General features: G+C 33.8%; 1 protein-coding gene across 2 annotated transcripts; it reads left to right on the forward strand.

Moving 5' to 3' along the window:
* Window positions 1-17,634: 17,634 nt before the first annotated feature.
* On the forward strand, window positions 17,635-54,245 carry LOC124356616 (protein croquemort-like). Of its 2 annotated transcripts, none has more exons than XM_046807721.1 (9): window positions 17,635-17,686; window positions 23,329-23,448; window positions 37,426-37,583; window positions 38,486-38,627; window positions 40,907-41,119; window positions 44,954-45,171; window positions 46,364-46,655; window positions 47,215-47,288; window positions 50,254-54,245. In XM_046807721.1, the coding sequence occupies exons 2-9, from the start codon at window positions 23,335-23,337 to the stop codon at window positions 50,534-50,536; spliced, it is 1,494 nt and encodes a 497-aa protein (XP_046663677.1). In that variant the 5' UTR covers window positions 17,635-17,686; window positions 23,329-23,334; the 3' UTR covers window positions 50,537-54,245. The 2 variants fall into 2 exon arrangements, with proteins under 2 accessions (XP_046663677.1, XP_046663676.1); XM_046807720.1 differs by lacking the exon at window positions 17,635-17,686 and adding an exon at window positions 19,180-19,241.
* The last annotated feature ends 472 nt before the right edge of the window (window positions 54,246-54,717 follow it).

The following is a 54,717-nucleotide window of genomic DNA, read 5'->3' on the forward strand; positions in this document are numbered from 1 at the left end:
TTATATTTAAATTATTAAAGGATATATTTGGGTGTTTCCAGACATAAATATACACCCTGTATATATATAATATATATATATATATTATATATATATATATATATATATATATATATATAAAAGAAAGTCGTGTTAGTTACACTATTTATAAGTCAAGAACGGCTGATCCGATTTGGCTGAAAAATTGGTAGGGAGGTAGCTAAGAACTGGGAGAAAACACATAGGATACTTTTTATCCCGTTCCCGATTCAGGATTCCGCCCCACTGGCCTCTAAAAATTACAGAAATACCCTTAAGAAATGCATTGCAGCAAACATATGTTATTAGGTGAAAGAGCCTGTTCAAATTTAATCAGCTGTTCTTTGTAAACTTATATAATGCAACAAAAGAAAATATATGTTTATATAATTTAATTACCATTTTAAATTTCTTTACATTTATAGTTTGAAAGCATAGAGTAAGCTTAAGAGAAACAGCCAAATTTTGTTTCAACTGTTTCTGCAAATCAACTGTTAAGCATAGGCTTTACTATCCAGATTATACAATTCAAATTTTACGTAGAAATTCACCTTTAACTGCAATATTTATCTATATAAACCATGCTCATAATGTTATAAAAAAAGGATATCATTTGGCTTTTAAAACTTCTAAAAACCTCGGCCCCATAATCAAAAACAAAAGTAATTCAACGAACCAATATCAAAACTAAAAATTGAACAATATAGTGGAGTTTAAAAAATTTTCAATGATTATTAAAACTACTACATTGGACAAACCGGACGATCCTTAAAAATTAAATTTAACGAACATATTAAAGCATTCAAGACAACATCGAATTCAAAATATGACGACCATTTCAATAACACCGGCCTTACATACACAAACATCGAAAAAATATTGAAGTTTAACACACATGCAAAAAAGTCACATATTGTTAAGATTTTGAAATTTAAAAAAGTGTCAAAATTAATCCTAATGTACTATTACATAACATATTTTGTAACAAAAAAATAATTATTTGATAGACTTTTAAACGATATAAATTGACCACATATAAAATTAAAAACAAAGATTTAGCCACCAAGGTAGTTAAAAACATATGATAATTTGGTTTCCAATGATGTATTTACTTCATTTACCTTTAACCTACAAGTACCTGATGATAGATTATTTGAATCATAACCTAACCTAACCTAACCTAAACTTAACCTAACCTAACCTAACCAAATGTACATTGTACAAATAAAATCTACAAAAGTGTTAAAAGGTTATTATTGATTACTTATTTATAACAGTTAAATATAAGTCTCATAATTCAAGACAAGAACTGAGACAGAATTTTGCCAGATAACAGACACCTGAACATTAATGCTTGATACTTAGATTACTTAATATGACAGAGGACGCCCCCACTGAATATTAACAAGGTTCAGCCGCTGCACCTCGCCAACAAAAGGAGGCCACCTCCTCCTCTCTTCTACGCTTTGAGCTAATTTAACACTCCGTTCAACACCTCCGACAACCCTAATTTTCGAATATTTAACAGCTCTTCGTAAAATGTAGCAACGAAAGTCTGTCTTACTTAAACTGAAATCAAGGAGCGTGTCTTTAACGCTCTCCTTTGACTACAAAGAGGAGTTTATTAAGTAAATTATTAATTAGACAGAGAGCGGCGCGGCGTTGAGCTGGAACTTGCATCTCCGGTGGGCGATGTTAGCGCGCGAAAACTCCTGATTTCCACTCGACTTGTGCCGTGATATTACGTAGCGCCTTGACGGAACTGGAGGAATAACCGGCTTTGTCTTCAGAGACAGTCTGCTGATTCTTAGGTTCAACGCTTCCCTTTTAAGATAATTGCCGATTTTTAAAGGTAGAACCAGAAATTAGATCCACCCTGAGACAATGTACGATGATGATGATTCTTATCATCATCCACCCTGATGATGATAAGAAGTTATACTCCACCATCTCTACCGATAGACTAAAGAATGTTTTACCTCTGTGAGGATAGTACAATACATTCATAAGAACATGGCAAGAGGACACAGGAAGTTCTGAGCGATATGGTCTAAGATTCGAGTTCTAGATGGAGGTTGTTGTAGTTCTCTTACAACAAAAAAGCTGAGGAAACCCCGCATCAGACCTATTCCTAAAAGGACCTTTGCGTTACTTCCGGAGTGACAGGATAGATACAATTTGCAGTATGTCCATCCTGGGATCTCATGGTATCATCAAAATCCCATTGGGAGGGAAAGCGGGAACATTCTCAGTCATGTGACCTTGGAAGAAGTGAAGGTCAGCTCTGTACCAGCCTCTTCCAGTATAATCAAACAGGAGATTGTACTTCCTCAACTTTAGGATTGGAAAATATTTTAAACGCTAAGGAAGCCTCGCGCACTCCAACAGACCTTCTTAGTAAATCCTATGTATCAACCCGATTTTATCCCATATCTCGACATTTGCCGTAAGCGATGTGCCGCTCCTGGACATCCATAAGGTTGCCCAGAGGTAAGTGAAACATCAGTTTTTGCTGTACCCAGTGACGTCCAAAGAGTAAGTATAACCAAGCAGAATTGATACAACCAGGATGACGTTTCTTAATGCATGACAAATAAAATTTGTATAGGATTATTAATTTTATACCAAGTTCATTTTGAATTTCTACTTTAAGTATAATTAAAGTACGCATACGTGATTTGAGTTGGATAAATAAATACCTAGTGTTGCCTTCTGATCGCTTTAAAAAAATTATTTTGTTGCGTCTTTGTATCACTGTAGTGTTCTAATCTGCATATTTTGTATTAAAACATGATTAATGTAGTTTCTGAATAATATTTACATTCCTTTAAATTTAATGGAAATCTCCTTAAAGAAATCCCCTTTATAATAGAATTTCCGGGATATTTTCTGCATTTATTTTATCATATTCTCCAGAATCCAAAACTACAATAATCCGATATATATATATCGGACTGCTACATGGAAAATTTACCTGACTGAGCTGAAAGGGATATTTTTGTTATAATTGGTAAAAATATAATATAAAGGTAGGTCTATTAGTATTAAGGAGAAATATAAAGTGATACAAAGATATATGTCTATACTGTCGAAATTATAAAAAGAGTGCGATTTAAACATTTCCGTCGATTTTTTTTATCTCTTTAGACGAAATGATTCCAGATTCCAGGAGTCAAGTCTGTAACTGCGTCAGATTTCAGAGGCTACGCTAAGAGGAAGGTGAACTAGAGCTAATACAAAGTCGAAGGTAACTAATAAGCCCTGACACAAAGTTGAAAGTGATCAATAAGCCGTCATACAAAGTAGAATTTAAACAATACGCCTTAATACAAAGTCGAATTTAAACAATGAGTCGAAGATAACCAAAAAGCCCTTATACAAAATCGATGGTAACCAATAAACCATGATACAAAGTCGAATTTACCGAATAAGCTATATTGCAAAGTCGAAAGTAACCAATAAACCCTGATACAAAGTCGAAATATACATAAGTGACCGATAAGATCTGATACAAAGACTAAGGTAGCCAAAAAGCCCTTATGCAAAGTTGAAAATAACCAATATATCCTGATACTAAGTCGAATTTAAACAATAAGCCCTAATACAAAATATAAAGTGACCAATAAGCCCTGATACAAAGTCGAAATATTCATGATGTCATACACAAAATACACGCAAAGAATTGGACTTAAATGGGGAAAACCGATCTTCTTTCATGATTGTGGTTGAATCAAGTAGGTTATCGAACAAAGCTTATAGTTTCCATCTCAACGTAAAAGCCATGGAATGGAGTCATGAGGAAGAACACCGGATTGTATTTACAACCGAGAACCATTCGATTTAAACGATCATAAGGAAATATAGTTGTCATATTGACGGCATCTTAATTAAAATATAAGATGGTGTTGGTCTCACGATTGGGAAAATGAAGAAAACAGAAATTAAAAAATAAAATTAACGGCATATGGATAGCCTGCTATCAGCAGCACAACGCTGAATGGGTGAGTTCACTTAGATAACGTCTGTGATATGGTCCGCCCCCGACCCGGGAAGAAGGCCGTGGGCTGTGCGGCGCGGAGCGAAGCATGGCGACAAGGCAGGCGCCGCGCTGCGGCACGCGTGTTCGCCGTGCCGCGGAGGGTGGCCGATAACTCGTCTCCAATTAACCCCACAATCAGATCATTTTGTAAACATCGCAAAATCCGGAAAAGGAACTTAAAACAACTAAACGAATGTTCCAATTACTACTATCCAAACACTGATTTGAATACAATACTAAATTATCAGAATGTCACTTGTGCCCGGTTTATATTTTTGGGAACTTCTGACTAGCCCTGCGCTGTCAAAATGTGGTAAGATATTGGGCTTATATGCGTTAAATATCACTCGTAGCCTGCTGCTCACTCTCAAACTCAAACTTTTTAGCGTCGGTGTACTTTAAAAGTCATTTTGTAAGGAGTAAAAGTATTAGCCCTTGTCATCATATCACACATTTGCTAGGTGTGAATCAAGTAGCCTACTATATGGCCTGGCTGGAGTCCTAAAACGTAATTTGAGTTCCAAGCCTATTGGTCTTACCGAAGTTTAATACACGTTAGGCTGTATGAATAAAATTGTAGGCCTAGCATACAACTCTAGTGTACTATATCGTGCAAATAGAATGGTGTTTCGGGCATGATTCATTATCCATTCACCGTTGCCATGTTAACTCAAATGATCTCGCTTAGAACTCAAAACTGAGCTATCAAGAGTGAGCTAATTGTTCCCGTTACAAGCAGAGAGTTCTGTGCAATATTTTTCTTTGTGATCTTTGCCAACATTTTTAATGGCGATTTCTTTTGAATTAATTTCGTTCAGAATAAACTTAAATGCGTTCGTTAGTTGGCGAAATCAATTACATTTTTTATGTTTGACCAAGTTGTTATCTAATTTTCAACTATAAAGAAGATATAAAATTTGGAGCATATTTATAGGAGAAATACCCTTCGAATGTGATTCAAATGAAATTTGAACCGATGAAAGGGTGATGCTATTGTGATCTTCATGCTTATTTGAATTGGTCGTTTTTTGTTATTATCAACACAGATGACATGGTGAGTATCTAGGTTGTAAGGAATTAGCGGTTAAAAGGGGTCCGGATCACACTCAAATTTTTAAATAGTATCAATTACTGTCTTAGTAAACAATTATTATTATTTAAATAATTCATTATTACAAAAATTTAAAACCCTTTCATGTAGTATAAAAAGTTGTTTTATCTTGTAAGTACTGTAATTGTCTCATCACGTGCACCTGATGAGACAGTGAGAATACCTCTTCATCTAGAGTACACTATACTTTGTGGTCTGGGTGTCTCAGATGTCGAAGCGATGTAAAGAGTTCATTTTGAGCTTCTTTATAGCCGAACTTTTAGAACTCTTCAGACAAAAATGACTCCGGTTTCCAGGAGTAAAATATGTGACAGCGTCAAACCTTAGACACTGCAGCAATCTTAGCAAGGTGAACTGGAGCTTGACTCAACATTCACACTGATCCATTCCTTCCCACCATAGCTAGGTTAAGTATGAAGGTTTAGCTTAGATTAGACAGCTCTCTACATGACGAGATTAACTCTAGGACGAAACTATTTAATCGGCTCTTAACAAGCTCACGCCAACTACAACCACTCTTCATGCAGAATATCCTCGTAGGCACAACAGCTATAGTGGATCATACAAGGCATGATGCTGGACGGTCACCAGACTAAGGCAAGCTCTTGACGTCACGGCAAGAACTTAAGACCTCCCGTGCACCAGTTTCAGGAGACCGTATCCGCACCAAGATTGTGTAAAACGGCCTAGTGGCATTATATACTCAAGTGATATTATTAAAGTAATTATTCGTTCCGAATATTAGTCGTGGATTCAGATTCTTTACGTTCAGACCACCATTTCCCACCCATCCAGCCCAGCTTTCACTCAAATGCATCCAATATTGGAAACGGTAGTAACATCCAATATACGAAACGTACATTGCATCATTATTGACAAATTACGTTTACCCAAGTAGTGTTTGTACAAAATAGTAAACCTATTTACAGCATAATATGAAATAAAATTCTAATGAACGATTAATATTTAAACTATCTATTAACCGTTACTCGGTTAAAAAAAAAAAAAAAAAAAAAAAAAAAAAAAAAAAAAAAAAAAAAAAAAAAAAAAAAAAAAAGACGGGCACTCTGTGATATGATTGGAAAGAGCAGAGGACTTTTCAGACGATTTGCGGCTATTGACAAAACTGAGGGGATCCAAACTAGTTGGAAAAACAAGGTGATACCTCTTAGCGCAGATAAGCGTCTAAGCCCTCAAACCCAACATGCCGACGACATATTAGGAGGTTTTTGTCACCGTCGGTAATCTAGGCTTAAAATAACTCTCCGATATTCAAATGCGGTTTTAACAGTTGGGTGGGTAGACGAGATCTGGCCGCTCCGCGCCCGCCGTGGCAGTGTCGCGTCCTGGCATGACGAGCTGAGCAGATCTCGCTGCGGTACAGCAACTTCCTTCAGGTAGTGATGAAGAGAAGTAGTCTTATTTTACCAGACGAAGTTAGAGCTAAGAAGACCTCTGTAATACTTAAACTGGGGACCAACGGCTTAAAGGTGACTTCCGAACCACCACCAACGGCAGGCGGGCTGCTTGTAAGGACAGGATCGCTCAGCGGTCACCCATCCGAGCAGCAGCCACGCTCGACGTTGCTTGATCCGCTTATCTTGCTATAACCGTTGTGATAATGGAGTGATAACAGACTGTGCTGACACAACAGTAATGTTTTACCTATATATCAAGGAAGAATAACGGTGTAACAGTAAGAAATATTAAGTAGCCTTGCAGAGACAGCAACATTAATTCAAATACAAAATACTGTACAAAATAATTTACTACACATCAAACTTACTGTACTTTTAATTAATTTCAAAATTGGTTTGCTTAAATATGTGATACCCACTGAAACAGGTCTTTGAAATCTAGCAGTACTTTTGTAATCGTAAATATTTTGTTAAAAGAAACTCACCATTTTGGTGAACTCTTTTGACGTTTTACCCAGGCTCCAGTCCAGCTGCAATACCACGGATTGGAGTTAAGCGTAAGCCTTTACGGAAAAAAGTAGCTTTATAATATATGTCTTTATTAGCTGTTTTACCAAACACATTTCTGAAATACAAATACAAATGGTTGATTTTAAATATGAAATGTTTTACAGTGTACATGAGTTACAGCTTTAGGGAATTACACTTTTTTATTCACTTATGAGATGGAACGTTTTAGTATTTTCTTAATGAAATTACTTTCTATAGATTAGAATTTTTTATAAGTCCTTCCAATTATTTACCTTTCGTGTACATTCTGAAAAACTTTAATATCCTTATGCTTGACCGATTTTATTTGGGCCTGATTATAAAATGCGTACAAAAATCGGTTGAAAGATCATTAATTAAAATTTGTTCTATTCCTGTCTTCAGAATCGGTATCTTAAAAGGCTATGGCCAATAGTTTCTTTAAAAATTAAAAACAGTTATTTCCACTGTCAACCAATTGTACCACTACAAAGTGAGTATCAGAAGGTATATCACCAGGGAGATAATTTACCAATAGTGCCATAAGGTTGCAAACATTTTTTTTAAATGTGAGAATATAATCAATAGTAAATAGCAATTGCAATGGTTGATTTCACTAAGTGAATAAAATGAGAAGACATTTAATTGTCTGTCGACTGTCAACGTAAAACACCTGGTGGTGTTTTGCAACAGTGGAAATATGTTTCGTATATTTTTAAATGGCTGTTTACTACAGCTGAGTATATCACAGCCTTGCACCAATAGTAACGTTAACACATTAGATCGTTCTTTGTTCTACAATAAACGGACCTAGGCAATCTTTACTCTTGCAAGAGAACAATCAATTCTCGAACTTATTCTACTTTTTCTATCCGATGGAGACGGAAACAGGATTGTCTATCGATTTCATTTCATTATTTTATTCACCGAAAGTATATAATATTCAGAAAGTCACAAAAGTCTACTATTTCCAGGTCTAAACACAGCACCAGCATAAACTTGTCGTAAATCTAAATAATATCCCTCCGCCTTGGTCGCAAGAGTGGCTGTCGTCTCGAAATATCAAACTTGAGATTCAATCGTTAGTTTAGACATTTAACATCTCAACACCGACAGGACGATGACTCTCTGGGTTGGCATGATAATATACGTTCTCTTAACAGTTTAAAAACTCCATCTTCTTGAAACTTTCATTACAAAAATAAATAAGAACACACATTTTTAAGGCGTATTTAATCTAGTGTCAATAAATCCGTAGTTAATGCATATTCCCTGAAGTTATCGAGAACGAGTGGTAATAAATGTTATTTGAAATTGCTTCACAGCTTTATAAAACGTGTTAATTTTAATTTATGGTGTTGAAATAAAAGTTTTACACCGATATGAAAGGGTATCATCTTGAAACCTTCCATTGGTTAAGTTAAGCAGTTTATTAACTGGATACGGTCTGGATACGTGTGGCTGGTTCTATTCAAAATTACAGCGATTGACATGTTCCAAGGCTTGCGTTACATTGCATAAGCCCACAGATGAGTACATACATATGTATATAATATATATATATATATATATACATTTTCGGATTATGATGGTTTTGTGAAAGCCTTGATCAGAGAAAATCCAACACAATCTCAAAAGAATTCCATCATGTGGGCGATTTTAATACGCAGATTTCTATGAAATATACCTCAAATATGTCCATTAAATCAAAAAGCAAGCTAGGATAGAATATAATGCAATAAAATCATTGAACTCATCAATACTGTAGTAATTCATCAATCGCAGTAGTTTGTTCTTTTGTTTCATCGATAGCGACAAAACATATTCGTGATTTATCTTTTTGAAAGAGGTCAATAAGTACGAGAAAATCGATAACTGTGTTGTTTTACACAAAGAAAGAATTCTCTAAGACCGGACAACTAAACGCCATAGAGCCCCAAAGTCTACATGGCAGGGAGGAAGATAATAGTAGTTACATTTGGGATATACAAATCGGTGTTTTCATTTTAGACTGAAGCAAGATCCTTTTCTCTGCCACGAAGGGGCGAGGAGTGAAAGATGCCGCGGTGTTTCTACAGCTTGGCGTTCTAAAGCGGGACTCATAGAGGCGGAATGATCGCATTATAGAACGATCAGCGGCATCCTGAGGCGGCGTGGCGGTAGGACAAACACTAGACAGCCTGCGTGAAGTTTCAACGCTGGGGGCAGGAGGGCAGAGCCCTAGGGCGAGTTCTTGTTCAGCCACTGAGTAGTATCGGCGATTGAGGTTCAGAGTTAAATTGTGTATCTCTTATAAGCGATGAGCTGCATATTACAATTAATTTTTCTACCAGAATTACAAAGTCCATGGTTCTCTCTGTTTCGGGCACACTTTTTAAGGAATTCCCTTAAGAAAGATTTGGCACTGCAGTTACTCCATGATGGGCTTAATGTTCAAGCACTGGGTGGTAAAACGAGATATTCTTCTTTATTTGTCGAGAAGATCAAAACTTAATTTGTACACTATGGACTCCATCATTTCGGACTTTTGAACTTGCATTTCTGAATTTCTCAGAAACAAAAGCAGCTGCTACATATATAAAAAAATTATTCGAAGAGCCAAGTCCTATTACAAACTATATGAGTGTCAATTGGCTAGTTAGTCTAGATGCGTGTAAATCTGCTCCGGTAGGGTCACCGCTTGTGAGATAAGTATTTCAAAACAGGAATAGTGAGAATTATAACCTGCAGGATATAATTAAGCAATTTTGAATTAAATCTTTTATAATTATAGGCATAGGTTAGATCTTCTATCCGTGCATGATTAATCTCTGTCATCGTGTCTTGTCAGGAGCATTTCTTAACCTTGAGGTCCTTTACTGACATAACTATCGTAATGGTAAGAATTTCTTTCAGTACATGGAAACACGAATTCGTACCATACGTCGTACCAGACGGCGAACACGTTTTCGTACAGGGCGAGACGTAATACAGCAGCTTGTCGATTGTTGCCTACCTGGATAAGCTGCGAGTATAATTTAAAACTTTACCAATCTACTTCTTTAGGCACAATGGGTTTCGGATGATTTTTTTTATTTTTAAAGAACATTTTGGTTACATTCCTTTAAGATAGCATTTCTGAAAGCAAGATAAATACGAACAAATATTTAATTCTAAGAAGAGTGGAAGGCATTTGAAGAAGATTTACAGCTGTCTTATAATCAGAAAAACTATTTGAAGATAGGTTATACAATTTGGTATATATTATTTACATGAAAGATGGCTGGAGGGACAGACATATTTTTATTTGAAAATATTTTCTTGCGTCAAAATACTACAAACACGTGATTTTCTTCAATTATATTTCATATAAAACTATAATTTCCTTGAGTCATTCATTTATTGAATGAATGTAACTCCCTCTATCTACATTTAATTTAAACAATATAGAAATTGCATATACCGGTTTGATCTCTTTTTTATAGCCTACCTATCTGCGTTGTGTGCAACAAGCTGTCTTTCCTTAAACGTCTTATTTCATCAATAAATGCTGCGTCAGTCAGAAGGATTTTGAAACACTCGATAATATCTACGCTGCACTGATATCACAGTGTAAAACTTTGTTAGCCACAATATGTATTGACATTTTCTTTCCATAGTTGCCATTATGGCTGTTTTCGTAAGTTAGCCACATGTGCGAATAGTGGGTAACTCAGCTAAATGTATATCTGTTTCATAGACCTGCGATCAATAATGTAGTAGCTATAATGAATTAAAAGTGTAGCATGACTTTGTGGACACGGTGGTAATTTCCGTCATTTATCACATTTTGCGCAGTACTCTCTTAAGTATAATTATTTTGATTTTATTGTGTGTGTAGAATATTTTAGTTGAAGACTTTTCACGTTTAGGGTGATCAAAGCAACAAAAACAACTTATACACAATAAAAACAGAAGATGTAAAGATACGCCGAAGCGTGGTCTTCAGCTGGACAGCAGACATGCGATGTTTGACCCCGGGGGTCAAGGTCACCCTTGTCTATACTTGGATCACTGGAGACGCGAAAAAGGTTAACTTTAAAATTTAATGAGCTCAGATAAACCTTGCCAATCAGAGCTTACGAAACCGGTTTCATCCGGTTTGTTTCTTCTGTCGTAGTAGGTGGCTGCAGTTTACAGTTGTAACTATGGACTTGAAATCTAAGATGCGATAATAAAATGCAATCCAGACATACAGTGTACACTACGTCTGAACATTACTAAAATATTTACTTCTTGCCGATAAGATTATTAAGTAAAAAGAAGTGTTTTTAACTTTTCACCATACGTCAAAGAATATTTCATGAGTTTTTCCATGCGTGCGTAGAAACATAAATTGTATTTTAAACTCACTTAATCACTTAACTCATAATCATTTAATGCACGTGGATAATTTGTTTCTACTCAAGCAAAATTCAGAATTTCGTTTTGTTAAAAATTTTAACGCAACGTCTTTGAATAAACATAACAACTATTTTCAAACTTCCGGTTAAGATGACGTCAAAAATGATGTACGTGAGGCACGACTAAATCAACTTCCAACCAATTCACCTGATCGATAAAGGCTGAATGCCGATAAATTATACTAATATTATCTTTCTTTTTAATCAAATAGTTATAATGAAGTATTTTCACGTTTTTCCTCATAGTATAGTTTAACGTAACAAGACAAACTCGGGAGAAGTTGGGTGGAAGGACAGCCTGAAGGAACGCCGACGGTGGTCCCGGCCGCACAGGCCAGGATTACCAGTTCATCTATAATCCTTAATCCTGCCGACCTGTCGTCGCGATACTCAACCGCGAGTGACGTGCAGATGTTCCCTCTGGTCTGTCGCAATCTGAGCCATGCCTTCCACCCGACTCGCCTTGTGTGTGAATCTACAGTGATCATCAGACTCCATGGAAGTCGAAGTAGTTCATTGTACAACTGTGTATGATCCCTCTGGTCTGTCGCAATCTGAGCCATGCCTTCCACCCGACTCACCTTGTGTGTGAATCTACTGTGATCTTCAGACTCCATGCAAGTCGAATTAGTTCATTGTACAACTGAGTATGTTCCCTATGGTCTGTCGCAATCTGAGCCATGCATTCCACCCGACTCACCTTGTGTGTGAATCTACTGTGATCTTCAGACTCCATGCAAGTCGAAGTAGTTCATTGTACAACTGTGTATGATCCCTCTGGTCTGTCGCAATCTGAGCCATGCCTTCCACCCGACTCACCTTGTGTGTGAATCTACTGTGATCTTCAGACTCCATGCAAGTCGAATTAGTTCATTGTACAACTGAGTATGTTCCCTATGGTCTGTCGCAATCTGAGCCATGCCTTCCACCCGACTCACCTTGTGTGTGAATCTACTGTGATCTTCAGACTCCATGCAAGTCGAAGTAGTTCATTGTACAACTGTGTATGTTCCTTCTGGTCTGTCGCAATCTGAGCCATGCCTTCCACCCGACTCACCTTGTGTGTGAATCTACTGTGATCTTCAGACTCCATGCAAGTCGAATTAGTTCATTGTACAACTGAGTATGTTCCCTATGGTCTGTCGCAATCTGAGCCATGCCTTCCACCCGACTCACCTTGTGTGTGAATCTACTGTGATCTTCAGACTCCATGCAAGTCGAAGTAGTTCATTGTACAACTGTGTATGTTCCTCCCTCTGGTCTGTCGCAATCTGAGCCATGCCTTCCACCCGACTCGCCTTGTATGTGAATCTACTGTGATCATCAGACTCCATGGAAGTCGAAGTAGTTCATTGTACAACTGGGTATGTTCCCTCTGGTCTGTCGCAATCTGAGCCATACCTTCCACCCGACTCACCTTGTGTGTGAATCTACAGTGATCATCAGCCTCCATGCAAGTCGAAGTAGTTCATTGTACAACTGTGTATGATCCCTCTGGTCTGTCGCAATCTGAGCCATGCCTTCCACCCGACTCACCTTGTGTGTGAATCTACTGTGATCTTCAGACTCCATGCAAGTCGAATTAGTTCATTGTACAACTGAGTATGTTCCCTCTGGTCTGTCGCAATCTGAGCCATGCCTTCCACCCGACTCACCTTGTGTGTGAATCTACTGTGATCTTCAGACTCCATGCAAGTCGAAGTAGTTCATTGTACAACTGTGTATGTTCCTTCTGGTCTGTCGCAATCTGAGCCATGCCTTCCACCCGACTCACCTTGTGTGTGAATCTACTGTGATCTTCAGCCTCCATGCAAGTCGAATTAGTTCATTGTACAACTGTGTATGTTCCCTATGGTCTGTCGCAATCTGAGCCATGCCTTCCACCCGACTCACCTTGTGTGTGAATCTACTGTGATCTTCAGACTCCATGCAAGTCGAAGTAGTTCATTGTACAACTGTGTATGATCCCTCTGGTCTGTCGCAATCTGAGCCATGCCTTCCACCCGACTCACCTTGTGTGTGAATCTACTGTGATCTTCAGACTCCATGCAAGTCGAAGTAGTTCATTGTACAACTGTGTATGTTCCTTCTGGTCTGTCGCAATCTGAGCCATGCCTTCCACCCGACTCGCCTTGTATGTGAATCTACTGTGATCATCAGACTCCATGGAAGTCGAAGTAGTTCATTGTACAACTGGGTATGTTCCCTCTGGTCTGTCGCAATCTGAGCCATACCTTCCACCCGACTCACCTTGTGTGTGAATCTACTGTGATCATCAGCCTCCATGGAAGTCGAATTAGTTCATTGTACAACTGTGTATGTTCCCTCTGGTCTGTCGCAATCTGAGCCATGCCTTCCACCCGAATCGCTTTGTGTGTGAGAATCGACTGTTTACACGAGTATAGAGGAAACATTCATTAGGTACTCAGTTCGGTTATTTACTTATATAATATTTAGGTCTTACTGATATGATTGGTTCCTTTAATGATGGCATCAAAACTATACTTACTAAATTTTATCATTCGTTTATGAATTGTGGAGGTTTAAAGTAGTATTTGTAGGGTTACTGTAATTATGACAATTAGAGCCTAAGGAAAACAAATTAAATTTGTTTTAAATTGTAATGCACGATATTACACATTTATCTTAATAGCGTTACAGTTTTTAGTTTGTGCTAAATCGTCCGTCTACAAGATCTCTTAAAATCGACGAGTGGCGGGGCCCTGGCCGGGCTTCTGAGAGCTCGGTAAAATTGTCCGATAATACCGTTCTGATTACGGACCTGCCAATCAACAGTATTATTGAAAGGGCAGATTTTGGGTTAATGGCCTACACAAGGCACATGTTATATAGCTAAAATTTTGGTGGGAAGTTCGTTTCATACTTGTTACTGTCGATCAGCCACAAGGTTCCAAGCTATGTTATTTTATTCTTAACTTACACGTACATCGAAAAGTAAATCGAATAAGTAAAATAAAAAGAATTTTACTCGTACAGGCGCAGCCACATTCAATGTCTGGCGCCTTACTATGATAAGGAAACTTCCATTCCGTCTGTCAGTCCTCTGCTTATAGCGGTCGTAAGGAATTATTGTTCATTGCTGTGAGTGAAGTGAAAGCAATATTTCATATGTTGCCATTTAGTTATAAGCAGATATTGGTGTAATAATTTGCAGGTACTAATCAACCGTCAAAACCTAAATAAGAGTACGTGGCACCACGTGTCGCAGGACAGGCTTCGCTGATGTTGCATGCAAACTGTAAGTAATTTAATTCTTGAGATTTAATTCAAGGAGACAAACAGAAAGATAATTATACAGAAAAAATTGACACAAAAATTACGCTCAGCCACATTACATTGGTGAATACGCACCAATATAGAAAACATTCTTGTCTATGTATAAATGAAGTTTCACGCAAAATGTTAAGTTTACGGATGAAATCTTTCTCTGAAATCTCTTCCACATGATAAATTCACATTGTTGTTTCTTAAGTCAGGTTTCATACCAGCGTTCAAATAATAAAAGTTTCTGGTAACAGGGAAAGTAATACAACGCAAGAGCGCGCTATTATTATTGTTTCCTTTCAATCTATGAATGAAAATGGCAATGTTTAAATCAAATATGATTATACAAACATATGTTCGAATACAGATTTATTTATTCTGCTATTTTATCTTGTCATAAGACCAATGTAAAAATGTTCCTGTGTGTGCAGCCAAATCCCACGGTTTGACATGCAGCATCTTCGACCTCAGTGTTGCTCATATAGGAATGAAGCTTTTTGCAAAATTTCAAGTCTGTGGGCCATTTCGGTTACGATTAATTGTGCGGAAAGACAGACAGATAGACAGCCTATTAAGTAACAGGCTTCGCTAAAGCTCAGCCAATAAATTAGTGTGCCATCCGAATGAAAAATGGTTATATAACTCATAGTTTAACCCAATACATTATGGTTTAAGACTCACATTTGATAAACCTTTTTCATAATTAATCATTAGTACTCTCTTGTGTAAAATTGAGAGTACATATCAATTTGAATTAGGTACTAGATTTACTTGGGCACAACATAGTAAGTAGTTTATCTACGTTGGAAGGTTCACACTAGAGAAACACGTTTAAAGTCCATATGTGGATGATGTTTATCATATTTTATTCTTATACTCCTTTACTTTAAAGACAGAATGGTAGTTAACGAGATTTCATCTGACACTTGCAGAAATACAGTAAATGTCCGACAGTGAAGTTTGTTAATAATACGAACTTCATGAATGCAAAGGTTTGTACATACCATACTCGTATAGTTCCTAAAGTCTAAGCAAATGTGAATAATAAGGTTCTGCACAATAATTAAATATTTATTATAAGTAATGGAATCAACGCTTGGCCTACTAAGATCTCATGAAATGGTGGTCCGAACCGTGTTTTATAAATTTCATAATCACAAGGGGGAGATTTTAATAAGCGGCCTACAGTCGTTATTAGATTGTTATTATCGAGCGATTCGTTTTATTATCCAACTTCGATATTATATAATAATCGTACACAATAAGGGTTCACCATTATACATTACCGGAACAACAAGAATCTTGTACATTATAATTTTAATAACATAAATTAAGGATAACAGGATTTCGGATATTTGCCATCTTTATAAGTTATAAAAGGTATAACACAACGTTTCTAGGATCTTGAAGGAATCTGTCCTCTTCGTCAGGTGGGGGAGGTATTAATAAATTTAACGATACCGTTGCAAAACATCAAAACTAACTATGGCCTAGACTTAGATATCAGAGAGACTTTACAATATTTTTATAACTTGCCCAGCTTGATATCAATGAGTAACCGCTTTTGTAAAATGGTGGAAAGAATTCTCCCTATGAGTTACCAGGAGCCAAACCCTCTTAAACCAATCTCGTCACTCATGAGAAATACCTCGCATAATTTCTTCGTATCCATCGCCATTTTCAAAGCCTCAAAAAATTAGTCACGCCTTGCTGTTTATTGTTTACATTAAAAATAACTGTAAGTAATAAGTTGAAATCATATAATAAATAAAATAAATTGTAGTATCGAATTATTGACTCGAATAAAAACAATCAAACCATTCGATAAAAACAAGGGAATAACGACTGTAGGTCGCTAAATAATGTCTACCCATCACAAAGTTTTTGAGAAATATTCTCTCAAGGTATGAAATAGAAAATATTGATCATTCTGCGAGAAAGTATAATAATTTGAAACGGCCAACAACCTAATAACCCCACTCAAAAGATTACGGGTAAAATATGTTATGACAATTTTTACAATGTGAACATAAATTATGAACATAGTAGTTATTGAAAAATGAATAAGTAAATGTGATTCTTTAAACAATATAACCGCAGGTATTTAATTACAAACATGGATTTTTGTTTTTATATTTAAAAATGTTTCATGTCCTTATCCTGAGCCATATAATTTGGAATAATTAAAGATTTTTTCTTATTTTCCTGTATTTGTGGAAGCCGTCTTTATAACCTGTGTTTACAAAATTGTAAAACAATACATAAAAAATCGAAAAAGACGGACAGTATCAGAAATAAGGGTTCGGTGAAATATCCACACACTTTGGATTTTGAAAATATTAAAATATAAATTCAAATTATGTACCTGACACATTTTCATAGTACATATTGTAAAATTGTTGTATATATGTATTTAAAATGTTCAAAATGTTACTGTATTTTCACTTTTCACTTTCCAACAGTTTGTCATTGCGCCTGGTTAAAAAGACCAAAACGATAATTTTAAATGGCTATACTTATCAAAATGAATTAAATCCTCACAATTCAATTTAAGATATCCTTATAGAGTAATCATTAATTAAATACAAAAATATTGGCCGAGTCACGTCTAGACGAGCGAAGTGTATTACTTATCGTTGAATCTAATGATTATTACTTAGTCGTTGTATATATACCACCTTGACATAAGATTGGATAAGTTGCCAAAGTGTTCTCCTCAATGAACAGATCTTGCGTTCGATTGGGCCTGGTCAGCTGATGTCCTGAGGCCTAATTGTCTCGGCTAATGAGGAAACGGGCGCTGTCAGTCATCTCCTGGCGAGTCTCGGGCGACCACCACTTCGCCTTCATCGTCTGAGATTTGTCGGTAAGATTGCCCGAGGTTTACTACCTATTGCACGTCCGGTACTAAGTATTATTATAGCGTAAGTCTTTCATTTTTATTGTTACAATGTTACTAAGCCGTTCTTTAATTTGTATTAAAGTTGGATTTCTTGTGATTCATAATTTTCAAAGACTGCTTAAACCTTTTGCATTAGGTTTGTGCAAAAGTGCTCAGGGTTCAATAGGTTAAGTTCTAAATGCCATAACTGTAGTAATGCTGAGTCGATTCAATCAAAATAAGCGCCAGCAGTATAAACAAAGTTTTTCCAACGCAGTAAAAGTCGATCGATTCTGTCAGCCTAAAATTTTGGTGTTCGAAATTTGATAAAATTAACGAAAGCAGTTTTGCCTGGTCCCGATTAGCAAAGGTTCCACCGGTGAGAAAGTTTAAATGCTTGAAAAGGCGGTAGACAGTTGGTAAGAGGCTTGGGGATTATAGTGGGTGAGGCAAAACTTTTACGTTCAATTTTTTAATTTCCTGACGGTGATTTGTGCAACGTTCGGAGGGGCGTTATCGCGGAGCAGGATCGACATTTTCTGTTGACTATTGTTGCCTACTGTTGACACAAATATCTGTACATTTTGTCGATTTCCTTACAATAGGACTCTGCTCTGATGGTTTGTTGATGTTCCAAAATATTGTAGTGGAACACATGGACTGCAGACATACTGTAACCATAGTCTTGTTTTAGTGGGTTTTCATCTTGGGGAAGTGTCTGGGAGGCTCGTCGGCTTCCAACTGCAGTCCCAATCGTCTCCGGTTATCCTGCAGGATCCACTCCCATTGCACGTCACGTTTCGATCCAAAAAAGGGTCGTTTTGGTTTTGCAGATTCAAAGGAGAAAAGACCTTGAAACGTGACAATTCTGTCAATCTTTCTCAAGTCTTGGGGCTCCCACTTTTCAAGCTTTTTCACCTTTCAAATGTAACACGCATAAACCATCTAAGACTGCATGCAGACTGAAGGCTAGATTTTGAGCAATTCCTTGAGCAGTTTCCATGGATGAGTCAGCTTCCACTGGGGTCCTCAACAAAGTAATAAAAACCGGAATACAACACCCTGAGAACATTCGTGCCAACCTAATAAAATAAATAATCTTCTAAACGTTTTTTTGTTCAAAACGGAACAGTTTTATACAAATATATAAACAAATAATTACAGATCTCATACATCGATGTTGGTTAATACTACCGTAATAATCATTGTCTTAACGAATTCAATCACTTATTTGTATTTATTTATATTGTTTTCCTAATAATTGGGATATGTCAGGGTATTTGTGACGGACGCTACGCTACAGAAAACTATAGGCTTAAGATTAGTAAAGAATAGGAAAAGTAGAACAATGTTTACAATGAATTGACACCATCTCTATGAATGGGTATGTGCAACGGAGGGACCTCCGAATGATAATAGGCAAATTAAGCAAGAATTACTGTTAACGGACCGAAACTGTTATCAGGGAGTTATCGGGGACCAGGGTCGCCAGAGCCACATCTCCGTCAGTCCGTCCAGACCCTCCGTCAGCGCCACTTCTGTAAGTACACGCTCTTCTTCTGAAGTAACTAATACGGTACTTATTCATCTAAAATTACAAATATAAACAAAAATAATACACTATGCCTGTAAATGTGATTTTGTACGTTTACAGAAATTTAGTTATTCCGGTTATCTTTTAAGTGCAACTTAGATGAAAGCACAAAATTAAAAGGATACCAAAGCAATTCACCTTCGGAGAACAGGTTATATAGCTGAACTCGTTCACTAAGTATATCAATTAAGGGTACAAAAAAGGATAACTGAAACAAGCTTTTAAGTGATTTTGGCTGTCCGATGATTTGATTCCTGATCAGTTTGCCAGCAACTGTTGTGATAGTAGTTGAGAGAGCTCTGTGAGTTAGAGTCTGTCATAGTCTTGTAGTGATGTACAAGTGATTACCGTATCCTTTATCTTAATACCAGATACATTACCATTATGCTTTAGAGAACAGGGGGTTCGATAAGTACAAGACTACCTGACAGATGTAAAAACAAGGCAAAGTCCACTATCCAAAATTTGTATGGAGTAAATTCAACTGTAACGCAAGTTTTAAAATTATAAATGCATTGCAAATACTAATATTTTACAATTGCTGTTTCATTTTATATAAAAGTTAAATGGTAAATTTAAATAATATCCTTATTAAATTAAATAACGGAGTAATAAGGAAGTAAATCCATTTTTGCAGACAAAGATATTTGACACAAGATTTTTCTAATTTCTTCATATTGCATCATCTATTATATGTATTACACGTTATGTAACCTTTAATTTTCCTGAATTGCACCGATTCAATGTTATAATGGAAGTTTACGAGATGTTTCCATTCTTCATTACTACCTATATAAGGTCAGTTTGTCATCTTAACTGATTTTCAACACTTATTTTCATTTGTCACTAAAAAAGGTCCCCACCTATTTATTGTGGTAGTGAATATATATTATGGTAGTAAAGGTGGGTTTCATCCTAGTAAAACATTTTTATACCATAATAATGACTCTAAAAAGCATTTTTATTTTGTGTTCTAGATTTTTCAAAATATCTTATTATCAAAGCCAGTTATTAGTTATTCAACAGTTTAAATGAACGATACAGGCTAACAATAAAACAATAATAAGCTAACAATCTTGACAATAATTGTGTAAACGTCTTAGAATATAACCTCGTTATAAAAAAATTGAACGCGTGCCAACACAATATATTCACAACCTTGACTCTTCAACAGGTTTAATCTGTTGGATGTCATTAACATTGATTTATTAATAACTTATTATTGATATAAACATGGTTAAGTTTAAAGAGTTTTTAAGAGTCTAAAATTCATGCCAAAACTGATACACTCGTACATAACCTAAAGCGTAAATCTTTCCGCAGTCGAACCTTTTGATACAATTAAAGCCTAGAAGTACAGTGTAAGTCAACGTTTTTGTTTTTCTTTTATGTAAAAATCGTGAAAAAACAATCATAACGCTCTATATACAACATTTTAAGTTGTTATATCAACATTCGATATATCCCAGATGAAATACAGATAGAATACAGTTTCAAATCAAGTCGAATATATAATAGGTGTTTTGTTTGACACCTAACAATCAGTATGTTGTATGGGATTGGAGTTTTGTATTGACTACAAATTCAGTAAGCCATGTATACACATGACAAAGTTATATAGCCTCAATATCAGTTCAATAGTTAACGTGAAGCTTTTTCAAAATATGAAAACAAAGTAAAGTAAAGATGCTTTATTTTATCATGCAAAGTTAGGGCTAAGAAGCCCTCTCTAACACTTAACCTGGGGATCAAACGCCTTAAAGGTGACTTCCGAACCACCACCAATGGCCGGGCAGGCGGGCTGCTTGCAAGGACAGGATCGCTCAGCGGTCACCCATCCAAGCAGCAGCCACGCTCGACGTTGCTTGATCCGGTTATCTTGCGATAATGTTGCTACACTGCGCTACAACTGTTTACATTTAGAATTTGGTTATGAGTAGTAATTTAAAATTTATCGCATGTAATTGCAGTTCATGTACACGAAGCTTACACGGTTAAATCTTTGCTATATAATTGGTACCATAGAGTTGTAAAATGCATCACTGGTCCCAGTGAAGCCCATCGTTGAGATAGCGATTTGCAATATTGAACTTACACTAATGTTGTACGTGTGATGTGTAGGGCTTTCCAATCTGACCGACAAAAGGGAAACCCTACTACCAACATAAACAGATATAGGTTATGTATTCCATTTTATCCCTACGTCTTTATACCGCCCCTTCCTTCTCGTGAAGCCCTTTTTGAGTCAGCATTTGCATCAATTTGGTGGCTTATTGTTTGGTTAGATTTGACGTATTGATCTTCTATAGTCAAAATATTCTTATTATCTTGTTATTTTAATTATTACCTAAGTATTTCTAAATCTAATGACTGAAGGTGAGGGTCATGACCAATGTTTCCACGCAGAAGAAACACTTTTGATAGTTTCAAGACATTATAGTCAAGACACAACCGCTTAAGTCTGTGAACTATGATTTTAGTTTACTATCGTATTACTGATCGTTTCCAGTAATTGATTGTTAGTGAAAATCGTGGTGTTAAAGACATCGTAAATTTAAATACTAACTATAATCTGAAAATTCTTGATTTGTATGTTCTCCCACCGATACCGATTTCCCCTCTCACTCTATTCGATAGAACCTCTACCATTAAATACATATTATATACAATAAAACAATAATTCAATTTTATTCATATAACTACTATTAACACAACTTCATCACAGCAAAAACTACGAAAATTAAGTGTGCAACCTTTTTAAAGTTGAGGTATACAATCAAAGTACATTCTTAATTTTGGTTTGGATAAGTGACGAACAACGAAACGTAGCTTAAATAAATTCCAAAGGTAATACGTTTTGTTTTAACCACTAATGAAAAAATTTGAATATTTTAACAACTCATCATAGAAACTTTAAATTATACAATTATGTATCGCTTAAAAAACTCGTTTTTCTAGACTTATAAAAAACCTGTCTTTTTTATAGCATACCTATCAAGAAAATACTGTTCTTCAGTTAATGAAAATCAATTTTATCCTCGCAGTTACGCAGTTTTACTTACAGCTTTACCTTACCTATCTTTGTAGCATTTTAAGATATCTTAATACATATTTATACAGGAGTACTGAAAAGTCTTGTAACAATATAATATATACTGCAATTTTAAACGTACAAACTTAAAACTTGTACACATATATAGTGCATATGCAATCTGTAGCTTATCATCACCTCAGAGGGATGGCCCGTGAGGAAGCTGAGGAAAATCTTAATTATAAGCATAGTTTGATGTGAACATCGTTTTAAAGATCGTCTTAACTATTAGAACATCATTCAGCAAATTAAACCACAAAATTTTAAACCTAAACAAAATGGCGGCGGTCGAAAGTTTCAATATTGGTACTATGTGCAAGGCTTATTTCTATTGTAACCATACCAGATGAAGCTACAAGACTTCTCACGTGATTACTGTACACAAACACCTACTTTAAGATGTAGCCTATTCAGTGTCCTGATATTCTTCTATGGGAACGGTCCACGAAGAGTCTGTAGAAACTTTTTAATGTAATCATGTGATGATATGCACATGGTTTTAAAGGGCTAGTTAAGCAAAGAAATATGCCGCAGAAGCTGTACACGTTACTAAATGGTGCCGGATTACATTAAGAATAGTTTTCGATTCAAACGAAAGAACGTCTTGTGACTGCATGGGCGTATTCTTGCAAAGGTCCACTTCGTCGATATACATCACCCTTGCCGTTGGACTCTTATAATATCTGGCATTTTGGCATCTGTTAGATCCAGCTCGTCAAATCTTTCTAACCATCCACTTTAATAAGCAATTTAAGGCTGTACATATGTCCATTTACCAGTTCATAAAAACCCTTTACAGACACAGCGTTTTGTCTGCAAATCTTGAAGATTAGAAGGTATTTTGATTTCTTAAAAACGGCTTAAGATTTTTGTGATATTTCTTATTATTTTCTTTAGAGCTGTCCGTTACACAATGAGTAAATATGCATAAACTATGTGCAGAGTAAGATGCGCAGCCTGTTTCTACCCAGTTGCGGACTCATACTCTCTTCTGTGCTGATCATCGTAGGGCTGTTCTTCCTACTCATCTACCCTTACGTCCTCGAGTACTTCGTCAACAAGGTATGTATTCCTAATACAGGAAGTCTTAGGCATATCAGTAGAAAAGCCGGTTTAAAGGTTTGGTTGTACAAAAACATTAAACAGGCAATTTCCTAGTAATCAGCAAACTATAAATTAATGTTTCCTGGTATTAACATAAACATTAACATCTGTTTTGTTGACAGGCTATAAGCATTCCAGTTTTGAGGATTTATTATTAAATTATTGTGAAATCCTGAACTTACAAACTTTATTTTAGGGTTTCTTTGTACAAAGGATTCCTTCCAGATTAATAAACTGATAATTTTGGAACATACATTTTTACTTTATATACAGTTCTCACAAAAGTACAAGTTCACTTATACCAATAAATATTCGAATGACTATAAGACTGCATTTTCTTTATTGTTTCTAGGCAGGATTGAAATATTAGAGGGAAAAGGATGATATCAAAATGCGGAATTTTTCACCTATCCGTTAGCTGTACATAAATTCAGAAAGACAGGATTCGCAGAAAAGAGTGTGCAAAAGATATAATAAATGCACCCAGCGATATTCCTCTCTCTTATTTATGTATGCAACCTTATGGAATGTCTTGTACAAAGTTGCATGCAGTGATATAATACACTTAAACTAAAAGTAAACTGCTAAGTAAACAACACAAGAATAACCCCTATTAAATATGTAATAAATAATTAATTCAGAACTTAACAAGCTAAAGAGTGCACTGTAAGTCATAAAAGTATGGGAAAGAAACAGAAACATAAAGTAGTAAGTAATAACATAATACAATAATAGTATCTTTCAGATGTATTTTGAACATTTTATATTAGCCTTCTTTACTCAACGGGGAGAATCAAGATAATATTAATCAGTTAATATGTACATGTTACGAATATTTACTATTTCATAACGCATTTACCGTTCCTTGATAAACAAAGTGCCACGTCAATTTCCAAGAGTTAATTGTGCTATAAAACACTTAAAATTACATAACAATAAATTAATTGTTCGAAGGCCAAAATTAGTAAGTTGAACATGATAAGTAGCTCAAGGTCATTGCGATATCTGAATCCGATTCTGATACGACATAGATTCAATGCCACGTTTAACGATAGCAACATTGTTATTATCGTTTTCGGTAACTTTGACACAGTTTTTAACATTTTATTTTTAACTGCTAGCAGACTGTTTTACCACCTCTCCTGCTCAACAAATAACAACGGGAGATATCGGAATAGATTCAATGCCACGTTTAACGATAGACATATTACTTATTAGCGTTTTCGGTAACTTTGACACAGTTTTTTAACATTTTATTTTTAACTGCTAGCAGACTGTTTTACCACCTCTCCTGCTCAACAAATAATAACGGGAGATATCGTAATTTAATCAAGGACTTTCACTAATTTTGAATATTTCCCTAGTACGAGTACACCAATTAATGATCTTTTAATGGACATATTCATGCTTTTATATAGATTTTGAAGGCAGTAGATATTTTAAAGAATTCCGTAGCCTTTTATCAAACTAATTGATAATGGCAGTGCAAAGTTTAAATGTTTGTCAGACTACGATTGCACAATATTATTTCATTATAGAACAATAATTTCAACATTATTGACATTGTTTTCACGTTTATATTGTAAAGTAAATTTGAGTAATAAAGTAACAATAAGTAAATAATTTCATCGTATTAATGTTCTTATTAATACGTACACGTTCATTAATAGAAGTAAAAGTCTGTTAGTGTAACTGGCATTAGAAAGCATAGTTTTATTGTAGTAAGGGAAACGTATAATTGCCTTTTCAACCACAGAAAATATTTACTTTTGGATTACAAAGTCTAATGGCGTAATGCTAAAGACAAAGATCCGGTTTGCTTAACAGACTCCGTTATATAGCTGATTGGAACGATAAGTAGTCTATTAGAATTTAGTCATCTAAACGGCTGGGAAAAACCGGATGGATAGTTTTAACTTTTTTTTCTGTTTGATTCTTTCTTTCTCTACTAGGAATAAAATTTAATAGACGATTTAGTCAAAGGACATTCTATTTTCACAATTCAAAGCTAGCACTATGGTACAGTGTAGTGGGTACGGCGGTTATCGCGAGATAACCAAATCAAGCAACGTCGAGCGTGGCTGCTGCTTGGATGGGTGACCGCTGCGCGATCCTGTCCTTGCAAGCAGCCCGCCTGCCCGGCCGTTGGTGGTTGTTCGGAAGTCACCTTTAAGCCGTTGGTCCCCAGGTTGTGTTAGAGATGGCTTCTTAGCTCTAACTTCGCCTGGTAAAATTAGACATTCTTTACTTTACTCAACAGCCGCAAATAAAATAAACAAACTTCGGATCCAATGAGATGGATCCCGTTGTTATGTGTTGGTTGAGAATTACTGCATTGTGTCCTCAACAACACTTGATTGAATTCTGCATGCTAAATAAAGAACAATAAGGCGGTATGGAAGGTTTTAGTAACTAAAAGTCAGGAAGAGCTGAGTCAGTCTAAAGTAAGCGCTTTTTTAACCTACGAGACAAAGGTTATATATTTTTACATAGACAACAAAGAGTCAACGCGTGTCTACTATCTATCATGAAAACATCGGCACTAAACCAATGGTGTTATCGGGCCGCTGGAGTATTGACAAATGTGAAACACGAAAAGAAAGCTAATTACTTGAGTGACTCGCAGCAACAAACACTGATAGCCCGGGGTTATCAGCTAGGGTCCGAGCCGCCCCTGGCTGCCTGGCGCTGCGCTCACATCCGGAGTGTCTGATCTGTAGCGCAGCCAGTCAGGTTACACGTGAAATATACGTGGTTTTACACAGAGTACTGTAAAAACTCAAAATTCCTCAGGGTTCAAGCATTATCAACGCGTACGTTTCAAAAACATCACAACCCCCATAACTACTAGTCTCTCCCACCATTCATCCTCAGTGCGAGATTTAAATCCAATTTATTATTTTTCTTCTCTATATGGCTACTGGTTATTCAGGGACTTTCATGTCATATATTTTGCAAGCCAAATTTTTTGACGCTATTTTTTTGTAAAATGAAATGAAAATGAAAATGAAATGAAAAATGTCTTTATTGAATACAACGTAAAACATATTCAATCGGCGAGGTTAGGACTATTAAGTCCTCTCTTACACCTAACCATAACCATTTGTACTTTTAAAATGTCATATATTATGTATTGTATTGGATGAAAAGTAATAAAATTAAGTAAATGAAAAAGACAAAGTTGCGAAGAAGTTTTAACCCAATTCTAAATTTGTTCACTGAGTTATTGTTATTTTTTCCCAGTTACATATTATAGAATTAAACATTAAATTAAAACGTTTAGTAAGTGCAAGTTACTGCCACGTGTTTAAAATTGGGAACAAGTAAAAATCTCAATGTATAGCAAGTCTTCAGCCAAAAAGTATTTAACTAACACTCCAGCCCAACGTGAAAACTTATGATAATGATGTTTACAATTACGGTAGAGAAATATTATTGACGCCTGGGAAGTGTTAAAGGCAGAAAGAAATTTTACACAAAAAATATCAAATTTTCATCAAATTTAAAAAATAAGTACTCTTGGTGTTGAAGAAGAATTGATTTTTACAACTCTAATAACAAATCTGTTATTACTATATTGTAAATACTAGCCTACATATTAAATATTTCCATTTTCTTTACACATAATAAGCCTTATTAAATTGCTCAGGACCAAAGAAGTACAAATCTATTAGTTCGTTTTTGGGGATTGTTTATTATTATTGGAGAAAAAATATTTGGTCTAATAAATTCTTGGGTAGTTTATAAAACAGGAATCTATACAGTAATATAGTGTAAGTAATAAAAGACGTCAGTTTACTTGGAATAAACAGTATAATGACATATAATATAAATAAACACGAATATGCTTCTAAAATAATGATGTAACAATAATAATAAAAAATACAGAACATTTTTCCACCATGCTAACTTTAGGCTAAGAAAAAACAAACAAAACAATCTTGAGAAGGAAAGCTTTAGAGATCTAACTATAAATGTTCAACTTCTTCTTAAAATTTAAGTAGATTCAGGGTTGCACATCTTAAAATGCAAGTAGATTCAGGATTGCACATTCTAAAATGCAATTAGATTCAGGATTGCACATTCTAAAATGCAAGTAGATTCAGGATTGCACATTCTAAAATGCAAGTAGATTCAGGATTGCACATCTTAAAATGCAAGTAGATTCAGGATTGCATATTCTAAAATCCAAGTATATTCAGGATTGCACATCTTAAAATGCAACTAGATTCAGGGTACCATATCTTTTGGGGCTACCTACCATTATTCTCACAAATTTGTTAGGTAATGCTTACAAAGGAAGGACTTAGTTTAATCTGTTAGTTGGTGTGTGTGTGTTGTAAACAGTTACTTTACATAAAATTAGTAAAACGACGTTCATTATCATTAAATCTTCCTATAGTTTAGGCAGAACACGTATCTATGAGCAAATTTGCGTTATTTCAAGTTGGCACACCTTTATTAGGTTCTATCAAAAAAGATGATAAGGAAAATAAAAATATCTAAAAACATTACAACATTTTCTAAAGAATTTGGTATCTTATTAAACTAGTTATGAACTTACACAGCTTAGTAAAAATGTGTTCCCAGAAACTGTTTCAATTATACTCGAAGGTATATCCATACTTTATAATGGTTAAATTATTCAATGTTATTTTTTGCAATACTTTTTATGCATTTTTATACAGGGTGTCCCATGAAGAAATGGAGAAACTGTCAGGACTTGTTCTTACGGTGAAAATACCGTAAGAAATTGATTTTCTTAACGTTTACGTACAATTTTTACTGACTTATTTTACATCATTATCTTAAGAAACTAATTCTTTACAAGTTTTGTTAAAGAATTTTACGTGTTTGTTACACATTTAACAAAGTTAATCTACTTGAAACCTAAATGAAACTTGTTTTTGGACACAGAATTTTGCGTATTTCTTCAGATATCTTAAAAATTACTGCAGCTAGAGGTCTGGTACCAATTTTATTCAATTTTTCAGTTCAATTTGCATAATATACATTAAAGTTTACGTCCTGGGTAACGCCCAAAATAATTTAATAGGGCTCCCTTTTAAAGGTGGCACTGAAATCTGGGCGAAATCTTTCACCCTGTATAGCTCGCTAACTAAGCGTTTCTGGACCTATATGTACTTTTTTCATTATTTTCACCGTAAGAACAAGTCCTGACAGTTTCTCCGTTTCTTCATGGGACACCCTGTATAGTAGTAAAAATACTCTAGCTTGTTCTATTATTTTGTATGTTTACTTGTTATATAATCCAATTGTAGAAGATTTTATATACAACTTTTAAAAATCTCTCTATATTGGTCCATTTACCTCCCTTTTATTCAACGAAAGAGCTGAATTCTTTAATATAATTTACTTAAAAAACAACGTAGTATTCCACGAGCATTAACATCGAAGGATGCACTTTATTTTCCCTTAATAGGGAGAGAGAACGTTATGTCCCATATTTATACTGTTGATATTGTCGTCGTTTCTTCTACAGTCTGAAAAAATCTGTTATGAAGTCTTTTCCTGGAGTAAGTCTTCCTATAATCAAAGTGGGTTTCCCTGAATAATTAAAATGTGTTTAGACATAATTTACTTATATAAATTCTTTAAGTATTAAATAATAATTAATCGATATATTAAATGCTTAGTATAATCACTCGTGGGGATGGAAAATTGCATGTTCTCTGTCAGTTTGTCTCTGCTGTACGCGCATGTTCTCGAAAACAAACTGGCCTACACGCTTACAATTTTGCATGAAGTATCATTTATATATGAAGAGTTCGATGATGGTGCATGCCATTCCATGTGATATGGCTGCCCGTTAGCAAATATTTTTACATTGTGTAACCATAATGGCAACTATAAAATTGCAAATTAGATAAATGTGTGAACAAGATGAGTATAATCATATGAATACATTTAAGATATGTACACACACACACACACACACACACACACACACACACACACACACACACACACACACACACACACACACACACACACACACACACACACACACACACACACACACACACACACACACACACACACACACACACACACACACACACACACACACACACACACACACACACACACACACACACACACACACACACACACACACACACACACACACACACACACACACACACACACACACACACACACACACACACACACACACACACACACACACACACACACACACACACACACACACACACACACCACACACACACACACACACACACACACACACACACACACACACACACACACACACACACACACACACACACACACACACACACACACACACACACACACACACACACACACACACACACACACACACACACACACACACACACACACACACACACACACACACACACACACACACACACACACACACACACACACACACACACACACACACACACACACACACACACATATAATATATTATTAATTAATATATATATGACATATTAAATGTTTGACGGGCATTTGGTCTTCCGATCATAGTTAGTTTGCTTATTTAAACGCATATGTGACAGATACGGCCAAATACAAAATAATCGGAGAAAGTAATCGCTCTGTGGTGTAATAGTAGCTCGTTCACCCGGCAAGTGAGAGATCCGGATTTGACTCCCGGCGGAGCAAGTACTTTTTGTGATTCAATGTTTATTGAAATTATATATATATATATATATATATATATATATATATATATATTATTAATATGGTAAAAATAAAAAATAATAGAGTGAACTTCAGTGTTAAAATTGGTGACAAGATCAGGTTTTAGCGCTTTGCGTTGCAGTGCCCTACCTCGTCGGAACGTTTATTATGTAAACACTGCTGTGAAACCTAAATGAATGAGCAAAAATGTGAATGTGGCAAGACATCTCAATAATGATTATCTGGAGATTAAAATTTTGAATGAAACTTCACTTTTATGTAGTCAACAATAAGTTCTATGAAGGTGCATGTCCTTCCATGAATTTGTCTGAACGTCATTGAAGCCTATCACTTAGTAGACTGACAAAATTTCTTTTTTTATGCCAGGGATGGGGGTTTAAACATTTTTCTGTATGTTGTCTGTGTGTCTCTGTAACCACAGGACATCTCGGGAATGAAATTGTCAAGAGTATTACTCTTGTGGAAGCAACCTTAGCGAAGACAGTTCTGCACCACTTGGTGTGTGGCCCACTCCTATCTTGTTCATCGAAACTGGTAGCTTTTGTAGCAATAATCTTTTTTTGTGGATTACATAAATGGTAACTAGTCGGCTAGTTACATTTACTCTATGGAAAATTAAATTAGAATAGTTGAGCCTGTACATTAGTGTAAATTAACAGAATTTATGGAACTTAAAATTACAGTGAATTGTAATTGGTTTTTATATGGACTAGGTTATTTGCTTAAATAGGTTTTTCCTACCGAATAAATTTGAATCAATACACCGTTTCGTCAATGTTATGGCTGGGAAACAATACAAAAGAGTTCCAACTTAAAGGTACACAAAAACTGGAAAATACTATTTTCTTAGACCGTTTGAGAACTTTGACCTTATCAAACTTGGGAAAATCTGTTTAACTCTATAAGTAAGTATTTTATACTTAGTTCTGAGGTTCTCAACAGAAACATACATTTCATTTGAGGCAAACAAATATAAGAAATTTTTTAAATTGGATTGGGTAAAAACAAAATGGATAACTAGCAAATTTACACATTAAAATAAACAAAGTTGGAAAATTTAAGTTAGCCATTGTGTCTAAAACTGAGAAAGTCGTAAGTGCATCGTAATATAAACAATAAGCGCGGCATGTTAAAATCTTGCAATTTCCATGAGAGAGGTATCAAATTTTCCTTAGAAGATATTATGTTTTTATAAATTGTTATAAAATACTACTGGGAAGGTGTCATAATAAGTAATAATATTTATATTTAAACTAACAGAAAACACTTCTGAAAGCAAAGGCCAGACTATATTTCTGAACTCTGATTGCTTCACTAAATTGATTTTCTTTTTATCTTGTTGATAGAACCTAATAAAGCTGTATCAATAAAACGTAAATTTGCTCGTAGATACATTTTTTTCCCTAAACTATAGGAACATAATGAACGTCTTGTAAGTAAAATTACTGTTTACAATACAAACACACATCAACTAGCATATTACTTCTTATAACTTCTTTGTAAGCAGCAACTAACAGATTTGTGAGAATAATGGTAGGTAGCCCCAAAAGATATGGTACCCTGAATCTACTTGCATTTTAATATGTGAAATCCTGAATCTACTTGCATTTTAAGATGTGCAACCCTGAATCTACTTGCATTTTAAGATGTGCAATCCTGAATCTACTTGCATTTTAAGATGTGCAATCCTGAATCTACTTGCATTTTAATATGTGAAATCCTGAATCTACTTGCATTTTAAGATGTGCAATCCTGAATCTACTTGCATTTTAATATGTGAAATCCTGAATCTACTTGCATTTTAAGATGTGCAACCCTGAATCTACTTGCATTTTAGAACGTGCAATCCTGAATCTACTTGCATTTTAATATGTGAAATCCTGAATCTACTTGCATTTTAATATGTGAAATCCTGAATCTACTTGCATTTTAAGATGTGCAATCCTGAATCTACTTGCATTTTAAGATGTACAATCCTGAATCTACTTGCATTTTAAGATGTGCAAGCCTGAATCTACTTAAATTTTAAGAACAAGTTGAACATTTATAGTTAGGTCTTTCCTTCCCAGCTTTCCTCCCAAGACTTTTTTGTTTGTTTTTCTTATCCTAAATTTAGCATGGTGGAAGAATTTTCTGCATTTTTATTGTTATTGTTACATCATTATTTTAGAAGCATATTCGTGTTTATTTATATTATATGTAATTATACTGTTTATTCCAAGTAAACTGACGTCTTTTATTACTTACACTATATTACTGTATAGATGCCTGTTTTATAAACTACCGAAGAATTTATTAGAACAAGTATTTTTTTCTTCAATAATAACACACAATCCCAGAAAAGCGAACTAATAGGTTTGTAATTCTTTGGTCCTGAGCAATTTAATAAGGCCTATTATGTGTAAAGAAAATGGAAATATTTAATATATAGCCTAGTATTTACAATATAGTAATAACAGATTTGTTATTAGAGTTGTAAAAATCAATTCTTCTTCAACACGAAGAGTACTTATCACTGATATTTTTGTGTATGAAAATTTGATATTTTTTATGTAAAATTCCTCTTTGCCTTTAACACTTCCCAGGCGTCAATAATATTTCTCTACCGTAATTGTAAGCATCATTATCATAAGTTTACACGTTGGGCTGGAGTGTTAGGTAAATATGTTTTGGCTAATTATTGTGATACATTGAGATTTTTACTGGTTCCCAATTTTAAAAACGTGGCAGTAACTTGCACTTACTAAACGGTTTGATTTAGTGTTCAATTGTATAATATGTAACTGGAAAAAATTAACAATAACTCAGTGAACATTTACAATGGATTACAGAGAAAACAGTTTTGAGATTTACAAGAGATTTGCTAACGCTGCTTAACTAAAAATCTATATTGTCTAAAATAATCTATCTATTAATCTAACATAATAATAACATTTATTTAGTTTGTTCTAATGTAACATCACTTGCGATGGACCTGAAATCCCTTATTTCCTAGTCGTATTTATTTACCCTATAAATAAGGGAGAAAAGTTTATTTTACTAATTACATACACAGCGAAATTTGGACTTCATCAGTAGGTTGACAAATAGTTTATTGTTATAACTATAAAGAATACAGCAAGCAAAAGCAAAATTCTTTATATATTGAGGTTATGGTTGAAATAGATGCTATTTTTAAAGCACAGGATTCATAATATAGGGCTGGATGTGTGATAATTATAAAAGTTCTTTGTCACCCTGAGATTATAGCCACCTTAAACTCTGTCTTGTGTGGGAAGACCTATCTCTAAGGGTATCCCCTATAAGAAGGTCAGAAGAAAAGAAAACCTTGTATAAAAAATCACTCGAACTTTAAGAGCAAAGTTTATTCGAACTCATTTCTCGCGAATCAATGATGTCACTAAGTACTTTCCTCATAACGCTCTAGAACACTACAAAAAAGCATAAAAAAGCATAAAACGCTTAGCGAGTACATGACTAAGAACGAGTAATCTTCATGCAATATAAACACATAAATCTTTGCTGAGTTACTCGCGCGGGGTCGTACTCGTGGGCGAATCTTTATCGCTGATAATGAAAGGTCAATATCAACATTTGTTTACTGCCCTACTACTGAACACGGTGTTGTTCTGATCTTGTTGATTGCGGAGACGTTTCCTAGAATTTCTTAGAATTCTCAATAAATAACTGTTGTGGTATATTTTGCTTCAAACAACTGATGTTATTTACAGTAAATACCAGGGCTGGTGAGGCCACCCACAAGGAAGACGTATGGTATTAAACTGTTATTTTTGTATTAATAAATAACAATACATATTTCTCCCTCTAACAGCGGATTTTGACTGGTGGAGGCAGTTCTAAGATCGGAGATGTCTTGCAGGTTACATAGAAAATTACTCCCATGATACGGACATTTTTCTTCTCTGCAAAATTCTTTCTGAATCACTGTAAACCTTATAAACATGTACATTGTAGTAACATGTATTTCTAGTTTTACCAATAACGCAAGAAAGTTACCTTTTTGGAATTTGTTAACAATATTCAAATTTTTAAATGTAAATGGACAGAGTAAAATAAGAGTTCATTTTTATAAAAGGTTAATAGTTACTTCTCTGGCAATTAATAACAAGTTAGGAGAAAATCTAATATTACATTCATTGCGCAATGTAGAACGTAATATTTGTAGTTTTTTACTTTGCTAGTCCTATCTAACTTATTTTAATGACACAGATTGTTCCTTTTTTCAGAACGTGTATAAGTGGTTGTGCAGTGAAAAAACGTTGTATAAGGTTACGTATTAATGGTTGAGAACTTGATATTGTATTAAATGAGTGCCATTGGAGAACTCGACAACTAGGATGACATCCAAACCACTTCAACTCTTTCTCTCTTCTTTGGTGTTGATTTCGAGGTTTACAATGACCAGTCTATATTTTTTGTATCTTTCTATTAATAGTTCGACGCGACGGGGCCATATTGAAATTGTATTGTCAGTCCGTATGTGCTATTACATCCGGTAGAAAGGGCATCCTAGAGTACATATGCTTCTCTTGGTCAAAAGAAAAAGGTTGTAGATTTTTGGGTAAAAGATCAAAGAGAATTCTTTTTGCTTATCTGTGCGATAACTCTTGTTATAAAGGCCCTAGAGACTTGATACTTTGCACATAGACTCTTCTTGGTCAAAGTAAGATTGCTATAGATTTTGGGGTAAGAAGTCAAAGGGTAGTCCATCTTTGCGATAACTCTTTATATAATGGTTCTAGGAACATAGGTTCCAATTGTCCAAAGAAAAACACTATACATATTTGGATCAAAAGATCAAAAGGCAGTCTGTCGTCTTTGAGATAATTACAATAGAAAAGTCATAGAGACTTGAAAACCCTACCAACTGGTAGGCAGTAGTTTCGTCCTAGTTTAGACCTCAGGGAAGGGCTATATTGCATTTGGAGTGCAAATTCTATAATTGTCTGTCCGTTCGTCTTTGAGATTATATCGTCGTTAATAAGAATTCAGTTTAAATGAATTCTAAAACTTCTTTATTCGTCAAATGTACAACTGTATACATGAATGGTGTCAATTTTTACTTAAAGTACAAAGGCAAATAAAGTACAAAATCATGAGTTTGTTTTTGACCAGTATTTATTAAAATTGAACAAGGCAGCCTCAACAAGAAATGATTTTAAAGATTTTTGAAGTTCGTCAAACTTGTTTTATTTTTTTATCGTTTTTGGGAGTTGGTTAAAAAAACTGTATTCCTATATAAGTTGGCTTCTTTAAAAAGTTTCTTTATTATGTTTAATTATTTGTAAATTGTGTTTATTTATTGTGTTATAGCTATGTTTGTCAAAATTTTTAGGTAATGTGTCAAATTATTTTCACATACAAAACAGTTTTATATAAATGTAGACTGTCATTATTCCCATTTCAGTGAAGTGATTTTTACAATTTACATCATGATCGAGATTTAACACAATTCTTATGGCTTTTCTTTAAGGGATAAATATTCTTTCCATATTACAGAGAGATGTTTACCCATACACTGCCACTCCATATGAGATGTCTGAGTGGATCAAAGCCAAATAAATAGACTTAATGAATTTCGTTATTGTTTAAGCGTTATTGAATTTCGAGGTAGAGACGACCTTTTAATTGCAAAAATACTAGAACTTAATTTAGAACTACTAATCCTAAAAATGTAGTATTATCATGAAATTTGACTGGAATTTGCTCAGTTCTGCGGGGCATTCTGCAAAGCCTTTAACATTACATAGTTATATATAGTTTCGTCTTGGTTTAAAGAAGGACTCTCTTTAAATTAAAATAATTAAATTAGTTATTAATAATTATAATAAATATAATAATAATGAAAAATGAAAAATAAAATAAAATAATAATAATAAATAATATAGCAAAATAATATAATATAAAAATACAAAAATATTAATAATATATAAAATAGTAATAATAATATTTATTATTCAATAATATAATTATATATTATTATTTATTTTATTGTTTATTTATTTATAATTTTATGGCCTACATTGGACCACTTTAGTCACTTTATATTTTCTAGTCTTTCTTCTTTTATCCACCCAATATTTCTTCATCCTTTCCGAGCGTAATTTCCTTTCCTCCTCCGGAACCACTCTTCCTATTCGTTGTTTGTTTCTTTTCAGCTGTACTGTAGAGTGTTTGTCATTTAATATCTTCAATGTGTTTGTCTTGTGTTTTAAATCCTCTACTGTAATTTGTAACTCTCTCATATCTTCCCTTAATTCTGTGATCCATTTAATGTCACTTTTACTATACCACAGTTTTTCTACTATTTCCTGCTAATTATATTTTCAGGTGTTCTCAACAAATGCCCCAGGAATGATATTCGTTTCTTTTTAATTATACTTGTAATAGGTTCTATATTTTTGTAGACTGTTTCATTTTAAGCTAGTCTCCAAACTCCGTCTACTTGATAGTTTTTGTTACAAGTTCTGACTATTCTTCTCTCCGTCTTAAGAACCTTATCTATTGCAATTGTATTTGTTGTTTTAAATATTGTTTCACTTGCGTATGTAATTTGTGGCAGAGCAACTGTTTTGTAGTGTCTTAATTTTGTATTTATTGAAAGACATCTTTTATTATACGTATTCTTAGTAGCATGTTTAATCTTAGTTAGTTTGTCTATTTTACTTTGCCAAGATGGTTTTTCATTCAGGTTATAAGTGATTACTTCTCCTAAGTATTTAAATTTCTGCACAATTTTTATATTGTGGTTGTCCAACCTTATTTTATTTGCAAGTGGAGGCTGCGTTAATAAAACTTCTGTTTTTTTCAAACGATATATTTAAACCAATTTTCTGAGCTATATCTTGTAAAGATTTAATTTGCTGTTTTGTTTCCTGAATGTCATTGGCCAAAAGAGCTAAGTCATCAGCAATCCCCAAACAGTTCAGATTAATGTTGTCCCTTTGATATCCAATCTTTTTGTTTTTTTGGTTATTTCTTTCCCATTCCCTCATGACGTACTCTAATGCACAGTTAAAAAGAAGCGGTGATAATTTATTTTATTGTAGTTTACCATTTTTTCCTTATTTCCAAAATTGGAATCTAGAGTGTAAATGGAAGCAGTCGTTCTATCACGACACCATACTAAAAATTGACGTTGCCTCTATTCACATTCCATGGTTAAGTGTCTCAAGAGAACTCCGTTGCCCACAGGAGTTTCAGTTGAGTCCGACGTCACAGAGTTTCAAACACTGGCGGAAAACTCCCATCCCGATCACACTCGACTTCTACCTCTTCAACTGGACCAACCCGAGAGACATCGGCAAGGACTACATACCTGCCTTCAACGAACTCGGACCTTACAGATTTTAGTAAGTTTATATCCTAATCATATTTTAAGTGCGAAAGTCCCTTTGTTGTGTACTGAAATTTTACATTAATGTTCTTACGTCCCTGGTATGAATAAAGGCATACTCTTATATCGATAATCCCTCCCCACTGGTATTCCATCTTGGTCTGTAAAATTGTGAAACGTTAATTGAAAGAGCATATCAAATGTAATCAACTGTTGAACGTTGTTTTATGACAGCTTAACCATAATATGTCTAATTAGTTTAGCTACTATTTTCAAGTTGTTTACATTTATAGTGCAAAAGCATAAAGGAAGCTTAATATTAATACCACTCCTTTTATGCAACCGCTGTTGAGTACAAAATAAGGAAAGTTCCAGATAAGAAAATTAAAAGTTTTAGTGAAAATATACTTTTAACTGTACGTTTTTACCAAATATTAAGTATTAGTTAAAAAAAGTCTTTCTAATTTAAAGACTTTCATAAAATCCATCTTGGTTGTCTTTTGAGAGAAGTAGGCTTCTCAGATCTTTGTATGTACATATATTCTCTTGTTAGTGTAATAATGCAAAATTAACTATGGAACTAATGTTAAGACTGGAGTAAATTACATTGGTCATAAATATACACTTTTTGACAGACTTTCTGGATCGTGGCAAGAACGTAAACTCAACATTGGCATCGGAAATATAATTCGTTCACACCAAAACTGCTCATACAAGTGCAAATCCTACAAATAGCGTGAGAAGCCGTGGATAGCTGCTAGTATTTTCGCAAAGAATCTTCTGAGTTGTTTAAACTCAGCTCTTGGTGTAGCGGTTTAACTAACTTTAATTTTGTGTTAACCCAGGTTAAATGTTAGAGAGGGCTTCTTAGCCCTAACTTCGCCTGGTAAAATAAGACATCTTTACTTTTTTTTTCAGTGAGACCAGAGAGAAAGTGAACATAACATGGAACCGGAACGGAACTGTCAGTTACCGGCAAGTGAGGACGTGGCACTTCAACCAGGCTGAGTCTGCGGGGTCTCTGGAGGATGTGGTCACCACGGTCAACGGGGTCACTCTGGTGAGAGGTGAAACCACTTTCTTAGAGACCAACAGAGATATTGGTCGCGTTTTAAGCCTCAAAATTACTAGCTTTGAATATTACTAGGTAGAATGACTGAGATAGTTGTGGTGTCTGTACGCCAGGTTAAGACGGTGAAATCTACTTTTTGTAGGAAAAATATTTATTTTAGTTCATAGCTCTTTAACATAACCCCTAGAAACTGAGAAGTACTTTTTTTATCACTTAATTAGGAATTTACAGATATATAAAGTAGGAAAATTAGGGATTTTATAATAAATACTTAAGTTTTTTTTTAATCAGTTGTATTATCGGAATAATTTCAAAACTTGCGTTATAATTTCCTTGCCCAGTATGGTTTTCTTAAATATTTATTACTGGAATCACTGAACAAAACTGAAGTGTCAATAAAAGGGAAAATGTGATTTCCGCTCAAATCCTTCCAGTTTTCATTTACTATTCTCATTTTACCCTCGAAGAAAGCTTTGGAGCTTAGTCATTACCTGAATTGGCAAAAATGGAAGTTGAATAATATTGACCCGATTCCTTATGTTCCTTTCGACACATCATCAAGTGTTACAAAAATTAGCGATATTCACGTAAATCATGTACATTTAACATTATTTCTGGAATTTTTTACAGTTCTTTTTTTATTACTTCATGAGGAATTACGAGTACATTATATAAAGCAGAAAATTTAGAGAACTGCATAATCAAGCCCAAATGGAAAAAAGGAAAGACGTGAAGACTTTCTGGAAAAATAATGCCATATAAAATATGTACCGTATATAGTATAGAAAGTCTTGAAAATCAATTCTGTAAAAAAGTTGTCAACAATTTCTTTGATCATATAATCACGTAAAATTACGTAAATACGTAGATCACTTCAACTTTTGACAAGACGAGAATACTCTTTTTAAATAATTACTAGATCATTCTATCAGAGACATGTTAAGTAGTCTTGGTTTGTTCAAGAATGGGTCTCATTCCTATAGAATGGAGAATTGTATTACATACTTTTAAACAGATGGAATACGTATCGATGAACACTTCAAATTAAGACTAATTTGACGAGCCCTATGACTCACACAATCCAAATTCTGATCCTTTCGAACAAAATATTCAATTTAAGGCAGATTCCTAAACTCTAGAAAGCAGTGTTCTAGAAAACCCGTTTTTTACGCAAATTTCAGGTTTTCTATCTTACTCAAAACAAGTAATAAAATGTTGGCCACAGGATTTATAGAGTTTATTTCACAAAATATCTTTTTACTTATTGCATGGTAAGCACCTTTAGCCTAAAAATTAACTTTTAGATTGTCCTCTATCCCTAACGTTTTTGGAGATAACATTAGAAGGCAAACAAGAAAAAATACAATATTTAACACTCCAAGGACAGTTACAGGCTTTTAAAGTAGAAAATTAACAATTTTGCAAATTGTTAATAGTTAATAATTGATATGTTCCATATTTGTTAATACGTAATTAATACATTTTTGGATTTTATTGGCAATTATTGTTGTTGGATATGCATTGGTTATTAGTTATTTATGTCTGTTGGATAGTTATTTATTTTACTGACTATTGCAAAAATTTGTATTGTAAATATATTTATTTATTGTCATGTTAATATCTTTATTGTTATTTATTGTCATGTTGAATGAGATAGCTCACTCAGTTATTTATTTATTGTTCTGATTGTTACTGTACTTTATAGAGATATGGATATATTACCGTCCTGTAATCATACCAATGTGTAGGTGAAAGTGTACAGTATTTTTGTTTTTGAACTTGAATTAACGTTTTCTGAGATCAACTCAGAAGACAAAAAAGAAAATAACAATATTTAACACTCCACGGGGAAAATATTTCCCAGCCAAAACCTTGATCGCAACCTATTTTTGTGACGTACTGAAATACAAGCGACCCTCACGTGTTAAAAATTATAATTTAAATTTTATTATGTAAGAAATATGATTCATTTTGTGTTGAACTTCTATTCTTTTCCTTGACCAAGCATGAGCTATAAAAGGAGGAACTAGCTTAAATAATATGATTGTCGTTTTGTATATTTGATCTATTGTGAGACTAAACATTCCTAGTAAAAAAAGAGCGCTATTGAGTTAATTGAATATAAATTATTTTACAAAATGTTCTTTTCATGAACTATTTTACGAATAATAACTATACTTAAAATTAAATAAAAAGCAATATAGCCTATATCAATATGTTTTCTTAAAAGTGTTGATATTTTACGTGAAATTTACTTTTGTCGGTAGACTGCAGCATATATGTTGCGGAATTCCGGTTACATCCACCAGAAGTCCGTCGACATGGCCTTTGGTTTCACCCAGCAGAGGATATCCGTGAGTCACTCGGTCAGAGACCTGCTGTTTGACGGGTACACCAACAACCTGATGACCATAGCCAACAACCTGCCCAAGCTCACCGACCTGTCAAGTCCTTTCGACAAGTTCGCCTGGTTCTATCTGGTAAGTGATGTGGTATCTATGTACAGTTGATTAGAATCTCAAGTGATCTTTTTTGGATTTTAGTTCTTTAAGAATTTAATCAAGAATTTCTTATTGAATCAACCCTTCCCATAATTTATCTACGTTATGTGTTTTGTTCTTTGTTTGAAGGCCAACACGAAATGCCAAATGACTACAGGTTGGAAATTCTGTCTTGTGAATCCATAGCATATCCACGACCAACTTAAAACAAAAAAAATACGTTGCAGAGTACATTTTGTTTCTTTTATCTTACTTAGATCTAACTTATAATGTTAAAATAAAAGTTTTAACAATTCTGGCTATAATAAGTATTTGAATTACACAATACTCGATGTTTACAAAATTCAACATTAGGGCAAAAAAATTGTTTAGGCTGATTTGTGTTTAAAATTTATCCAAAGCATTTTAAAATATAATTTTATTTAATTAAACTATGTTTTAATATATAAAATATCGTTAAAAGAGTTAAAAAAATTAATTACAGTACAAATAAATGTTTTGTAGTTTTTAAACATTTAAAAAACACAAAATAATTTTGCCACACAGTCTTAGAAACTTAAGCTAAATAACAATTTTAGACACAAATTACATGACGAAAAATGTTTATAAAAATTAATTTAAAATAGGCTGATTGGTGTGTAAAACCTATCTAAAGAATTTTAAAATATAACTTTATTTTAAATAATATGTAATATACTTTAAACTGTTTTTAATATACAAAATATTGTTAAAGGGTTCTAAAAATTTAATTACAATACAAATAAATCTTAAGTAATGTTTTAAAATTTTAAAAAGTTCGAAACATATTTTGCTAAAGTTCTAGAAACTTAATCTCAATAACAATCTTACACACAAATTATACGACAAGAAGCGTAATATCTTTGGTAGCAAATTAGCGGGGAATAGCTTATAAACAAGCGAAAAATATACTTTCTTTGATCACATAATGCAAATATTTGTAATCGCTCGTAATTTCAAACAGAATTTGTTTTTATTTAAAAGTAAATCAATTATTTATGGTGTTTGCTTTAACCAATAATAAGGTACTATATGCTTTTCGCAACTTTAGGTGACATCTTTACAATATTTAATTGCTATGCATTGGTACTTGTTATTATGATATTTGTAATTATATAGAATATAACCAGCATTTCGAAACCAAAATTGTTTTGTTTTAAGTTTTTGTTAGAAGTTGGATTAAAACAAGATAGAAACTCGCGCAAACCGATAGTCTACAAACACCGCGTTAACTTCAATCATTTAAAACAAGGATACAATACAAACTAGTCATCTCAATGAGGCTTTAACTAAGATCAGTCAACAGAATTCACTAGTGTTGCGTTACGTTACGTTAATGGTAGTACTAGGCTTGGCCATCGAATAGCGCTACAGTTAGTTCCAGGGTTTTATTGTTATGTAACTTGAAGACGAGCTTTTATGAAATTAATGTCAGTTTGTGCCATAAAAACAGTACCAAAAATAAAATGTTTGTTTTTATTTTAAAGAGATGTTTTAATTTTATTCAAACAACTATGAGATATTTTTGTAGAATAATAATATCGGTGTAACTAAAAACCACGTAAAGGCGTATATAAACCGTAGTTTTAGTAATGAAGTAAATCTTAAGGGAATAAAATGGTTAAAGGTTTAACGTTGTTCTTGTGAAAATAGCGCGAAGATAGCCCCTAGCGCTCTCATCCGTAATAATCACATGCAGCTGTAGAGTAAGCATTTCCGATTCGTAGTTACACAACTTTTTGTTTGTTTTAACGTAAAAACAAACTCCTGAATAGTCTCCAGAGATTATTAAACGTCCTTAACACTATAACAATAGTTTACTTGCTTTTCTTACATCAGGTTTACGAGATTGTATTTACTTTTTTATTATGTTGTATAGTTTGACAATTTTATATGTGACGGTAGGAACGGTCAATTCATTAATTATGAAGTATGTTATTCAAATAAAAACAGTGTTAAATCCTTTTTATATATAAACTTGTTTTATTTATAAAATTTCATTTTTATTTATTTATTTGCCAAAATATATTATGTTGCCAACTCAACCTACTATAAGGTAGTATTATAATAAATGTAATAATAATTTACTTTAATTAATTAATATTACATTTTTTATACATATGAACAAACTAATAATATGATATACAAAAATCAACACACCAAAACTATTAACGGAAAATAAATAAGTAGTTTGACAGTTAAATAGCTATTTCGCAAAAGAAATAACAATTAATAATTTAATTTTTATTCTTATTTTATTTTATTTTTTATTTTATTATTTTTATCATTTTATTATTTTTTTATATAAATTTTTAATAATTTTATTTTAATTAATAACATTTCGCATGGTACAGAAATGTTCAACCAGTTTTATTAAATTAATAACAATCTAGTATTACAGTGATAGTTATTAAATTATTATATACTGATCTCAGAAACAACATTAGAATGGTTTGAAAAAAGTAATAAACTTGAAAACCACATATACTTGAATTAATAACATCACACAGATTGACGGCTATTCGTTGTTAAAATAATACACATTTAATGATAAAAGTAGATTTTTTGTAAAAACTGTGGTGCCAATATTGCATTATGATATATAATTTAGTTAAATATAAGAAGGAAATTTTCACAATTTAAAACAATAATTTTTATTCATTATTTTAAGCCAACGGACGTCAAATTATAAATTAATAATGTGTATGATGAGTGTGCATCCCTTATAATATTGTTACTGTCTAAGATGTAGGCCTATAAGAGAGGGCTTGTAAATCAGTTAATTATTTAATAGCCCAGTACTCGGGGGGGGGGGGGGGGACAAAAGGATCGGCAATTTAACGTGACTTTCGTACTATTTAATTTCTGCAATGATTGTATTGGTTTATTAATAACGCTGACTTAATCTTCACGTTATCTGCGGTCCGATTGACGTTAGTGAACCTCGTTACCATCATAGTTACCCATAAGGCCAATGTAAACAAACATCCGCTAACGTTCAGCTAAATCCTATGTAGCAACGACGCCATCATCCAACTCAATGTTCATTATATAGAAATTGAATTTCGAGATAGACAGACAGATTGGGAACTTTTCGAGCGATAAAGCTTTGCTAAAGCTCAGCCAATAATAAATTAATAACCATCCAGTCTTACTTAGATCACATTGAACAGATATTTTCAAAGGCAAAATATTTTAGGATCTTAAATTTTCAGTGTTAAAAATATTCATCAGAATAAACGCAAACTTAATCATAAAATAATAAACATTTTAGAAGGACATTAAAATACCACAAAATATTCTTAAGGGTGGAGTCAAGGACGTAGCCAGCAAAGGGTCCAAGGGGTCCCAATCCTCCCCCCCCCAAGTTTTCAATTTTTCTAATTACTATTTTAGTAAACGATTATTATTATTTAAATAATTCAATATTACTGACATGTACTGTTGAAAGATCGTTCTCAACATAGAAACGTGTTACGAACTTTTTAAGGAACAAATTGGGGTTTTACTTTCTGTTCACTACGGAAAATTGTCTTGACCCCCCAAAATTTTTCTGGCTACTTTCTTGGCCGGAATGTTAATTAACTTGGAAACATCGGGTAGAGTTGTCAGTTACAAGTTGAAGCATTCAGACCAATACATTTACACTATCTCGATAATAGTCTTCTAATATTCTCTGTCACCAATTGAACTGGCATGAAGTATTACGATGCTGAACCTAATTATTGTTCTACTTTATCGTTTGATGAGTCTGATTTTCCTTACAACCAAAATAATTTATTACAATTTCCTCAGAGAAATGCCTCACACACGTTTGATGGCTGGTTCAATCTGGACACAGGCGTATCCGACATGTCCAAGCTGGGTACTGTACACGCGTGGAACAACAAGAAGGACACAGGATTCTTCTCCGGTAGCTGTGGGGAGGTGCGCGGATTCTCTGGAGACCTGTTCCCTCCAGGGCTCATTGGCAAAGAAACCCGGTTGGAGCTCTTCAGTCAAGATCTCTGCAGGTAATGTGATGCATAGGAGTTCGTTAAAGTTTTGAATCTTAAAAATGTAGCCCACTCTGATAGATAATTTCATGTTGAAAATAATCGTTCATTTTTTGCTAAAATAAATTATATTTTATTGCAGGAGGATCTCTTCTTATTGGAAAAACTATGTTCTATTATTTGATAAAAGAAAATTCACAATCATCCAATAATTTTATTTTTTCACACGAGGCCTTTCGACATCAAAGATGGTGTGAAATCATCACATCCATCGTCTGGTGTGAAATCACAATTTTAAAGAGTATAAATATTTTACAATATAAAACAATTATCTGCTGAATAAAGCTTACTATACGATTTTTATAGTTAAAAGTAAAAAAATATGAATACATACAAAATAAAGATAAAATATGATACAATGATTTTGAACCGATTTAAAATTCACCCTCCCTTTAAATATACTTAAATTCTTTTCGACCCAAACTTTTATACATAAATTAATATTTATTTTACTTTTACTTTTGACTGTACAAATCGTGTATTAAGCTTTATTCAGCTGATAATTGTTTGAAATTGTAAAATATTTATACAATTTCAAATTGTTGATTCACACCTGACGATGGCATCTTTGATGTCTAGAGGCCTCGTGTAAAAAAAATAAAATCATTGGATAATTGTGAGTTTTATTTTTTTAAATAATAGAAAAAATATTATAAGGGGTAATTAATTTAGGTTTATCTATAATTCCATGTTTTGCAACTATAGATTATTAATAAAATAAAGATTATTAATACATAAAAGAACATAAAGATAAAATATGGAACAATGGTTTTGGACCAATTCAAAATTCACACTTCCTTAAAATATAACTGAATTCGTTTTGACTTAAACTGTTATATATATATTAATATTTATTTTACTTTTAATTTTAACTGTACAAATCGTGTATTAAGCTTTGTTCAGCTGATAATTGTTTTAAATTGTAAAATATTTATAAAATATCAAATTGTTGATTCACACCTGACGATGGCGTCTTTGATATCGAAAGGCCTCGAGTGAAAAAATAAAATTATTGGATAATATTGTGTGTTTTATTTTATAAAATAATAGACAAAAATATTATTAGTGGTAGTTACTTCAGATGGATTAAAAAATAGGCCTACCACGTTTTAAAACTGTATCTTATTCGAATTCTATCTTATGGCTTTAGGACGCTGCCGTTCCAGTACTCGAACGAAGAAGAGGTTCACGGTCTTCAAGGTCACAAGTTCATCGGGCGGACAGACTTCGTGGACTCTGAAAGCAGGGACGAAGACAATTCTTGTTTCTGCAACGGGGAGTGCCTCCCCAGCGGCTTGATGAACATGACCTCCTGCAGGTTCGGAGCACCGGTCTTCGTATCCTTCCCCCACTTCCTCGACGCCAATCCTGTGTATCTCAGCAGAGTCCAAGGGCTACGCCCAGACCCCCAGAGGCACCAATTCTACTTCACCGTCGAGCCCGTAGGTCCTAATTGGTTTGTGTGGATTTGGGAATAGGGAATTTACAGAATCTGATAATACTGTTTAAACATTCAGTCCTCATGTACAAGATATCATTCAAGTATATTGGTGGTCTTGTCTATGGCTTGATTAAAACCTAATTACAATTATGTTATAATTTCATTTTATCGTAAAAGTAAAAAGTTCTTGATTTTTATGCTTGAGTTATAACTACCATCTAAGTTTTTTGGTTCTCACCACGACAAAACAATGTTTACATCATTAAACTCAGTTTAACATTTGCTAACTTAAGATTACTCTCCACAATGAGCAAGAAATAGTTCAAGAATTGTCTTGTGCAACCAAACATGTGCTGCCTGGAACTTAAATGTTGGATAAAGCTATTGTTTAAAACAGAGTGATTTAAGATAAATCGCATAGTTAGCGTTATAAGCGATGGTGTTCCTATTAAAAAATAAAATAATCTTTAAGTAATGCTATTTTGTAGTTGAGCTATTGTAACTTGATTCATATTTATGTACAGTATATTATCACTAAAATTATGTTTTGTATTTTCTAGACATATGGAATTCCCATTGATGTCGGCGCCAGAGTGCAATTAAACATGCTCATGCAACCTTTTTCTCATTTTTCGTAAGTTATTTTGTTATTTGATTACTAGACAGTTTTTTATGTAAGTCTTGTTAAATTTGGTTATGTATTATCACTGTGCATATAATTCTGTAAATAGCGTTTGAAATTAGTTGAATCATACAGTTAATAAGATGTATGTTACAGTACTTTTGCAAGTTAAGTACTACGGTTCAAATTCTAATTTCCTGATGTTTGTCACAAAGAATGTTAACTTTAATTTTGTCACGATACAAAATCGAAAAATCTCACCATGTTGAATATTTTTTCAAGGTTGAAATACTCGGTAAAATCAGAAAATACACTTTCAAATAAATAAAATGTCTACTTAATAGTAAATATTAGTTGTTGCACAATGGTTTGAGACTATGTAATTGCTACAATATTTTAGGGTTATTACATTATGTTAGAATAATATTAAGTATACCAAATTATTTATCATTATTATTTAACTTCACTTTATTACTTAATATAGCCATTTTATGTTATTCTACCTTATCAATTAAGAAATTGTATTTTATTAATACTGTGCTCCAGTAGCATAACTAAGAGAGGGGTGGTTGAGAGAGGTGAAAGATCCCCCCTCAAAGCCTCCTAAAAATTTAAATATATATTATGACAACAACTCAACCTGTGTTAAATACAACAGTCAAACAGACTCTGAGTTAGGCATATCTAATTGATTTTAATTAAGATGTATTCCATACACCAATGTGTGGTGTGCTCATCACGCCAGATTCCTCCCAACAGAACTAGTTACGGCACTGGCGTGCTCCAAGCATACATTGGCAGAAGCTACTATACGATAGTGGTTTACATTTACACTTAAGAGTTCTCTTCTATTTACACATGTTCTACTGAGAACATTTTTATTTTAGTCCAATAAGAACAATGCCAATTCTTAAGCGCTTTTACGCCATTATTTGCATCGTAGATTTAACTGCCTCAATTTAAATATACAATTAATACGCACTAAAACTTTTATTTTCCACTCTTCTAGATTTTTAAGATTTTTATTAAGATAAAAACTATATGTTATAAGACATCTCCCATACTTCTACGGCATAAATGAGGGCGTAATAGTTTTTTAATTTTAATTTTGATTTAATCTTGTAAAACTCGAGATCCTTGACTTCTAAAATATTCTTACAAGTGAATGATTATATTTTGAATTAAGTATCAAATAATGCCATGTACAAAGTGAGTGCTTCTTTATTTAATCACTCAACGTCGTTATGAACCAATGCAAATAAGTAAAATATTGGAATTGAAATGTTTTTCAGAAGATTATTGCACAGGACAATTCACCGTCATAAATTAACAATACACGAACTGTAACCAATTAATTATTTTCGTATAATTTACTAAAACAATTCTCCCCACTAAGTGTAAGTAAGGTCATGGACATTATTTGGCAATATTATCAGAGCGTTTTAAATCCAAATTAACTCACTTTCGGATAGCCCAATACTACTAAAGAGGCATTTACTGCCACGTTTATTAACTTATTCATTAAATAAATTTGTACTTTATTAATAGACACTAACATTATCTCGTACCAATGGCGATAACATTAACTAAATGAGGAAAGATGTTAAATGATAAAGGAAAGATACAACTTTGGCATTTGCTTTTGTGAAATGAAAATGTAGAATTGATTTACTAAATAATAATTACTTCAAGAATATTTTATTAATTGTTTATTAGTCTTTGGGTTGTTCAGAGTGTCATGACAATACTATAAAATTATATTAAATATTTTCATCAAAGTAAAATTATGTTGACCTTCTTCCTTCAGACCTTAAGTCACTGACTATTCAACCGGAGGGAATGATAGGGTTAATGCAATAATATTGACGATAGATCTTGTGTTCTTATGATAAATATTTAAGTCTTTAAATCAGTTGTATTATTGGAACAATTTCAAAACTTGCGTTATACTTTCCTTGCCCAGTATGGTTTCTTAATATTTACTTATGGAATCACTGAACTATATACCAATGAAAGTGGAAAATGTGATTTCCGTTCAAAGTATACGAGTTTTAATTTGCTATTTTCTTTTTATCCTCAAAGAAAGCTTTGAAGCTAAGTCATTACCTGATTGAAGTTTGTTTTTGACGATGGAAGGATTTTCCTGGACATTTGCCATCGTCAGTGATGCAATAAATTATTAATACTACCTTTCGAGATCTGCAATCTGATCTCTTCTTCAGGCAAGTAACTAAACTAACACATAATATACAAACTAGGTTAAAATAAACAAATCATACCAGACGTCGTAGGTGGTAGTTGGTCGGCGAATTCAGACCTGTTGTGACCTGTATTTTGTAGTACGGTTTTAACAATTAGAATTGTGTTTAGGTTTTTATTAAGTGCATGTTTTAGAGTTGGTGAAGTTGACACACAACATGGTGATTTTGATTCCTGACTCACGCGTGTCACAACGCTCTGGTATGATTTGTTTATTTTAACCTATTTTGTAGTTATGTGTTAGGTTAGTTATTTACCTGAAGAAGAGACCAGATTGCAGATCTCGAAAAGTATTTTTACTGATGTCTTGTATCACTGAACGATGGTAAGTGTCCGGAAAACCCTGTTTCCTACTCATTACCTGAATTTGCAAAACCGGAAGTTAAATAATATTGACTCGATTCTTTATGCCCATTCGTTCATTTCGACTCATCATAAAGTATTATATGTAGCAATATCCACGTAAAAAATCTTCATTTATTACTGGGAGTTTCTTGCAGATCTGAATCTTATTACTCTTTGTTAACTATAAAATGTACAACATTTTTGAGGTGATCTTCTGTTTTTGTTCAGCGATAGTACTGTTCTATATATTTATGTGATTGATCTGGATGCCAGAGACGCAAAAGGTTTGGTCCTTCTCATTTTGAGTAATAGTTCCAGAACTATAATCTATTCAGTATTGTAACCAATGATAGCGTGCTTTCTCCCTGTGCAGGATGTACAAGAAGGTTCCCAAGACTGTGTTCCCGGTGCTGTGGGTCGACCAGCGGGTGACGATCAGTGAACGACTCGCTCGGGAACTGCGGATGGCCCTGTTGCTACCAACAGTCGGAGTGGTGACCGGCTGCTCCGCACTCATCACAGGTATCGTTCTTCTGATCAACCTCGTCCTCCGCGCCAGGAGAAAACCCTCAGACCAAGAACCAGTCAAGCCTCCTGGGCATGTCGCCCTCGAACAATCCCAAAACCAGCCGTCGACCCCAACCATCAAGTCATGAACCTGACCAAACAGGGGATCAAGTCGAGGAATTCTTGAACTAGAGAAATGGCATTTCTTACGTGGTGTTTAGTGCGGACGGTGGGCAGATCGGTTGCTACGTACCCCGGCATGAAGATAATGCTAAACCGACCTTGTGAGTTTTGTGTGGCCTTAACATCGCCTGGATAAGGTTGCCATGTACACTCCCCCCCCCCCAAACGGACCCTCAAGTAGCTGGGTGACGGAGTTGCCCCTAGGCGCTTTCTATTTATTAATATTTCACTACCGAAGTTAGCTGGGTTTGTTTTCAATTTTACATTTATTTAAATTATATTTAACAGGGCTGTTATCACAGTGTGATTGTTCTAAAACCACTGTTTGGAACTCCCCAAACTACTCTTGTAAAAACTATTTTATTAAGAATTTAATCTGTTATTCAGAATAAAACATTTATTTTATTTATTTCAAGTGTGCTAACACACAAGAAGATCCTCTTTGAGGCTTCTCGAACCGCTTTGTTTTATAAGTGTGTAACTTATGGGATTATATTTATTTCAATCAAACTGTAAATATAACAGTGGTATAACACAATATTTAACAAAATTTTAGCGTTAAATGACTCAGTTAACCGTGCAAATTGTAAAAGTGTTCGTTCACACAATCTCATTATCGTAATCAAATCATAACTTTATTTTATAACATATAGTTTACATGGACGTACATGAGTTGCTGTATCGTTGTCAGAAAATGTAACAAAATTAATAAATATTTCATTCTAAACCGAAGCTATCCAGACGGATAGGGGAGACATTTAATTCAATGCCACATATCGCATGTTACAGAAACAGGAGGGAAATAACCTAACGGCCATAATATAATAACACAATAACACTTGTTATTTTTATAGGTAAATAACAACCATTACGCTATCATAAGTTGATTTAAATTTAGGCTACTTAAAGTATTCAAGTCAATCCGATCCTACGTTTTGATGCGAATCTAGAGAAACTACTTATAAGTTGATTTGTGTATTATAACCTTTAGTCGTAGTCATGTAATTAGTGAGTGCCAATATATTAGTAACTGTAAAGTACACGAATATATAGTTGTTAGTTGTTCGAATGTTATGTGCCAAATGTTTATATCGTTGTTAAGTTTTAGTTAAGTGTAAACAGTGATACCGTACTTAGGTAATATTTGTTTAATATCTTGCGTTTTGATAAGAATGTAACGTCTATTTAACAGTTTATGTTAAGTTTAGATTTATAATATGTAAGTTGTTCAAGATTAAGTATACAATGATTTCTTTTAGTACGGACCATATCAGGAGGGATTGTGCTATGTCAACTTTTATTTTATTATGCAATATATGAAGCCAAAACAGGTTTTCACTGATATGCTGTTTGGTTATCATACGAAAGTATTAGTGAAAAAGGCCAATTTTTCCGTGCTTAATACAATATTTCAATTGTTTATCTAATGTAATCGATTTCATAGTATAAGAGTATTAACTGTCCTAGGTAAAATCACAATTTGCCGCTCTCATTTTTACTTTATCGTTAAGTTAAGTACTTTTTCCGTCTCATCAATTAAGAATCTGTATTTCTTTTCATTCATAGTGTGCTTCAGTGATGTAACTAAGGAGGGAGTGAGGGAGATAGCCCCCCTCCCCTTAAAGCCCCCTAAAGAATTCAACTATATATTATAACAGCAACTCAACCTGTTTTAAGTACAACAGGTAAAGTTTTGACTCTAAATTAGGCGTATATTATTTATTTTAATTAATATTTAATCCATACACGCCGGTGAATTATGCTCTTTGGATCAGATTCACCCCAACAGAACTAGTTACGGCACTGCTGTGCTCGAAGCATACATTGGCAGAAGCTACTAGATGATGGTAGTTCACATTTATTTACACTGAAGAACCGGCTCTAATGAGAACATCTTGATTTTAGCCCAATATGAACAATGATAATTCTCAAACACTTCTACGCCATTATCTGTGTCGTAGAGTTATTTAAGGGTCTCAATTTAAATATATAATTAATTTGAATGCAAACCTTTGTTTTTGACTATTTAAGGTTTTTTAATATTTTTATTACGATTTAAAAAAGTGTAGCCTATTTTAGTATTATCCAGAGGCCATTATTTCTTTAACAGTTTTTGTTACCTAAAACATCTACATCATTGGAAATAATAGACTTTATTTGACTTTCTGTGAAAATTCCATGTCATTATGAAGATCGCTTATTGTCTTCTGCGTACCGAAAGGAAGGATGTCGGTGAAAAGGCGGCAACTATGTCCCTATCTACTATTTGTTGCAGGCTATCAATAATACGTAAGTATATAGTATATACTTACGTATTATAGTATATATTATATACTTACGTATTATAGACATAAAAAATTTAAAATCGACATTTACGAGCGCTCACGTGATCTGAGCTTGAATTTAGGTACTATCTATAGGGAATTTTTTTCTGTTTTCCGCCAGAAGTGCGGGAGGCGCCACCGATTTTCCAATAGGTACTTTCTCGACCTCAGTTCACTTGGCAAATCGCCCAACGTGATCTGACGTATGGAAAGTACCGTTAGGAAATGCCCATGACCATCATTGGGGTTCTCGGTGGCGCGGGTGGTGCCACACTTCTGGGAATAAAATCATCCTTCAAGATAGCACCTGAATTCAAATTCAGATCACGTCAGCGCTCGTAAAAGTTATCTTTAACTTTGGTACTATAGTAGTAACGTATTTAAGACAACCTAATGTAAACCTGTGCTTATATCGCTTAATAACAAATGGGCACAGAGTGGCCTACTTCTCGCTGTCATTGCTTCCTTTTGTTTGGTAGAAAACAAGAACCGATCTTAATAATGTCATAACATTTTCACAGTAGGTCAAATGAAGTTTTTTCTTTCTAATATTGTATTTTTTAGGTTCCCGGTAAGAAAAACTGTTCTAGAAATAGTGACCTCTGTATAAGACCAAAGTACCAAAAATGATTTTTAATGAGACACCTCCCATATGGCAAATAATAAGGGTGTAGTAATTTTAAAATTTAGTATTGTTCTAGTCGGCTAAAACTCAAGGTCCTTTCAGTACAGTTGGAAATTTGCAAAACCGTACATCAGTTGAAACACAGGTGTTTGTACGTGTAGTGCGTACGTTAATTAGAGATAAGAAACAAATAATATTGATATTGATTAACATAACAGCGTTATAAAAAAGATAGTAAATGGATAGTTCGAAAAAAAAAACAAATTCTTTTGTATAGCTGTCGATTTAATTAATTGTGTTTATTTCACTTCATGTTTTATTTTGTGACTTGTGAATGCATGACTTTAGTATACTGGGTAATTAGAAACAGATAATAAGTGTTTTTCTAGATATCTTAACTAAGTTCACTCGTCAATGTAATAATTGTAGTTCTGATTTTAAATCATGTCAATTAAGCTATGTTAATGATGTATTGTTTCCAAAGGAAAAAGTACGTGATAAAATAATCTATCAAACATATTTATTAAAGGTTTCATAACTGCTTTACATAAGACATGAAAGGTGATCTTAAATATAATAATGTTATAATGTTGTTAGATGTTGTAAAATGTTAATCTTACCTGTATATTATATGTGAACTGTAATAGGAAAACTAGATAAGCTCAATATAAATTATGTTATTATTATTTATACAAACTGAAAATAAATATTTTGATGTAAATAAAACTGGGGGTTTTTTATTTGGAAAGATAGACTAATATTATGCACTTCAGGTAAAATTTCGTTTTATTTTCAATTAACATTAATGATTAATTGTTAGTGTTTATTACTTTTTAAGTGTTTCTAAAACAATTACATTATTTTTACACGTAGTGTGAAAGCTTTTCTACTGACTACATTACAAATGAATATAGCTCAGGCTAACATATATATAGATACAACAACTTACTTATTAAAGGTATCTTACGTCGACAAAGAATCTCAAATGGTAACAATGTTATAGAATACATTCGGGGCTTGAAAGAGGAATCTGGGAATACACACGAGAAAAAAATACGAGTTGGTAATGTAGAAAATTACTTCACTGATTTTTATATACTGTACTATATAAAAAAGCCATAAAATAGTTTTAACATTTGCAATAAAAACTAAGAAAAAGTTTAAATAATATAATTAAAGATAGAAAAAACTGTTGCCA

This window comes from Homalodisca vitripennis, chromosome 3 (assembly GCF_021130785.1).
Source record: "Homalodisca vitripennis isolate AUS2020 chromosome 3, UT_GWSS_2.1, whole genome shotgun sequence".
NCBI classification, from domain to species: Eukaryota; Metazoa; Arthropoda; class Insecta; order Hemiptera; family Cicadellidae; genus Homalodisca; species Homalodisca vitripennis.

Coding starts and splice junctions, on each gene's coding strand:
- LOC124356616 (XM_046807721.1), top strand. CDS start 23,335: ATGCGCAGCCTGTTTCTACCCAGTTGCGGACTCATACTCTCTTCTGTG. Junction 45,172..46,363: donor TTCAGTCAAGATCTCTGCAG/GTAATGTGATGC, acceptor TTATGGCTTTAG/GACGCTGCCGTTCCAGTACT. Junction 47,289..50,253: donor CAACCTTTTTCTCATTTTTC/GTAAGTTATTTT, acceptor CTCCCTGTGCAG/GATGTACAAGAAGGTTCCCA.